Source organism: Podarcis liolepis (assembly GCF_965112155.1).
Source record: "Podarcis liolepis genome assembly, chromosome: 10".
In the NCBI taxonomy this organism is placed as follows: domain Eukaryota; kingdom Metazoa; phylum Chordata; class Lepidosauria; order Squamata; family Lacertidae; genus Podarcis; species Podarcis liolepis.
Genome location: NC_139562.1, coordinates 4374242 through 4446330, shown reverse-complemented (window position 1 = coordinate 4446330; position 72089 = coordinate 4374242). Strand labels below are relative to the sequence as shown.

At 45.6% G+C, this 72089-nt stretch overlaps 1 long non-coding RNA gene across 1 annotated transcript; it reads right to left on the bottom strand.

Moving 5' to 3' along the window:
• Positions 1-64287: 64287 nt before the first annotated feature.
• Positions 64288-71818, bottom strand: LOC310687396. Its single transcript, XR_014516406.1, has 3 exons — positions 71720-71818; positions 70364-70510; positions 64288-64495 (listed from the first exon to the last, which is right to left on the bottom strand). It is a non-coding gene; the product is annotated as an uncharacterized lncRNA (long non-coding RNA).
• Between the last annotated feature and the right edge of the window lie 271 nt (positions 71819-72089).

Below are 72089 nucleotides of genomic sequence, written 5' to 3'. Positions count from 1 at the left end.
TTAAAATAAATTAAGGTAATTTAATGATAGAATGTAGTGAAAGATGGAAAGGATTTGCTGGGATAATTAACAATTAGAATACAAAAAAGGGAGGTGTGAGGAGGTCGATGAAACAAGTTAACAAAAGATAAAGATTTGGGAATACTGGATTTGTTTTGGTTTTCCTTTTTTTGTTGTTGGTTTTGATGTATTGTGTGTTTTGTATTTTTCTTTTTTTCTTTTTATTGACATGTATTGCTTAATTCCTTGTTTTTCTTAATATATATATATATATATATATATATATATATATATATATATATATATGCTGGTTTTGGTGTCTTCGGGTGTCTTCCCGTGTAAGAGTTGGGGTGTCTAGGCGACGTTTCGACGAGGTCTCACTCGTCATCTTCAGGCTGGTGCTTTCGGCTTCTTGTTACTGGAACAGAGCAGGATCTCAGTGTTTGAGTTCCTATAAATACTGTTGAGGGGGTGTGGTGTATAGCCTCCAACGTTCTGGGCAGAGAGGAAGTTCCCAGGTTAGTGTGCCTTTTCTTCTTTTGTTCCTTAATTACTTGAGGGATATCTTGAGTGATTTCTTGAGTGATATTCTGAGTACCACTTAGGTGGGTCATTAAGTGTGGATTAGTTGCTAAAGCTTTCGTGTCTTGACCTCTTGAGCTTGTGAAGAGTTTTTCTGAGAAGATGGCTGTACTGCACTTAGTTGTGCTCTGGCTTGGCTTCGTGTATAGGGGCGAGCTGTGGTTTTGTGCCCTGTGCCAGCCAGATCTGTGTAGGGATTGCAGGGGGGTGCAGCATCCGGAGGTGCCACTATGGTTTGGCTACTGGATGGTGTCTGTAATTTATCTGTGGAGAGGGTCTGGGTTTGGGTCTGGTGTGGTTGATTGGTGATGGCGTTCTGTGTGCCTCTGGTTCTGGTGTCGGTTTTTGTGGGGAGGGCTAATTTCCCTCTCCACACTTAATGACCCACCTAAGTGGTACTCAGAATATCACTCAAGAAATCACTCAAGATATCCCTCAAGTAATTAAGGAACAAAAGAAGAAAAGGCACACTAACCTGGGAACTTCCTCTCTGCCCAGAACGTTGGAGGCTATACACCACACCCCCTCAACAGTATTTATAGGAACTCAAACACTGAGATCCTGCTCTGTTCCAGTAACAAGAAGCCGAAAGCACCAGCCTGAAGATGACGAGTGAGACCTCGTCGAAACGTCGCCTAGACACCCCAACTCTTACACGGGAAGACACCCGAAGACACCAAAACCTGCATTCCTGTACCCGTGAAAATCTACGAAAGCATATATATATATATATATATATATATATATATATATATATATTTCTTTTTTTCTTTTTGTTTCCTTCTTTTTCTTCTTCTTCTTCTCCTTCTCTCTTTTTTATTATCTGTAATTTTAAACTTTCAATAAATATTATTTTTTTTAAAAAAACACACACAAGATAAAAGAACTTTTCCCATATTGTCCAGAAATGAAAATAAAGAGGGCATAGAATTTCTCTCTATTCCCACCCCCTCTGAAATTCAGTTAAGGATCTCTCCAAACAAATAGACAATAGGTTAAAGACAAGTTTGGTTCCACCGTTGATGAACTAAGGAGAAATTTTACAACTTAAGTCCTATGAGCTTAGGACAATAAAGCTTACATCAGTATGTTACATTGGTCACAAAAACATATAATGCCCCCGTTTCGTCCTCTGATTGATGTTTCAAATCTATATTACTAGGATTTGCCTCATGAGCCATGCCTTTTCTCCTAAGGAATGCTATCTGCTTGGCTTCTCCCAGTCCAGGTTTGGGATGTACCTTGTAGAAAGGAGCAGGCAATCAGGAAGCCCCAAATTGAGAGGTGGAAGAAAGTGATGCGTCCCATCGGCACCTGAGGAGAGAGAAGAAAAGAAGAAGAGAGTCCTGAGATCTGTGAAATGGGATTGTGCATTTTATAGAATCCTCTAGATCTGTCATCTGTTGATAGAAAGGTTACGGGTGGCAGGCCAAAAGAAGAAGACACCTAATGGAGTTAATGGACAACAGGTCTTTGGCAGACGAAAGGCAGTCCTTGTTCGCACAACTCGTCATGAAAACCCTCTACTTCAAGATATAAGGAAGGCTACTGGCACTGTGGGTTAAACCACAGAGCCTAGGACTTGCTGATCAGAAGGTTGGCGGTTCAAATCCCCGCGACGTGGTGAGCTCCCGTTGCTCGGTCCCTGCTCCTGCCAACCTAGCAGTTCAAAAGCAAGTCAAAATGCAAGTAGATAAATAGGTGGGAAGGAAACTGCGTTTCCGTGCGCTGCTCTGGTTCGCCAGAAGCGGGTAGTCATGCTGGCCACATGACCTGGAAGCTGTACGACGGCTCCCTCGGCCAATAAAGCAAGATGAGCGCCGCAATCCCAGCGTCGGCCACGACAGGACCTAATGGTCAGGGGTCCCTTTACCTTTACTTACTAACTGAGGAGCAGCTCCCCAGCTGTGAGAGATGGGATGGCAGCTGTTGGGCAGACCACCTGCTTATTATTAAGGCATGGAGAAAGTGGAGAGGGACAGGTTTTTCTCATCACATTGGAACTCGTGGGCATTAAATGGATCTGAATGTTGGAAGAGTCAAGTGACTTCCTCAGATCCCCTTGGCTGAATTTCATTATATATCATTTTAACAGATTTCCAAAATCAATTTTCTAAGAAAATTAACTTGATCACTTAACATCTTCCACTCTTTCTAAATTAGCTTTAAACATCTTGAATCCTATCCTTACGTATTTAAATCCCAAGCCTATCTAATATTTGCAAGCTTTTCCAATTAAGTTGACTTAACATATTTAGCTAAATGGTCTTTAAATTTCATCCATTCTCAGTTTAGGATTTATTGCACTCCACTACGTTTTGCTTAGAAAGGGACTGTCTACAACAACACACTATTGAAGGATGTTTTAAGGAAAATGCTTCTTTGAAACATATGTTGACATCATGGGCAACACTCACACATTTTTGGAGAAAAAAGCTAAGATGTATGAATACTACTTGGGGGGAGGGAAATAACATTATCAGATGACGATATTATTTTAAACTATATGCCAACTATATGGGGTTTGACAAAGGGTCACCGCAAATGGATTCTCTATGCCCTTATTTCTGCTAAAAGGCTGATGTTAATTCCTTGAAAAGATAATACTATGGCTGCCTTTGATCGATGGATAGAAGATATGACAGTTCTTGCAAAATATGAATGGAGTGCTTTTAGCTGCAGATTTTGTATGGATAAATGCAACCATATGTGAAATCCATTAATAAAGCATATAATGTCTTGATAATAATTTTACATTTCTTGAATTAATTGTATTCCTTATATACATATATACACTATTGTATTGTTTATGGTAATTTTATCTCCCCCCTTCACATTATTCACGTTTCCTTTCTTTCATTTTTTTTCACTGAACGCTTATAATAGGATATAAATATTAAAAATTGTATACATTTATTCTCATTCTCCTCTGCTCCAAGATTGAAAATATTCAGTTAATAGAAGGTTAGAAAGGAAGAAAAAGGAAGAAATCATGATGATGATGATGATGATGATGATGATATAAAGTAAATTAGGAAGAATTACAGACAAAAAACAGGCCAAGGCATCACATTCATACCCTGCTGAGCGGCTTTCCAAAGGCATCTAAGTGGCTGTTGCTGGCTATTTCTATGAACGTTACTCACCTTGTGGCCAATTAGACTCTCTTTGTTTGGCAAGTCTGGAGAGATGGGAAGCTGGTCTCTTCTGCAACTGCTATTATAAAGTCCTGAACCTCCCTTTGGCAAACTGGTGGGAGTGGTGTGTGCATGTGGCCCCGTCATCAGGAAGAACTACTGAACCCAAAAGCACATCTCGGCCATTTGGGAGTTTCATGGCTGAGCAGTGATCCATAAGGAATCACAGCAGTAGAACGATCAGGAAACTCTCTCCTTCAGTACAACAGCGGGAGATTATTGAGTTGAGTAGCACATCACAGCAAACATGGCGCTACTGCTCCCATCATCCTTGACCATTGGTCTTGCTGGTTGGGACTGATGGGAGTTTGTAGCCCACCAACAGGCAGAGGGACCACCTTGGCTGGTGTGATGAAATGTGGTCTTCCCAGGAGAGCGGCTCTGCTGTTCTGCTAGGGAATTCACAACCCTGGACAGCTCCCAGTGGACTCTTCCAGCATAGCTCAGTTTGGGGCAAAATGCAGCAAAATGCTAACAATCTTTTTCAAAAGGCTGGCAGGCCTTGGCCTTCTGCTGGCCACCCTCTTCTGGGAGAGCTGTTCACAGTGTTTGAAGTTCTGGAAATACGGAAAAATACGGTATTTATTACATTTGTAGGTTGTCCTATACCCGCAGGTCTCAGGGTGTTTACAACGTAAAATCACAATATAAAAACACAAAAGACTAAACAAAAACAACCCAATACACCTCCCCCTTCAACAGTGACCAAGGTTGAAGGCCGAATGGGGATTCAAACCCTGGTCTCTCCCAGGTGCTTGTTCGACACTCTAACCACTACACCGCACTGCCTCCCTGTCCCCACCATGAGTGTTTGGCTCCCAACAGCTCCATATTTGCTCCCCTTCCTCACCTTCCACCCTTCTTCCTCTCTGGTGAGCCCTCATAGTAAGATGGTCTTCCGTGAATATGGTCTTAGCAGTGAGTCTGTAAGTGACTGTGGAGGCCAATTCTGGACCCACACGTCCTGCCACAGTGGGGACAGAGGTTGCTGGGCAGGAGTTGAACACGGTGAGGGTTTGCCAAGCGTGCTTTCCTCTTAGCATGTTTCTCATTGCGTCCTGAGTTTGAGCATCTTCAAAGTCCACAACACCTTTGATGAAGGCTGTTCTCCAATTGGAGCACTCGCAGGCCAGTTTTTCCCACTTGTCGGTGTTTATACTACTTTTTGGGGACACGGGTGGCACTGTGGGTTAAACCACAGAGCCTAGGATTTGCTGATCAGAAGGTCAGTGGTTCGTATAACCGCGACGGGGTGAGCTCCTGTTGCTCAGTCCCTGCTCCTGCCAACCTAGCAGTTTGAAAGCATGTCAAAGTGCAAGTAGATAAATAGGTACCGCTCCAGCGGGAAGGTAAACTAACCCTGATGACTCTGTTCTGCCTCCACTGTCCAACTCTGCAGTATGTCACTGAACAACAACAAACCTCTGGTTACACGACGTAACGGGCTGTACTTTTGAATAACGGAAGTTCATGCATAAGGTCCATACATGTGTAAGTGTCTATTCCACCTGTCTGTTCATAGAGTCCAATAATCCACATGAAGGGTTGTTACAGTTCCACAGAATCCTTAGACTCTGTGAAAGGATTTCCAGAATATTAGCCTTGTTTCGCCATCCTAGGCTTCTTCAGTAGTACAGGCTCATATGTAATATTACAGGATAGTGGATCTTATAGCAACCACTACATGTATGGACCTTATGCATTAACTTGTTGGCTTTTTGCAGTATAGTGACGCTGCAGAGAGCTTGCTGGGGAGACCATGCATTAAAAAGAAGGGACTCAAAAATAACTTAAAGAAGGTTTTAATAAGAAAAACAAAAACTCCATTAACACTAAATATATTAACAAACAAACATGACCCAACCACCAACCCATCCCCCAGGGTGATGGGAGAGCTAGATGCTGCTCCTTATATACTCTACCCAAATGCTGACACACCTTAATCAAATACAACTCAGCAGCACCTGCTATGTTACACAGCTGTAAAGCTGGGTCTCGTTATCTTGCTCTGGCCCTTGCTCTGGCCCCTTAAAGACATACACATGGAGTGGAACAATGATGAACCTTTACATTTAAAGAAACCATTCAACAGAACTGACTAGAGAATGAACTGACCCACTGGATCTTCTGCTTTTTTGTTGAACTTTATGAAACTTCTGTTGAACTCTACAATTTGATACAATGAATAGTACACCTTATTTATTCAAAATTACAGCCGGTTATTTGATTATTGAGTATGTCACTGAACTGCAGAAGGGGCAAGAAAATTCTTATGATTGCTTCTGTTGGTCCTATGCCCTGATGAAGGAGCTGCCAAATTGTTTGCCATTTACTGTATTTGCTTTTGTGAATTTTTTTCAATTGTGTGCACTGTTAGAAAAAGGTAGCTCCTTTCCTCATCGTTTTATTTTGCTGCTTCTTGCTCAGGGACTGAATGTATTCAGTGAAGACACACACACACACACACACACACACACACACACACACACTTATGGTTGTATACTGCCCCACGTTCACAGATCTAAAGATGGTTAACAACAACAAATGAAGATATAAAAAGCACAAAATACATAGTAAAAATAAGAACAAAAACAAACCAATAAACGCCTCCCTCTCCGCCAGAATAAATTTAAAAGGCCCAGGAGCACAGATTAGACTGCTACTTGGCCCATGAAGATTTGGCCATCCATACTTCTGGGGGGTTAGTGAAGTTCCACAGCTGAGGCACCACAACAGAAAAGGCCCTGCCGCAGGTCACCACATTGTGAGCTAGGTTTGCTAGTGGGACAATGACACCCCTACTGGGCAGGCTGATATGGCAGGAGATGCAAATAGCTGCCATAGCCATTACATTCAGGGCTGTCTTAACCATAGATAGCAGGGGTGCAGGGCACCCGGGCACTGGGCTTTCAGGGGTACCAGGCCAGGAGTCTGGGGCCCGAGAGTTGAGTCTGGGGAAGAGCCCACATGTTGGTGTGTGGTTGGTCGGAGCGTCGTACAGGCTCTTTTGCTGCTCTGCACAAGTTTGGAGGTGACCAAGCCAGTGAGACGCTGAGGTGGCCGGCCAGCTCCGTCCTCCTGCATGCCTGGGACAGGGCAACTTGGGGGGGGGGTGGACCTTTTCACCCCGGCGCCGCATATGCTTAAGACAGCCCTGATTACATTATGGCCTGCGTTCTATGTATGTAACTGATATCAAGGCTTCTTATAAATGCCACATGGCCCATCAGTCTCTCAGCACAAAGCCCACGTTAATTTTCAGCACCACGTTGCGCAAGACGAGGAGCCAGTTGGAAGAAGAAAAAGACAACAAGATGAATTTCTCTTGCACAAGCGATGCTTGGGTGAGGAGCTACTTATATTTTCGCAAGTGATGTCACCTTCAACGTCTCACTCCCGTGAGAATGGATGGAAATATCTATTGCAAAAATATATGGCAATTACAAATTTATTTATTTTTAAAACTATATGTATTTAAAAGTATGCATGAGATCACATTAAGAAGAATTGTCCCCCCCCCTATAATTTCCATTAGTCACAGCAAATCAAAAGGGCTTCTTTTTCAGAGAGAACCAGACGCCACAGACAGACAACAAGGACACAAGGAAATCACCTTCATCATCTGCTGAGGGGCTATCCAAAGGTGTCTGTGTGGGTGCTGGCCCTTTCTATGAAAGTTACTCACCTCGTGGCCCATTAGGCTGTATTGTCCAGAGAGAGGGGAAGGCTTGTCTAAAGGATATGATATAGTCCTGAATCTTTCATAAATGAGCAGGCAGGGAGCCGTGAGTGCATGAGGCCCTGTCATCAGGAAGAACTACTGAACCCAAAAGCACATCTTGGCCATTTGGGAGTTCCATGGCTGAGCAGTGATCCATAGGGAAACTCAGGAGAAGAATGACCAGGAAACCCAAATGAAAATATCCAGCATCGAGGAAGGATCTGATAAACTGTGTCCTCAAAATACACCCCTTCCCATCTTAACATACCCTCCAACATTTCTCCGATAATAATAGGGACATTCTCTAGGGACATCAGGAAGTTTCTTCTGTCTTTGATCTCGCCAAACACTTAGGCACCAGGCACATACCTACATTGATCGCCTTGAGCCAATTGCAACCTATCTGCCAAACCTCCCTCCCCAAATTGTTTTAAAGAAACCCCCCCCCCCTCCACAGATAAATGGAATACAGCTAATCTGCCTGGAGCCCCTGTCAGGGAAAAAGGCGGAGAAGGAGGAGGAGGAGGAGGAGGAGGAGGATGTTCAGGAATATATCAAAGAGTAAATCCTATTGAACTCAGTGGGACTTGAGTAAGAATGCTCAGGACTGCAGTGTAAGGCTGGCCAGTCTTTACCCAGTTACATGGGAGTAAGCTCCATTGATCATAGTGGGACTTCTGAGCAGATAGTATAAGGCTCCCTGTACAGTCCCTGCATTTTTGCTAAGAAATGTCTGGCTGTGGAAGCATTGCAATATAAGAATTTAAAATGCATCGCTTAGATTCCCTTCAGAATTATAGGAAGGGCTTTTTATGACAGCTTCAGTACGTCCTTCATTTGGTGGAGGTATTTTCTTTTCAGTAGAAATGGGACTCTGTTTTTGGACCCACACACCCACACACCACTTTGTTTCTGTTGATCTTTTTCCAGCTCTGATTTTATGTTCTCCACATTTCCACGTCAGTCTGCATTATTTTTAAGTCCTCGTGAAAATTTGTTGATATTTTGGTGCGAATTTCTCCCAAAGCACACATTTTTTATTCCTGTGCAATTTTGCATAATATACTCCCCCCCCCTGCAAACCAATTTTACCTGATAGAAAGCATAATATATACTCTCTTTTTTTTACAGATAGGTAGCCATGTTGGTCTGCCATAGTCAAAATAAAAAAATTCCTTCCAGTAGCACCTTAAAGACCAACTAAGTTAGTTCTTGGTATGAGCTTTCGTGTGCATGCACACTTCACGAAAGTTCATACCAAGAACTAACTTAGTTGGTCTTTAAGGTGCTACTGGAAGGAATTTTTTTATTCTTTTTTTTGCATACTTTACCCCAGTGTTTGCATTTCTGCACATATCGTGCAGCTGGAGTATCTCATTCCAAAACTCAGACAACTCTGGATTTTGAAGGACGGCTGTGTTTTGGTTCGTGGGTTGTTTAGGAAAGTGCAGATGATGTAGTAGTCAGAATGCCTGGCCAGGACTTGAGAGAGACCCGAGTTCAAATCCCACACTCGCCCATGAAGCTCACTGCCTCTCAACCTAACCTACCTCTCAGGGTTGTTGCAGGGATCAAATGAGAACTCTGCACACCACCTTTAGCTCGGTGGAGAAAAAGGTGGGATATAAATGTGGTAAACAAACAAACAATTAAACCAGGTAGGTTCATCTTTAATTTCAAACTGAGCAGAGTCTCTCCGCTCCCCTAGCTGCAGGGGACTGAAACAGCTTGCTATCTTGAAAAAGTACAGCCATCAATCGATTCCATCTGCCAAGTCCCATTTCTCTGTCCTTCCTGGTACCTAGCTCACTGCTCAACCATGACAGCATGGAAATGGACATTATCCGACTTTGATTTGGTGTTGAAACACAGCGGTCGCTTCCAGCATTGGCACCAGAGGCAAACAAGAGCACCCACCTTCACCTCGAACCCCTGCAAGAAAGTTTGAGTTCTCTAAGGAAGGGAAGTTGCCATCATTTCTAACAGACATGGGGATGCTGAGTACACTGCAAAATGGGGGTGGGGGTGGGGATATTTTCTGAAGCTATGCCATTGATGATGACGCAGGTCTTGGAACTCAAAGTCTTGAAAGAGGTACAAGGTTTGTCCTCAAAGGAAGGGAAACCACGCCCAAAGGCTGTAAGGGTAGACACTGCTTCCTCAGAGAGGAACAGAGCTAGAGCTCTAGTCCCATGGAAGGAGGGTAACCAGAAGTGCAAGATGGTAAGGCCCAAGGCTAGTCCTGTTGCAGATATTTCCAAGGGTGGAACGGGGATACAGGGGTATACTATGTGCATGACATCTGTGTGAGGAGAATCAGAGCTTACCAGGATAACAGCTCAGAGTCCAGTGGCAGCAGAGACCATGGCAACAGAGATCAGCTGTGACCAGAGCAACGTGCTGAACTGGGTGATTGACAGTGGAGCTTCACATCACCTGGTGCCATCTGGTGGTTTGCTGCAGAACTGCAAGGCTTTGAAAATTGGACACACTGTTTCTCTTGCAGATGGATCCAAACATGAACTAACCATGTCTGGCTCTCTGTATTGTGCTTTCTTACAGGAGGAGATTCAAGCTTACGTCGTTCCAGAGATGACTTGTTGTCTGTTTTCTGTTCCTGCTCTGGTTGCAGACGGTTTCAGAGTGTGTTTTGAAAATAAAATGGGTTCAATTTCCAGGGGTGGGCATCAACTGGTCAGTGTTGAATGCAAAGACAGGCTGTTTGTGCTAGAAACGTCTGCTGCAGGTAAAAGTCCCACTGAGTCAGCACAAGCACAGTGTGCCAATGTGCCCATCCATGATGGGTGTCAGCATCTTTGGCACAGAAGATTAGCACACGTGAACTGGGGTTACGTGAAGAAGATCCCTGGGTGCACCTTCCTCACCCACAAGTCCAGTTGAGAAATTCAGGAGGCACAGAAAGTCAGAGGGGGAGTTCTCTGAAGCCAAGGACACTCTAGCTGGCCCTAGTGGGTTAGAGGGGGTACCTGAAGTTGTGCTGAGGTGTTCAACTTGCGCCACTAAGGGTAAACCACCCTACAGGTTTGAGTTCACTAGTGTGTGGGTTGGTGTAGCTCACTGTGAACCTGAGAGTTATGAGCAAGTTCAGAAATTGCCTGAAGCAGAACCCAGGAAATGGCAAGAGGCAATGCAGAAGGAGAAGAACTCAATGGAGTCTCCAGGTGCGTTCTCCATCACGACACTGCCAGCAGGTAAACAGGCTGTGAGCAGCTGTTGGGTTTACCATCTTAAACCCACAGCAACTGGAGAAGCACAGTACAAGGCTAGGCTGGTATCCAGAGGCTGCATTAAACCGAGGTGTGTGCTCCTACTTCCCGGAGTGAAACTCTGCGCATGCTCTTAGCCATTGCTGCACAGAGAGGTCATCAAGTGCATCACTTTGATGTGGATGTAGCCTACTTGAACTCAGACCTCCAAGAGGATCTGTACATGCTTCCTCCTCCAGGGTTTGAGGGCAATAGGCCAGATGCAATGTGGAAACTTCACAAGTCCATTTATGGACTGAAACAGGTGGCCAGGAACTGCAACTTGTGTCTGAATGAAGCCTTAGAGAGTTTAGGTTTCAAGAGGAGTCTTGCTGACAGCTGCCTGTACCTGAAAGGGTCAGGAGAGTCACAAGAACTGGTCTTGATCTTTGTGGATGATATAGTTTATGTGGCAAGGACAGAGAAGCAGGTTCAAGGCTTTGCCACAAGACTTGGAAAAGGGTTGCAACTCAAGAACCTAGTTTCAGTGAAAGTTTACCTAGGATGGAGAGGTCTGAGGACGGAAGCTTCTTGCTCAGTCAAAAAGGCAAGATTGAGCAATTGTTTGAGAAGTTCAGAATATCTGAATGTGCAGGGGTCAGAACACCCATGGAGACAAGCTACGTGGAAAACAGCCAGCAAGTAGAATGCGCTGAGTTCAAAATGCTGAGATCTTTCAGTCAGCTCTGGGTAGTCTGTTGTATCTGTCCCAGTGCAGCAGACCTGACATAGCTTTTGCTACGAATCTGCTCAGCATGGAAGCTAAAAACCCAAGTGTGCAGGCCTGCAATGGTATCAAGAGGGTGCTGCGTTACCTACAGGATACCAAGGATTTCTGTCTCAAACTGTCAGCTAAGGGTGACGCCAAGCTGATGTGCTGGACAGATAGCGATTGGGCAAATCTGGATGACAGGAAGTCCGTGACTGGGATGGTAATAAAGTTTGGGGACTCTTTAGTTGGGTGGAAGTCCCGCAACCAAAGTCTCATTGTGCTTTCCTCTACTGAAGCTGTATTCAGCGCGCTGTCTGAGCTTTGCCGGGAAACGGAATTCTGTCTGTTTGGTTCAAGAACTCTGCGGGGATTGTTGTTTGCCAGTCACTGTGTGAGAGGACAGTCAACCCTGCTTGAAGTTGGCAGAGTCTGGGCAGTTTAAGGCCAGAACCATACACCTAGACATCCGTTTGATCTAGTTAGGCTTGGTGCAGCTGCAGTACTGTCCAAGCCAGAAGAATTTGGCAGTTGAGTTTACTAAACCTTTGAATTTCCAGAGGCACAGTGAATTCATAGTCCCACTCTATTTTGCCTTGGTCAGATAACACCTGGAATACTGTGTACAGTTCTGGGCACCATGTGCTGCCAAATACAGCAGTTATTTCCAAAGATATCAGGACAAAAGGAATGAGGAGGTAGATGGGGAACCAAAACAGTTTTATTAACAAATAAACAGCAGGCATACAAAGCATAAGATAAAACATACTGGACAGGGGCTACCCAATCTCCCCTTCAGCTGCCCAGAGCCCCAGGTAGAGCAGCAGGAGAAAGACCCCGACCGTTGGTCTCCCAGCATCAGGTCCTTTGATCTGGGCAGAAGCTCACCAGGCCCCTCCCACCTATGGCTTTTATAGCCTGTCTTGATGTAATCAAGTGCACTTGACATTACTCATGATTAATGCAGAGTGGCTGAGAGTCTCCCACTACCTGCAGCTGGCATCCAGCCAGCACTTGCAACACAGAAGAACCCAAGAAACTCCCGACAGGTGTGTAAAACACAAGAATCCAGCAGACCTCAAACTGGGGGTGTTAAAGGGAAAGGGACATGGCACCTAACTCCTCGAAATACAATTGTCTTCCGCATTTCCACTACATACCACAATTTAAGAAGGATGTTGACAAGCTGGAACGTGTCCACCGGAGAATGACCAGGATGATCAGGGGCCTAGAAATGGTTATGAAGAACAGTTAAGGCAGTGATGGCCAAACTCAGCCCTCCAGATGTTTTGGGACTACAACTCCCATCGCCCCTAGCTAACAGGACCAGTGGTCAGGGATGATGGGAATTGTAGTCCCAAAACAGCTGGAGAGCCAAGTTTGGCCATCACTGGGTTAAGGGAACTGGGCATGTTTAGCCTGGAGAAGAGGAGAGCCATAGGAGAAATCTGAAGGGCTGTCACAAGGGAGATGGAGCAAGCTTGTTTTCTCCTGTTCTGGAGGGCAGGACTCGGATTCAAATTGCAAGAAAGAAAATTCCAACTAAACATCTGGAAGAACTTTCTGAAAATAAGAGCTGCTCAGCAGTGGAACTGTCTCCCTCTGGAGGTGGTGGACTCTCCTCCTGCCTTGGAGGTTTTTAAGCAGAGGTTGGGTGGCCATCTGTCATGGATGCTCTAGTTGAGATTCCTGCATTGTGGGGGGTTGGACTAGATGACCCCTGGGGTCCCTTCCAACTCTACCATTTTATGATTCTATGTTTCTATACTTGGTGGGTAGGGCTGCTTGTTTCTATGCATCTTCTCCATGATTACTTAGGGGTTTCCCATTATTTCTGTGCATCCACTAGTAGTAGCAGGACTGTTTATAGTCAAATTAAAAACATAAGAAGAGTATGCTGGATCAGGGCAATGGCCCATCTAGTCCAAGGGTACCAGACGTCCCTGTTTCCCGGAGACAGTCCCTGGATTTACAGATCAGTCCCCATACAAAATCCATTGAAGTCCCCAGATTCATTGAAAAAAATCTGGTAACCTTAATCTACCCCAGCATCCAGTTCTCAGAGGGGCCAACCAGATGCCCCAGTGGGAAGCCTGTGAGCAGGATCCGAGCACAAGAGGCCTCTCCCCTCCTGTCGTTTCTACCAGCTGGGATTCAGAAACATTAATGCCTCTGGCCGTTGAGCTTGAGCACAGCCATCCTGGCTGCTAACACTCTCCTCCGCGAATCTGTCTCATCCCCTTTTAAAGTTGGTGACCTTCACGGCCTCCAGTGTTATACTATTGGGGGCGTGGTGCAGGAAAAACAACTTTCTCCTTAGCTTAAAGAAAAAAATAGATTATTGTGGACTTTAGGAAATGTAAATTGAATATTCAGCCACTCATTATTGAGGGGAAATGTGTGGAACAGGTCTTGGTGTTTCGATTTCTGGGAATGGAGTTGAGAGATGATCTAACCTGGGGAGAAAACAGCGAAGACCTGATGAAGAGAGCACAGCAGAGGTTATATTTTCTGAGAATCCTCCGGAAAAACAATCTCTCAAAGGACCTGCTGATGGCATTTTACCATTGTACTGTTGAGAGTGTATTAACCTATGGTCAGTGTGTGTGGTTTGGAAGCTACACGGTCAGGCAAAAAAGAATGCTGTCCAGGGTTGTGAAGATTGCGGAGAGAGTAACTGGGTGCACTCTTCCCACCTTGGCACAAATCTACACTTCCAGGTGTCATAAGAAAGCTGCAGGGATAGCGCAGGATAGTGCACACCCGGGAAATGATCTCTTTCAGATTCTGCCTTCTGGAAAAAGATCCAGGGTTATCAAGACTAGGACTAGACGCCTGAGAAACAATTTCTATCCAAATGTGATTTTGGTTTTAAATGCAGTATAAGGAAGTCTCTATGGGAGTATATTGTATTTAAAAATGGGGCAGCAGTGTTTTTAGGGGGCTAACCAAGTTGGGATAGTTGGGATAGCAGGCTTGTTGGTTTTTGAATGTCTCATGTAGATTTTTTCAATTTCATTGTTCTGTATAGGACAATGACAATAAAGATTATTGCACTGTATTGTATCATAATATAAGCATCATTTCCCCACCAAAATCCTAACATGAAAAGTTAAAGTGCAGCTTATATTCGCGACCTTGCTGTATGAAGCCAGGAGCACGGGGTAAACAGCGCCAGGAGCATGGCAAAATGGCGCCCGCCCCGTGTGTAGTCCCCCGTCCGGAAAAGGAGAGAGCGAGGAAAGGGAAAGGCTGCTAGCAACGCAGCCTGGCTCCCCCCCCCCACGCCCAGTATGCAGCCAGGAACAGCGAGGAAGAGAGCTGCTAATATTCAGGTATTAGTTTTTTCCCCCTCCAATTTTCAAGGCGCGGCTTATATTCGGGTGAGGCTTATATTCGGGCCAATACGTATGTGTTTTCATAGAATCATAGAATCATAGAGTTGGACTAGACCACAAGGGCCATCGAGTCCAACCCCCTGCCAAGCAGGAAACACCATCAAAGCACTCCTGACATATGGTTGTCAAGCCTCTGCTTAAAGACCTCCAAAGTAGGAGACTCCACCACACTCCTTGGCAGCAAATTCCACTGTCAAACAGCTCTTACTGTCAGGAAGTTCTTCCTAATGTTTAGGTGGAATCTTCTTTCTTGTAGTTTGGATCCATTGCTCCGTGTCCACTTCTCTGGAGCAGCAGAAAACAACCTTTCTCCCTCCTCTATATGACATCCTTTTATATATTTGAACATGGCTATCATATCACCCCTTAACCTCCTCTTCTCCAGGCTAAACATGCCCAGCTCCCTTAGCCGTTCCTCATAAGGCAGCGTTTCCAGGCCTTTGACCATTTTGGTTGCCCTCCTCTGGACACGTTCCAGTTTGTCAGTGTCCTTCTTGAACTGTGGTGCCCAGAACTGGACACAGTACGCCAGGTGAGGTCTGACCAGAGTAGAATACAGTGGCACTATTACTTTCCTTAATCTAGATGCTATACTCCTATTGATGCAGCCCAGAATTGCATTGGCCTTTTTAGCTGCCATGTCACACTGTTGGCTCATGTCAAGTTTGTGGTCAACCAAGACTCCTAGATCCTTTTCACATTGCTTAATGATCAAGCCAGGTGTCACCCATCTTGTATTTGTGCCTCTCATTTTTTTTGCCCAAGTGCAATACTTTACATTTCTCCCTGTTAAAGTTCATCTTCTTTATTTTGGCCCAGTTCTCTAATCTGTCAAGGTCGTTTTGAAGTGTGATCCTGTCCTCTGGGGTGTTAGCCACCCCTCCCAGTTTGGTGTCATCTGCAAATTTGATCAGGATGCCCTTGAGTCCATCATCCAAGTCGTTGATAAAGATGTTGAATAAGACTGGGCCCAAGACAGAACCCTGTGGCACCCCACTAGTCACTCTTCTCCAGGATGAAGAGGAACCATTGATGAGCACCCTTTGGGTTCGGTCAGTCAGCCAGTTACAAATCCACTGAGTGGTAGCATAGTCAAGACTGCATTTCACCAGCTTCTTTACAAGAATATCATGGTGCACCTTGTCGAATGCCTTGCTGAAATCAAGGTAGGCTACATCCACTGCGTTCCCTTCATCTACCAGGCTTGTAATTCTGTCAAAAAATGAGATCAGGTTAGTCTGACATGATTTATTTTTCAGAAATCCATGCTGACTATTGGTGATCACAGCATTCCTTTCTAGGTGCTCACAGACTGTTTGCTTAATGATCTGCTCCAGAATCTTCCCTGGTATTGATGGTATTGACTGACTGGGCGGTAATTATTTGGGTCCTCTCTTTTCCCCTTTTTGAAAATAGGGACAACATTTGCCCTCCTCCAGTCTGCCGGGACTTCGCCTGTTCTCCAGGAATTCTCAAAGATGACTGCCAGTGGTTCTGAGATCACATCTGCCAGTTCTTTTAATACTCTTGGATGCAGTTCATCTGGCCCTGGAGACTTGAATACATCTATTTTTTTTAAAATGATATTTATTACTTTTCGAACAGTTTCAACACAACACTACAAACAAAAAAAGAACAAAAGAACAAAAGAACAAAAGAACAATACAAATACAACACAAAAACACTACATACAAAACAAAACAAAAAGAAACAAAAACAATTAAAAAAACACCTCAAACATTTTCATTATCTTATCTTTCATTCGCTTATTTCCAACGACCTCCTGACACCTCCCTTTTTGTATTCCACTTCTATTAATTGTTTCGCAATTCCTTTCCATCTTCCTCTGTTTCCTATCCTATAATTCTCTTAACACATTCTTGCCTTATTTTTTCCTTTAATTTTCTATTAATCTATTTACAGTGGTACCCCGCAAGACGAATGCCTCGCAAGACGGAAAACCCGCAAGACGAAAGGGTTTTCTGTTTTGGAGGCGCTTCGCAAGACGAATTTCCCTATGGGCTTGCATCGCAAGACGAAAGCCCATAGGGAAATGCTGGCGGTCGGGAGCAAAGACTTTCGCCCACAGCCGGCCTTCAGAAGAGGACCTCTTCTGAAGGCCGGCAGGGGGCAAAAGTCTTTGCTCCCCCCCCGCCTGCCTTCCCCCCGCCTGCCCCGGGCGATCTTAAAATGCTGGCGGGCGGGAGCGAAGCGTTCGCTGCCGACCCCCAGCATTTTAAAATCTCCAAGGGACAGCAGAGAAGTCTCTGTCCCGGGGAGATTTTAAAATGCTGGGGGTCGCTGCCGACCCCCAGCATTTTAAAATCTCCCCCTGTCCCGGGGAGATTTTAAAATGCCGGGGGTCGGGAGCGAAGTGCTGCCGACCCGCAGCATTTTAAAATCTCCCCATGTCCCGGGAAGGTTTTAAAATGCTGGGGGTCGGGAGCGAAGTGCTGCCGACCCGCAGCATTTTAAAATCTCCCCGTGTCCCGGGAAGGTTTTAAAATGCTGGGGGTCGGGAGCGAAGCGCTGCTGACCCCCAGCATTTTAAAATCTCCCCGTGTCCCGGGGAGGTTTTAAAATGCTGGGGGTCGGCAGCGCTTCGCTCCCGACCCCCAGCATTTTAAAACGCTGTTCCGAAGGGGGGGCGGGGACACCTGCCCCAGCCGCCCCACTTCGGAAAGCTGTTCCGAAGTGGGGAGGGGGGGCGGGGACACCTGCCCCAGCCGCCCAACTTCGGAAAGCTGTTCCGAAGTGGGGAGGGGGGGCGGGGACACCTGCCCCAGCCGCCCCACTTCGGAAAGCTGTTCCGAAGAGGGGAGGGGGGGCGGGGACACCTGCCCCAGCCGCCCCACTTCGGAAAGCTGTTCCGAAGTGGGGAGGGGGGGCGGGGACACCTGCCCCAGCCGCCCCACTTCGGAAAGCTGTTCCGAAGTGGGGAGGGGGGGCGGGGACACCTGCCCCAGCCGCCCCACTTCGGAAAGCTGTTCCGAAGTGGGGAGGGGGGGCGGGGACACCTGCCCCAGCCGCCCCACTTCGGAAAGCTGTTCCGAAGTCCTCCGCTGTCCGGGGCGATTTTAAAATGCCGCCCGCCAGCATTTTAAGATCGCCCCGGACAGTGGAGAAGTCCTCCGCTGTCCCAGGGTTTTTTAAAATGCTGGGGGTGGGAAGAAAAGCCCTTGCCCCCCCCAGCCTTCAGAAGAGGTCCGGGGACAGACTGTCCCCGGACCTGGTCTGAAGGCGGTTTCCCTAGGAACACATTAATTGATTTTCAATGCATTCCTATGGGAAACCGTGCATCGCAAGACGAAAAAACTGCAAGACGAAGAGACTTGCGGAACGAATTAATTTCGTCTTGCGAGGCACCACTGTATACTTAATTCCTTATAGCCTTTCTACTAAAGCCATATAACTTCATTCCAACATTCTTCTAACATTCATTAATTTTACGATATTTCTATAGATAGTCTTTAAACTTTTTCCAGTCTTCTTCCCCCGACTCTTCTCCCTGGTCTCGGATCTTGCCAGTCATTTCCGCCAATTCCATATAGTCCCTTCATCTGCCATTATCCAACACTTCAGTGCTTTCAGAAGCAACCATTCTCTCAGCCAGCAAAAAGCAGATGGTTCACAACAAAGATTAGGGGTCTGGCAGGGCAAGCCCACCTCCTTTGGCATCCGTCAATATCTTAAATTTTACTTGAGGCTTCCTGCCCTGCCAAACAAATCTAGAGACGTCCCTCTGCCACCTGCTGAAACAATCCATCCCATCCAAAGCTTGCAGTGTTTGAAACAAAAGCAACATTCCCGACAACACAGCAACCCTCATCCCCACCACAGCAACTCGGCCCAACAATAACAACTTCAGATTTGTCCATATTTCCAAATCCCCCTTCTCTTCAATCCAACATCCTTCACAGTTATCCTTGAATAAATTCACATTTCTGGCGGTCATACTAACCCCCAAAAACCTCTCTTTCTCAACCAATGTTAGTCCTGTCTCCTCCTGAAACTCTGTCAAGCTTTCCTTTTCCTCAGGTAGGGCTCTGATCCTCAAATTCATGTTTCTCTTTAAGTTCAATCATAACCAATGTCAGCTTATGTTCATCAAGTTGTCCTTGTATGGATGGGACTCTCTCTCTCTCTCCAATTGTATTGCTTTACATTCAGCAGCAAGGGTTTTCTCCTTGACTTCATCCACAGTTTGCCGTATCAAAGTAGATTCCTGTATCAATTTCTGGATGGTTTCTCTATTGGTATTCACCTTTTATCCCAGATTATTTAAACTTTCTGCCATTAAGTCTATTTTAAGATTTGCAGCCTCCACTTTCACATTTATTACATCTGTTTCTTGTGAAGCTGTTCCAGCGAATTGTTTATTTTCACTAATACGGCCACTAAGGCCTCTTCTGTCAACATTCCGTCTGTTTTTTTCCTTTCCATTTGCCATAACACTTAAGAGATTCAAGGTCAATCCCAGAGTCTCACAATTCTTTATCTTGCAGCTGGAAATTCCCCTAGCCCAGCTCCTGTAGAGCAACCAATTTCAAAAGCTTCCACTAGGGGAAAACAGTTTCTATTTGTATTACTCAGTACTGTCCTCTTTTAAACAATGTTCCAATAATCCAAAGTTAGTTTCAGTTTTCAGTTACTTTTAAAAAACAGCCGGAGACAGTAGAAACAATGTATTCTCTTGTTTAGCTACCTGTCAATGAACGTTCTAAACACTGTCAATGAACATTCCAAAAGACATCGATCCTGCTAGCAGCCCATTTCCAGGGTCTGAGCGGTGGTATTTTAACTCTCTTGACTCTCTCCTACAGGCATATTCAGTCCACCACTCCCCCCCTCTTCTCCTGTCTCCAAAGGGGGGGGGGTTAGTTCTTTACCGATGGAGATTTAGTCTTTTTACAAAAGGCTTTCCAAGACTTCAGCTTGCAGGCTCATTGCTTTAGTTTATTTACAAAAGGGGAGGCAGACTTCCTGTATTGAACCTCCCCGTTTCGATGCCAAATTAAACGTTTAAAAATCCAATTCCCCCACTTCAGCTCTACTCACGGGTAATTACTTTAGAGTCAAATTGTCCACAGGAAAAAGTCAGTGCTCTCTGGCAACAGCTATGCGGCTTCGCATAGAAGAGATAGAGGCTGCTATTCAGAACATGCAATTGGGCAAATCTCCGGGACCAGATGGATTGACTTCCAGATACTACAAATCGTTGAAGGAATGGCTAACTCAACCACTAAGAGAAGTGTGCAACGAGATCCTTGAGGGAAAAAGGGCCCCTGAATCGTGGCAAGAGGCATATATTTCACTCATACCAAAGTCAGAGACTGAAAAGACCCAACTTAAGAACTACCGCCCAATATCACTCCTCAATGTGGATTACAAAATTTTTGCAGACATTTTGGCAAAAAGATTTAAAAGAGTATTGATGGAGAAGATTCATAAGGACCAAGCAGGTTTTCTCCCCAAAAGACACCTGGCAGACAATGTAAGGAATGTAATAGACATTCTGGAAAAGCTAGAGGTGAATATAAACACTAAAGCAGTACTGATTTTTGTGGACGCGGAGAAGGCCTTTGACAACATTTCTTGGAGTTTTATGAGAAAGAATCTTCATGGGATGGGGGTAGGCCAGGGTTTTGAGAATGGTATGGCTGCAATATATTCTGAACAAAAAGCTAAACTGATTGTAAATAATGTTATGACGGAGGAACTTAAGATAGAAAAAGGAACACGACAGGGGTGCCCGATTTCCCCATTACTTTTTATTTCAGTTCTGGAGGTGTTGCTGAACATGATAAGAAATGACCAGCAGGTTAAAGGTGTGCAGGTCGGAGCTAAACATTACAAGTTAAGAGCGTTCGCAGATGACCTGGTATTGACTTTGCAAGAGCCAAACACTAGTACAAAAAAGGTTTTAGAAATAATACAACAGTTTGGCCAGGTAGCTGGATTTAAGTTGAACAAGCAAAAAACTAAAGTTTTAGGGAAAAATTTAACAGATATGGAAAAGGAGAAATTTCAAGAGGAAACAGGTTTGACTGTGGTAAAGAAGGTGAAATACCTAGGGGTTTATTTAACATCTAAAAATCTGAATTTGTACAAGGACAATTATGAAAAATGTTGGTCAGAAATTAAAAAAGATCTAGAAATATGGTCAAATTTGAAACTGTCAATGCTAGGCCGAATCGCTGTGATTAAAATGAATGTATTGCCTAGAATGCTTTTTCTGTTTCAGACCTTGCAGATTCTTGACAAGATGGAATGTTTCAAGAGGTGGCAGAAAGATATTTCGAAATTTGTCTGGCAGGGCAAAAAGCCCAGAATTAAATTCAAAATATTAACAGATGCTAAAGAAAGAGGGGGTTTTGCCCTGCCGGACTTAAAATTGTACTACGAGGCAGCAGCTTTCTGCTGGCTGAAAGAATGGATGCTCCTCGAGAACACTGATATCTTGGATCTGGAAGGTTTTAACAATGCTTTTGGTTGGCATGCATATCTTTGGTATGATAAAGTAAACAGCGTTTTTAAAAATCACATTGTTAGGAAAGCATTGATTAATGTTTGGATAAGATACAAAGATCTATTGGAAAATAAAACCCCTAGATGGGTGTCGCCAGTGGAGGCCAAAGCAGTGAAGAGACTCAATACGGAGGCCGGATGGCCGAAGTATTGGGAAATCTTAGAACAGGATGGAGACAAGTTCAGACTACAAAGTCAGGAGAAATTGAAGCATAAAGTTGGAAACTGGTTTCAATATCGTCAAATAATGGAATTTTTTAAACAGGACAGGAAAATTGGTTTCCAGGTGGAAAAATCAAAATTAGAAACTGAACTGTTAGAACCCAATACTAAGATTTTATCTAGAATGTATAACTTGCTGTTGAAATGGAACACACAGGATGAAACAGTAAAATCTGCTATGATTAAGTGGGCTCAGGATGTTGGACATAACATCATGTCAGCTGACTGGGAATGGTTATGGAACACCGGTATTAAATTTACGGCATGTAATGCCTTAAAGGAAAACATTATGAAAATGGTATACAGGTGGTACATGACCCCAGTCAAGCTGGCAAAAATCTATCATTTGCCTGATAATAAATGTTGGAAGTGTAAAGAGACTGAAGGTACCTTTTATCACCTTTGGTGGACTTGCCCGAAGATTAAGGCCTTCTGGGAAATGATCTATAATGAAATGAAAAAGGTACTTAAATGTACCTTTCCCAAAAAGCCAGAGGCCTTTCTTTTGGGCATTGTCGGCCAATTGGTGACAAAGAAGGATAGAACTTTTTTTATGTATGCTACAACAGCGGCAAGAATACTCATCGCAAAGTATTGGAAGACACAAGATTTACCCACTCTGGAAGAATGGCAGATGAAAGTGATGGACTATATGACATTGGCCGAGATGACAGGCAGAATCCGTGACCAACGAAAAGAGACGGTGGAAGAAGACTGGAGAAAATTTAAAAGTTATCTGAAGGACTATTATAAACTTAATGAATGTTAAAAATGTCGTGGTTTTCAGAAACAAGGGGGTACAGGGATATATGGTTAGAAGATAGAAAAGAACTAAGTTGACAGAGACTTGAAAGCAATAATTGGGAGTTGCTAGTTGAAGTATGGACATTGGGATGCAGAGAGGGGGGGTATGGGGAAGTTCAAGAAAAGAGGTTTATAAGAAAATATGTATGAAACTAGGTGTGTTTGTTTGTCATTTTCATTGTTTGTTTGTCTTTTTAAAACGTTGTAAAACTAATAAAAATTTTATAAAAAAAAAAAAACAGCTATGCGGCTTCGCTCTGTGGAAGAAGCAGACAATTTGAAGCACCGCGCCGCTCACCCCACATTGCTCCGGAGCCCCGAAACTGGGTTTCCCCGCGAGTAGGGGAGGCACAAAAGGTGCCCACCGAATCCACGTTCACAGGCTTCTCCCGCCTGTGATTTTAACAGGTCTCCGCCTTCGCCGTGGCAGTACAGACCCAAATTTCCACGGGGCAAATTCTGTTGGGATACTGCCAGGGAGACACAGTCCATCATGGCCCCAAGCCATCTGCCGGACGATCCATCGATCTCCCGTAGGCACGCAGTATCAGCAGTTAGTGACATGAGTTTCCTGAAATATCTTGCCACATTCCAGAGCTCATGCACACTCTATCAGCAGATAATGCACAGCAAAAGTCGCACTCAGGAGAGCATTATTTACAAGTTTTATTCAGCGTTGATCAGAACAAAGACATGACTGCCTGCGTCAGTGTCTCCAGACACACAGAGAGAAACGAAAGCAATAGGAAACATAAACATCCTCTGAACAGGACATGCGCAGACTCTGTGACTCACAGCCTGCTCCCTTTTAAGGTGGAATGGAAATATCCTAACAAATTCCTCCCGATCAGAGGAATTCCGCCATTGCCGGAGGCTCCAACCCGGAAGTCTCTCTTGAATACATCTATTTTTTTAAATAAAATTTTTATTGGATTTTCACAATTTATATAAACACAGACAATACACAATACAGACATACAAACACAAAAAACAAACGTATAATTTCAAATCTTTTTTTCTTAAAACTTATCTCGCCGACCTCCTCATACCTCCCCTTTCTGCATTCCAGTTCCAAAATGCATTTCAGCAAATCCTCCCCTGAATTTTATCTAATTGTTTCCTTTTCTTTTCTTCTATTTAATCTTTACAGCTGTAATCCACTTACTTTTTATAACCATAACATTTTAGCACTCATTAATTTTACAATGTTTCTTAAGATAAATTTTAAATTTCTTCCAATCTTCTTCCGCCGTCTCTTTCCCCTGATCTCGGATTCTGCCGGTCATCTCAGTCAAAGCCATGTAGTCCATCACCTTCATCTGCCATTCTTCCAGAGTGGGTAAATCTTGTGTCTTCCAATACTTTGCGATGAGTATTCTTGCTGCTGTTGTGGCATACATGAAAAAAGTTCTGTCTTTCTTTAGCACCAATTGGCCGACAATGCCCAAGAGAAAGGCCTCTGGTTTCTTAGGGAAAGTACATTTAAGTACCTTTTTCATTTCATTATATATCATTTCCCAGAAGGCCTTAATCCTCGGGCATGTCCACCAAAGGTGAAAAAAAGTACCTTCAGTTTCTTTACATTTCCAACACTTATTATCAGGCAAATGATAGATTTTTACTAGCTTGACTGGGGTCATGTACCACCTGTAAATCATTTTCATAATATTCTCTCTTAAGGCATTACATGCCGTAAATTTTATACCGGTGGTCCACAACTGTTCCCAGTCAGCAAACATAATATTATGACCAATGTCTTGTGCCCACTTTATCATAGCTGATTTCACTGTTTCATCTTGTGTATTCCATTTCAGCAATAAATTGTACATTCTTGACAAATTCTTAGTATTGGGTTCTAACAGTTCTGTTTCTAATTTTGATTTCTCCACCTGGAAGCCATTTTTCCTGTCCTGTTTATAAACCTCCATTATTTGGTAATAATGGAGCCAGTCTCGTACTTTAAACCTCAATTTCTCAAAACTCTGCAGTTTCTTCTTGTTCCAAAATTTCCCAATATTTTGGCCATTTGGCCTCCATATTGAGTTTTTTGACAGCTTTTGCCTCTATTGGCGACAACCACCTTGGGGTTTTGTTTTCCAACAAATCTTTATATCTAGTCCAAACCTTATATAGTGCTTTCCTAACAATATGATTTTTAAAAGCTTTATGTGCTTTAACCTTGTCATACCATAAATATGCATGCCATCCAAATACATTATTAAAACCTTCCAAATCCAAAATATCTGTATTCTCAAGGAGCACCCAATCTTTCATCCAGCAAAAAGCTGCTGATTCATAATAAAGTTTAAAGTCCGGCAGGGCAAATCCCCCTCTTTCCTTTGCATCCGTTAAAATTTTAAATTTTATTCTGGGTTTTTTGCCCTGCCAGACAAATTTCGAAATATCTTTCTGCCACCTCTTGAAACCGTCCATCTTGTCCACAATTTGCAATGCTTGGAATAAAAATAACATTCTAGGCAATACATTCATCTTAATAACAGCAATTCGGCCTAACAAGGAAAGCTTCAAATTTGACCATATTTCTAGATCCTTTTTAACTTCTGTCCAGCATTTCTCATAATTGTCTTTAAATAAATTCACATTCTTAGATGTCATATTAATCCCCAAGTATTTCACCTTCTTGACCACAGTTAAACCCGTTTCATTCTGGAACCTCTCCCTTTCTATACCTGTTAAGTTTTTCTCCAGTACCTTAGGTTTTTTTTTGTTCAATTTAAATCCTGCAACTTGACCAAATTCTTGAATTAATTCTAAAACTCTTTTCGTACTAGTGTCTGGCTCTTGTAAAGTAAGTACCAAATCATCTGCAAAGGCCCTCAATTTGTACTGTTTAGCTCCGACCTGTACCCCTTTAACCAGCTGGTCTCTTCTGATCATATTTAGCAAAACCTCCAGGACTGATATAAAAAGCAATGGGGAAATTGGGCACCCCTGTCGTGTCCCTTATTCTATTTTAAATTCTTCCGTAACCACATTATTTACAATTAACTTAACCTTTTGTTCAGAATATATTGCACCCATACCATTCTCAAATCCTTGGCCTACCCCCATCCCATGTAGATTCTTCTTCATAAAACTCCAAGAGATATTGTCAAAAGCTTTCTCCGCATCCACAAATATCATTACTGCCTTAGTGTTTATATTCACCTCTAATAATTCCAAAATGTCTATTATATTCCTCACATTGTCTGACAAATGTCTTCCTGGGAGAAAGCCTGCTTGGTCCTTATGAATCTCCTCCATCAATACTTTTTTCAATCTTTTTGCCAGAATGTCAGCAAAAAATTTTGTAATCCACATTGAGTAACGATATAAGGCAGTAGTTATTTAGTTGAGTCTTTTCAGTCTCAGTTTTCGGTATGAGTGTAATATAAGCTTCTTTCCACGATTCTGGTGCTTTTTCCCCCTCCAAAATTTCATTATAGACTTCCTTCAAGGGTTGTAATAACCACTCCTTCAAAGCTTTGTAATATCTGGAAGTCAGCCCATCAGGTCCTGGAGATTTGCCCAATTTCATATTTTGGATGGCGCCTTCTATCTCCTGTTCAGTTATTTTCTGATTCAAAGCTATTTTACTTTGATGGGAGATTTTTTGTAATCTATATTTCTTGAGAAATTCGTCTATGTCCCTTTCTTTCTCCGGCCCTTGTGAATATAGTTTTTTAAAATAACTCTGAAAACAGTTTCTAATCTCATTTGGTTTATAAAAGTTCCTCATCCATAACACTCTCACACCAAGCCAAGGTCGTTCCCACGCCTGTAGATTGTTTTCAAGTGGAAATTTCCAATAACTTGGCCATTAAAATCCAGGTTGCAACTGTTTCAACAAAGTCCTCTAGAGGGGGAAATCTCCAGAATCTTTGCTACAAAATGTCTCCTCAAAGATATCTTCAATGACCCAGAAAAGTCCACTGCAACAGTTCCCAAATTTATTCTAAAGTCTTAACAGTCCAGTAATTCTGTATCTTTCCCAAAGTTAAGTTAAGTGTCTGTTCAAAGAAATTTTCTTTAGCAGAGTGACAGTCCTCTATTCGGCTTCCCTGTCAAGGCAGTTTGTTCCCAGGGTTTAAAACAGCAGATTAATTTTTCCAAAAGTTCCTTTTCATGCAGGTATATAAAGTACACTTTCCTCCCCCTCTATTCCCGCATATAAGAGGGGGGGTTTCAGTTTTAATGTTACGTTTATTTGCTTTCAAAGTGATCCTTCTCCAATTACAGCTTTGCACTCTCTTTGCTTTGATCTTTCTGCAGTCCGGAAAGGCAGACTTCCTTATTTTATGCCTCTCCCGTTTCCGGCCAAATTGTATTAAATAAAATTCCAATCCAGGTAGTTCTTTTAAGTCCTACTCACAGGTAGTTGCTTGCAATCCAAATTTCAGGAAGGAATCAGTGCTCTCTGACAATGGCAATGCGGCTTCGCTCCACGGGCTTGGGTGACGACTCTCAGCACCGCGCCACACACCCGCTGCCGTTCCAGAGCCTTTAAAAAGGCTCCTTTGCGGTTTTGGGGGGGCGCAAAGGTGCCCGCCGAGTCTCCTTGATCACAGGCTTCCGCGCCTGTGATTTTTAAGGGTCCCCGCTTCGCCGTAGCGGCAGGATCCGAACTCGCAGAGCAGACTCCCTCCGGAGCTCGGAGGGAAATCCGCCATTAATCGCTGGCACTGACCAGAAGTCCGCACCACAACTCCCTCTCTTGAATACATCTAAACTAGCCAAGTATTCTTGTACTATCTCCTTAGTTATTCTGGGCTGTGTTTCCTCCAAATTCTTCAGTGATTTGTTTGTGGTGATGTAATTTCTCTCCACCCCAAAAACATTACGAGTCCTCTAGTATCCCAATGGACGTTTTGAAGGAGACAGAGGCAGATGTGCAGGAGAATCGCTTTATTGATGTCTCAATACAGAGAAGAGCAAGTCTGGCTCACGAGCGATCTCGAAAACTGCGGCGGCTGGGCAGGAAGGTGGACTTGGGCAACTGTGGAAGACAAGGACCTACAACTTGGTCTCGTTCTCCAAAGCGCTGAAATTGCCGAAGCCCATTCCTACAGCGGGAGTTTGCAGATGTAGTAATTCTTAGTATCACATTGAGTATCATTCCAGTCCTTCAATTCTAGAAAGACGAGGAAGAAGAAACATCAGTTGGAGGAAGCAGTGTTTCTGAATAACAGCTGCTGGAAGCCAGAGGAAGAGGGAGGACTCAGAGTCCTACTTGTGGGTTTGCAATTGCAATTGCGCTAGGAAGCATTTTTTTAAAGGGAGCCTAATATTACTCATGCTAGCCAGTTTCATCCAGTATAGGGCTAGAGCTACATGCACACTGGTTTGTAAGGAGAAGGGCCTTCTCAGTGGTGGCGCCCGCCCTGTGGAATGCCCTCCCATCAGATGTCAAGGAAATAAACAACTATCATTTAGAAGACATCTGAAGGCAGCCCTGTTTAGGGAAGTTTTTAATGACTGATGTTTTAATGCAGGCTTCCTCAACCTCGGCCCTCCAGATGTTTTGGACTACAATTCCCAACATCCCTCACCACTGGTCCTGCTAGCTAGGGATCATGGGAGTTGTAGGCCAAAAACAACTGGAGGGCTGAGGTTGAGGGAGACTGTTTTAATGTATTTTTAATCTTTTGTTGGCAGCCGCCCAGAGTGGCTGGGGAAACCCAGCCAGATGAGCAGGGTAGAAATGATAAATAATAAATTATGATTATGATTATTAGCCCTGTTTCAGCTCTTAAAAAAGGGGTGGGTGTAGCTTTGGAGACAAACAGCAGTGATTTCAGGAAGGAGTTCTGACGTGAGGAGATTCCTATATCCCCAGATCTCTGCACCATACAATAATTGTGGCACTATCTTCTTTTGAAATACCTCAACTGTGGGAGCTACTAAGCTCCCCCCGTCCTGAACTCTGGAAAACCGTAAAAAAGAGTGGGTAGAGAGAGACGATTTCAATTTAGCTGCGAGTAGGTGTGACTTCCAGGATAGTTTTGGAATTAAAACCCAAGCCCAGGTACTTATAATATAAAACCCTGGTTGCCATATATCTGGGAAACCCAGGACATGTCCTCTTTTGGGGGGGACACATGCCCATCTGGGCAGATTTTTCCATTGTAAAGGAAATGTTTTTTTTGTTTGCTTCTTGGGGGGCGGGTTAGAGTTTTTTGGGTTGCCACACACATGCTTGGGAGGGCCCTGTGCCCCAGAAGTGGAAGCGCCACAGCAGAGTGAGGCTGTTGCAGCAAAGATCAGGTAGGAGCTGGGGTTCTTCCTCTGCTTGGGTCACCAGCAGCTTGGGCTTGGGCTGCCCTGCACACCACTGCCCCTGCCAGCCCAAGCTGGCTGTTTTGGTGAAAGGCAGCCTGGGGGGTGGGGGTGGGCTTGAATACTTTTCACCCAGTGACAGGAGAAAGGGTGAAGATTCCCCACCCCACAGAGGACAATATAATGCTGTCCTGCACTGAGGGTTCCAGGAGACAGAAGGAATCGGATGAAGACCACCTGCCGCATATGTGGAAAAGCACTGATGTACAACCCTATCAAATGTTGGACCATGGAGGGGTGAGGTGAAGTGAGAATCTCATCCACAGGTCTGAGCCAATTCCCCACCTCTGACCAAAGGGACCCATACAATAATCATAATCATAATCATAATCATAATCATAATCATAATCATAATCATAATCATAATCATAATCATAATCATAATAGAGTGGTACCTTGGTTTAAGAACAGTCCGGTTTAAGAACGATTCCGTTTACAAACTCCGCAAAACCGGAAATAGTGTCTTGGTTTGAGAACTTTACCTCGGTCTGAGAACGGAATCTGAATGGTGGAATGGCACCGGTGGTGGGAGACCTCATTAGGGAAAACACACCTTGGTTTAAGAACGGGTTTGGTTGAAGAATGGACTTCTGGAACGGATTAAGTTCATAAACTGAGGTACCACTGTAATATATTTCTATGCCACTCATCTGACTGGGTTGCCCCAGCCATTTTGGGCAGCTTCCAACAAATTAAACCCATTAAGCACAATCTTTACAACTTGTGAAACCCCCCTCCTCACCTGCACCATACATCTCGACACAGTGTTGGTTATTTTTGCAGTTGGAGGGTTGTCCAGGTCCCCAATGCACGTAGCCGAACGCGGCATTATCGGTCCATTTCCACTGTACCTTCTGTAAAGGTAAAGGAACCTCTGACCATTAGGTTCAGTCATGGCCGACTCTGGGGTTGTGGCGCCCATCTCACTTTACTGGCCAAGGGAGGCGGCGTACAGCTTCCGGGTCATGTGGCCAGCATGACTAAGATGCTTCTGGCGAACCAGAGCAGCGCACGGAAACTCCGTTTACCTTCCCGCTGGAGCGGTACCTATTTATCTACTTCCACTTTGACATGCTTTTGAACTGCTAGGTTGGCAGGAGCAGGGACCGAGCAATGGGAGCTCACCTCGTGGGGATTCGAACCGCCGACCTTCTGATCAGCAAGTCCTAGGCTCTGTGGTTTAACCCACAGCACCACAGCAAAAAGAGTTGGGGTCTTGACTGAGGAAGGGATGTCCCAACGTGAGGTCAGTCTCCCTTCTGCAGTAAGCGGCTCATGAAAAGACAGTGTCTGGTTTTCAGCTGGAGGGATGGGAACAAATCCCAAGGAAGATGAGGCGGTTGGAACTCTCAGACCTGTCGTGGATGGGGGAGATCTAGGAAGGATCAGCTGTTCCCCATCACCCTTCCTACGCCCCTGCCCCCACACTTTAGCTCTTCTCCCCAGTGTGATCTTGCAGCAAGGCTGTCAATGAATTGATTTTCAGCTGGTGGGATCAAATCCCAAGGACTTGTACTGCTTGGGGGAGATCTAGCCAGGATCAACTGTTCTCCATCACCCAGCACAAGAATTGCACCTGCTACATCCCTCTACTCTGCAGAAGTGTTAAAGGAAGAAAAGACGGTATGTCCTCCTTTCCAACTGGATAGTCAAATACAGTGGTACCTCGGGTTACATACGCTTCAGGTTACAGACTCCGCTAACCCAGAAATAGTACCTCGGGTTAAGAACTTTGCTTCAGGTTGAGAACAGAAATCATGCTCTGACGGCGCGGCAGCAGTAGGAGGCACCATTAGCTAAAGTGGTGCTTCAGGTTAAGAACGGACCTCTGGAACTTAATCCAAGGTACCACTGTATTGCTCCAAGGCTAAGGGGCATATCTACTTTGCTGATTTAAAACCTTATTGAAGTAACATTGTGAGAGTTCTAAATGGGACCTGTGTTGCATCCTGGGGATGCAGGCAGATGGCTACTCTTTGAAGTAAGAGCTTCACCAGAGCCCCAGATCCTCCCTTACAGAGATGGGAAGACCAGACCATGTCATTACAGAGGGGTTAGGTTTAGTCGTTGTCTGAGGACTATTCCTGCCTCCAGGTCTGGTCCTGACTGGATGGATACTAGAATCAGCAAGGGATACCCACATGACCTGAAGGTGCTGCTGTGCAATGCCACGTCAATGATTCATAAGACCACTGTCATCCATGACTTGATCATGGATGGAAGACTTGACCTTGCATGTGTAACAGAGACTTGGTTGGATGAAGCAGATGGGCCTGTCCTTGCGGCTGCTTGTCCACCAGGTTTCTCTTACGCACAGCAACCCAGGTCATGTGGGCGGGGGGGGGGGTTTGCAGTGATTTTTAGGAAGTCATTAGTTTGCACCAGGCGTCCTATTGGGAAGACCCAGTTTTCTGAGTGCATGTTCTGGAAGTTGGGCAATAGGGACAGTACAGGATTCCTTTTGGTGTACAGACCTCCCCGCTGCACCAAGGATTCCCTGCCCGAGCTGCTTCAGGTCGTGGCGGATGTTCTCCTGGAGACACCTAGCTTGGTCGTCCTAGGGGATTTTAACATCCATGCCGACACGACCTTACAAGGGGCCGCTCGGGACTTCGTGGAAAGCATGGCCTCCATGGGGCTGTCCCTGAATAAGTCTGGCCCAACCCATAGCCGCGTACATGCCTTGGACCTGGTGTTTACCTCTATGGATGTTGGTGATCTGACACTAAGTAAAAGCGAAACGAAAGAAGTGCCATGCTCAGATCACTTCCTGGTGCAACTGGACTTCTCTGCGACCCATCCCCTCTGCAGGGAGGTGGGACCAATTCGGATGGTCCGCCCCTGCCACTTAATGGATCCAAATGGTTTCCAGAGAGTGGTAGGGGATGCTTTATCCCATGTTGATGGCCTTTCAGCTGATTCCCTGGTGGCCCGCTGGAATGTGGAGTTAACCAGGGCTATTGACTGTTTGGCTCCGAAGCGCCCTCTCCGATTGCATGGAGCCCGGACAGCCCTGTGGTTTTCCACGGATCTGAGGGCAATGAAACATTCGTTGAGACGGCTAGAGCGCCGGTGGCGGATAACTCATTCCGAATCTGACCAGACACAGGTTAGAGCTCAACGTCGAGCCTACCAAGTGGTGATAGCGACGGCGAAGAAGAATTTCTTCACCGCCTCTATTGCATCTGCAGAAAACAGCAGCAGGAGACTTTTTCAGGTGGTTCACAATTTAGCGGAACCACCTGCAACATCGCTGCCCAGTACGGGCCACATGTTCTCCTACAATGATTTTGCAAAGTTTTTTGCAGATAAAATCGCTCAGATTCGGGAAGAAGTAGACTCCACTGTGGGAGCAGGGCCGGGGCGGGAGAGTGCTAGAGTTTTGTCTAGTCGAGTGGGATCAATTCCAATCTGTTACCTCTGAGGATGTGGACAGGCTGCTTGGACGAGTGAAACCAACCACCTGTCTCCTAGATCCTTGCCCATCCTGGCGTATAAAAGCTAGCCGGGAAGGGCTGGGCAATGGGCTTCATGGGGTGGTGAAAGCTTCCCTCCGTGAGGGAGCCTTCCCAGACCCGCTGAAAGAGGCGGTTATTAAATCGCTTCTTAAAAAAACATCTTTAGATGCAGCCACGATGGCCAACTATTACCCAGTCTCAAATCTTCCATTCTTGGGCAAGGTGATTGAGCGAGTGGTTGCTGAACAACTCCAGGCACGCCTGGAAGAAGCGGACCATTTGGATCCCTTCCAGTCAGGATTCAGGCCTCATCATGGGACTGAAACTGCCTTGGTCGCACTGGTTGATGATCTCCAGCGGGCTAGGGAAAAGGTGAAAGCTGTTTCCTAGTTCTGCTGGATCTCTCAGCGGTGTTTGATACCATCGACCATAACATCCTTCTGGACCGTCTTGAGGGGCTGGGAGCTGGGGGCACTGTCATACAGTGGTTCCACTCCTTCCTCCTGGGCCGTGTTCAGAAAGTGGTGGTGGGGGATGAGTGTTCAGACGCCTGGGCTCTCACTTGTGGTTCTGCCTCAGGGTTCTGTCCTCTCCCCCATGCGTTTCAACATTTACATGCAGCTGCTGTGAGAGATCATCAGGAGGTTTGGGCTGGGTGTTCATCAGTATGCGGATGATACCCAGCTCTACCTCTCTTTTAAATCAAAACCAGTGAAGGCGGTGAAGGTCCTGTGTGATCTTTAAAGCCCTAAATGGCCTCGGCCCAGTATACCTGAAGGAGCATCTCCACCCCCATCGTTCTGCCCGGACGCTGAGGTCCAGCGCTGAGGGCCTTCTGGCGGTTTCCTCATTGCGAGAAGCAAAGCTACAGGGAACCAGGCAGAGGGCCTTCTCGGTAGTGGCGAACGCCCTGTGGAACGCCCTTCCAGCAGATGTCAAAGCGATAAACAACTACCTGACATTCAGAAGACATCTTAAGGCAGCCCTGTTCAGGGAAGTTTTTAACGTGTGATATTTTACTGTACTTTTGGTTTCTATGGAAGCCGCCCAGAGTGGCTGGGGAGGCCCAGCCAGATGGGCGGGGTATAAATAATAAATTATTATTATATTAATATCCCTTCCCTGCAGGGAGCTCTCGTCTTCTGAACTGCTCCTCTGTGTCCTTGCCAGTTGCTGTTCATACTGAGAGGCAAATGAAAAAGAGAGTTTGCCCCCTTTACTTACCCTCCCGCCCTTTTTCTTTCTGAACAGTCCAATCCAGATGGGGCCTTTGATCTCATATGCCCCTGTTATCGCAGAAGCTACACGTCTGTGCTCTTCCTCGCTAAGGATGGAGGCGAGGTGGCTTTCCCCCCCAAACGTTTGGCAGTCCGCCTGGGAGAGAAAAAGAATAAGGGGTTTTGCCCTGGAGGTGAGGGAAAGCTGCCTGGTTGCATCGAGCGGCTCCTGTAAGATTTCCCATGCAGGATTGTGCAAGGACAACAGCACAGCTATAAGCTTTTTGTGTAGATCACCGTGACCTCATAACCATGGATGGATCTGCAGTACCAGGTGCCAGGGATATACAAAGCAGTGTGATCAATACAGTGATTGGTTCTGCTTCTCTCAAAGATGGCACCCCAATTTCTCATTTTTCAAACGTTAAGTTTAGCCCCACCAGATTTCTACATCACTTTGTGATTGATTGGTTTATTAAAAACGAATTCCTCATGGAAATTCATCGATGAGACTTTTCACTTAGATACACATTTTTGCAAGCAATTTCCCCTAACATGATTGAAGCTTGCACATTTCCCCCCACTAATATCTTCTATGTGTACTGTGCAGCCACCTTTGTGGACATCATTTGGATGGAGAACTTCATGCGTTGGCAACTTCAAGGCTGGATTGCTGCCATGTGCTCTATGTGGGGCTACCCTTGCGCTTGGTCCAGAGGAATATCTATGGAGGAAGCATATAATCCTGTCCACACACATGTCTATCCTCATTCAGGCAGGAATTGAAGAAATAAAGATGGATTTGATGTGCTTGCCTTTCTGCAGCATCCATGGCACACAGTAGGATCCGTTCAGTGGGCTTCTGATTTTGCTGCACTCATTAAAGCACACTTAAGACAGTCATGGCTGCCTGCAGAGAATCCTGGGAAATGTAGTTTGTTAAGAGTGCTGATGTCACGGAGCTCCAATTCCCAGCATCCTTATCAAACCACAGTTCCCAGGATTATCTAGAATTGTCAATATGATAACGGAATGTTTTAAATGTGGTGCGGATGTGAGCCTAATCTTCCGATTCAGAAGGAAAATAATCAAATGGTTTCTACTCTTTATTGAGAAACCAGTTTTATATATTCCTTTTGTTATGCACTGAGTTGAATAGGATTCAGAATGCAGCAGTCTGATTGGTCCTAGAAAAATAGGATTCAGAATGCAACAGTCTGATTGGTCCTAGAACAATAGGATTCAGAATGCAGCAGTGTGATTGGTCCACAGGAGCCACCCAATCCAGCTCCAGGTGGAAGTGAATCCACAACCTGATTGCCCTACAGGAGAATCCTGGAATTAGCCAATCACGTGGGGCCCATTGCGTAAATAATGTACATAAACCAGACATTTTGGGGGAACTCCCATTCCTCACTACTATGAGCTGAATAAAGAGCATGAAATCCACACTCGACTCCGAGTATCTTTCACCTTTATAGCAGCATCATCATCTTTCTTTCATTATTTTTTTAACCTGCCATGTGACATATGCAGGGATAACTTTGTATTCCAAGACTATGCTTCATTTGCTGTGAGTTGCTTGCCAGGGAGGAGAGGAAGGGTGGGTGGGAAACATGGTGTTTGGAGGAATTTGCTACACAGGGCTTCCAAGAATCTCTCCTTACCTCCGCATCATACCAATTCTGTGCAGTTTGCCTATATAAATAGCAATGCCTCTGAAAGTTGATCCAGTCTTGGGGGCAGCTACGTGCTTCCGTCCCTGTCGGAGGAGAGGGAACACAATGTCAAGGTTGTGGAGGAGGTGGCTGGGTCAGAATCCGGACTATTTGCAGGAAGTGGAGAGGGGCCTCACCCAGGACCTAGGGGTGAGACCTGAAAGGCTGTGTGGCCGGCACAATTTCAAGGATGCTGAGGACCTGTGGGAAGGGGGATCTAATATCTGCTATGATTGAGAAGCAAGGATTTGAGCAAAATGGCACTCAGGGAAGAAGATGCAGGAGAGAGGTTGATGCAGCACCCAGGGGAGGTGAGCTGGGTGAGGGGGAAGATAAAAGAACTTTTCCCATATTGTCCAGAAATGAAAATAAAGAGGGCATAGAATTTCTCTCTATTCCCACCCCTTCTGAAATTCAGTTAAGGATCTCTCCAAACAAATAGACAATAGGTTAAATACAAGTTAGGTTCCACCGTTGATGAACTAAGGAGAAATTTTACAACTTAAGTCCTATGAGCTTAGGACAATAAGTATGTTATGTTTGTCACAAAAGCATATAATGCCCCCGTTTCGTCCTCTGATGGATGTTTCAAATCTATATTACTAGGATTTGCCTCATGAGCCATGCCTTTTCTCCTAAGGATTGCTATCTGCTTGGCTTCTCCCAGTCCAGGTTTGAGGAGCCCAGTTGGGATGTACCTTGTAGAAAGGAGCAGGCAATCAGGAAGCCTGAAATGGGGAGGTGGAAGAAAGTGATGCGTCCCATTGGCACCTGAGGAGAGAGAAGAAAAGAAGAAGAGACTCCTGAGATCTGTGAAATGGGATCGTGCATTTTATAGAATCCTCTAGATCTGTCATCTGTTGATAGAAAGGTTACGGGTGGCAGGCCGAAAGAAGAAGACACCTAATGGAGTTAATGGACAACAGGTCTTTAGCAGACGAAAGGCAGTCCTTGTTCGCACAACTCGTCATGAAAACCCTCTACTTCAAGATATAAGGAAGGCTACTGGCACTGTGGGTTAAACCACAGAGCCTAGGACTTGTTGATCAGAAGGTTGGCGGTTCGAATCCCCACAACGGGGTGAGCTCCCATTGCTCGGTCCCTGCTCCTGCCACCCTAGCAGTTCAAAAGCAAGTCAAAGTACAAGTAGATAAATAGGTGGGAAGGAAACTGCGTTTAGAATCATAGAATCATAGAGTTGGAAGAGACCACAAGGGCCATCGAGTCCAACCCCCTGCCAAGCAAGAAACACCATCAGAGCACTCCTGACATATGGTTGTCAAGCCTCTGCTTAAAGACCTCTTAAAGACCAGAGCAGAATACAGTGGCACTATTACTTCCCTTGATCTAGATGCTATACTCCTATTGATGCAGCCCAGAATTGCATTGGCTTTTTTAGCTGCCTCGTCACACTGTTGGCTCATGTCAAGTTTGTGGTCAACCAAGACTCTTAGATCCTTTTCACATGTACTGCTCTCAAGCCAGGTTTCACCCATCTTGTATTTGTGCCTCTCATTTTTTTTGCCCAAGTGCAATACTTTACATTTCTCCCTGTTAAAGTTCATCTTGTTTGTTTTGGCCCAGTTCTCTAATCTGTCAAGGTCGTTTTGAAGTGTGATCCTGTCCTCTGGGGTGTTAGCCACCCCTCCCAGTTTGGTGTCATCTGCAAATTTTATCAGGATGCCCTTGAGTCCATCATCCAAGTCGTTGATAAAGATATTGAATAAGACCGGGCCCAAGACAGAACCCTGTGGCACCCCACTAGTCACTCTTCTCCAGGATGAAGAGGAACCATTGATGAGCACCCTTTGGGTTCGGTCAGTCAGCCAGTTACAAATCCACTGAGTGGTAGCATAGTCAAGACCAGCTTCTTTACAAGAATATCATGGTGCACCTTGTCGAATGCCTTGCTGAAATCAAGGTAGGCTACATCCACTGCGTTCCCTTCATCTACCAGGCTTGTAATTCTGTCAAAAAATGAGATCAGGTTAGTCTGACATGACTTATTTTTCAGAAATCCATGCTGACTATTGGTGATCACAGCATTCCTTTCTAGGTGCTCACAGACTGTTTAATGATCTGCTCCAGAATCTTCCCTGGTATTGATGGTATTGACTGACTGGGCGATAATTATTTGGGTCCTCTCTTTTCCCCTTTTTGAAAATAGGGACAACATTTGCCCTCCTCCAGTCTGCCGGGACTTCGCCTGTTCCCCAGGAATTCTCAAAGATGACTGCCAGTGGTTCTGAGATCACATCTGCCAGTTCTTTTAATACTCTTGGATGCAGTTCATCTGGCCCTGGAGACTTGAATACATCTAAACTAGCCAAGTATTCTTGTACTATCTCCTAGTTATTCTGGGCTGTGTTTCCCCTGCTGAATCATTTGTTTCAAATTCTTCAGGTCGGGCATTGTTTTCTTTATCGGAGAAGACTGAGGCAAAGAAGGCATTGAGAAGTTCAGCCCTTTCTGTGTCCCCTGTTTGCATTTCACCATCTTCTCCTCTGAGTGACCCCACTGTTTCTTTGTTCTTCCTTTTGCTACGAACATACCCATAAAAGCCTTTTTTGTTGCTTTTAACCTCTCTAGCAAGCCTGAGTTCATTCTGTGCTTTAGTTTTTCTGACTTTGTGTCTACACGTGCTGGCTATTTGTTTCAATTCCTCTTTGGTGGTTTCCCCCCTTTTCCATTTTTTGTACACATCCTTTTTAAATCTCAACTCAGTTAAAAGTTCTTTAGATAGCCACCCTGGCTTCTTTAGGCACCTTCCATGTTTCCGTCTCATTGGTATTGCCTGACGTTGTGCTTTTACTATCTCCCTCTTAACAAACTCCCAGCCATCATGAACTCCATTTCCTTTTAGTATTACTGTCCATGGGATCTCACCCAGCACTTCCCTAAGTTTTATGAAGTCGGCTTTCTTAAAGTCAAGAAATTGAGTCCTAGTATGCTTGGCTGCTCCTTTCCACTGTATAGTAAACTTCAGAAGAGCATGATCACTCGCGCCTAATGATCCTTCCACTTCTACCCCACTAACCAGGTCATCAACATTGGTTAGGACCAGATCTAAAATGGCTGTTCCTCTTGTTGCTTCTCCCACTTTCTGGACAATGAAGTTGTCTGCAAGGCCAGTGAGGAATCTGTTTGACCTTATGCTCTTGGCTGAGTTTGACATCCAACAAATATCCGGGTAATTGAAGTCCCCCATTACTACTATCTCCCTTCCTTTTGCATGCTTGGCCATCTGTTCCAGGAAGGCATCATCTATGTCCTCCGTTTGGCTTGGGGATCTATAGTAAACTCCCACAATGAGGTCACTGTTATTCTTCTCTCCCTTAATTTTGACCCAAATGCTCTCACTTTGGCTTTGAGGTTCTAAATCTTGGATCTCTTCACAGGTATACACATTCCTGACATATAATGCCACTCCTCCTCCTTTCTTGTCTGGTCTGTTTCTCTGAAATAGATTGTATCCTCCCATTATTGCATTCCAATCGTGTGACTTACCCCACCAGGTTTCAGTGATGCCTATTATGTCATATTTAGTTTGCTGTACCAAGAGCTCAAGCTCATCTTGTTTATTTCCCATGCCTTGCGCATTAGTGTACAGACATTGAAGTCCATTAATCATTCCCCCGTGTCTCTTATTTAAGGATTTTTTCCTCCCACCACTAGGTCTGCGTGCTGTTTGCTCCATTTGGTCTATGACATTTGGATGATCATCTTCATCAATTGATAGACTCCTACCTTCAGGAGCACTGTCTCCCTCCCCCACATTAGTCAGTTTAAAGCCCTCCTGATGAGGTTTCTGAGATTTTTGGTAAAAACATTTCTCCCAACCGTTGTGAGGTGCAGCCCATCGCTTGCCAGAAGTCCATCTTCAAAAAACTGCAGTCTGTGATCTAAGAATCCAAACCGTTCCTGTTTACACCATTTGTGAAGCCAGCTGTTCACTTCCACTATTTTCCCCTCTCTCCCTGGGCCACGTCGTTCAACTGGGAGGACAGATGAGATGACAATTTGTGCATTTTATTGCTTCAATTTCCTGCCCAGAGCCTCGTAGTCTCTTTTGATCTTCTGGAGGCTATTGCTTGCAGTGTCATTGGTTCCCACATGAACCAAGAGGAAGGGGTATTTGTCAGTGGGTTTTATGATTCCTTGCAGTCGTTCAGTTATGTAATGGGAATTGGGGTTGCTTGTGCGTAAACTGCAAACTGCTCCAAGCTAGTCGTATAGCTAAAACTTTCCCTGGTTTGACAGCCCTTGAAATGCGACTGTCTTAGTCACTGGCAGAATCCATCAGTGGGCGGGATCTAAATTTCTTCCAACATAAAAGTTGCTTGACTCCAAGTCCCCTCCTAGATTCTCTGCGTGGAAGCCTTCTGCACAGCGTGGGCGTGCCAAGCGGAGGTCCTGTGCTCTCTCCGCTGATTTCACTGGAAGAGTCTCTGAGCCTCCCCTCTGCCGTAATTTCAGCTTCCCCTTTCTCCCTGGTGTCCCCTGGATTTCCTTCCCCCATGGAAGCTCTCTCTCTCTCCTTGCTAGTTCCCTCCCCTGCATCACTGGAGCATCTTACCTCTCCTCTTCCCTCTGATGGCAGTTCCCTGACATCCACCTCCCTCCCAGGGCCCTCCCCCTCTCCTGTCCGTTCCTTGGACGGCGACGCGGGAAACCCCGGGAAGGAGCTACCGTATTTTTCGCTCCATAGGACGCACTTTTTCCCTCCTAAAAAGTAAGGGGAAAAGTCTGTGCGTCTTATGGAGCGAATGTGTGTTCCCTGGAGCCAAATTGCTGTTGTCCTGTGCTCCTGGGCTGCTCTTTGGGAGTGGGGGGAGGAGCCACGGTGCTCTGCCGGCAGCCTCTGCTTTCCCCGAAGTCCCGACAAGGTTTGCAAGCAGCGGGAAGGCTGTGCGCTCCCGGGCTGCTCTTTGGGGGTGGGGGGAGGAGCCACGCGGCTCTACCGGCAGCCTCTGCTTTCCCCTGAAGTCCCGACAAGGTTTGCAAGGTTTGCAAGCAGAGGGAAGGCTGTGTGCTGCTGGGGTGCTTTTTGGGGGTGGGGGGAGGAGCCACACTGCTCTGCCTACAGCCTTTGCTTTCCCTTGAAGTCCCGACAAGGTTTGCAAGGTTTGCAAGCAGAGGGAAGGCTGTGTGCTGCTGGGCTGCTCTTTGGGGGTGGGGGGAGGAGCCACACTGCTCTGCCTACAGCCTTTGCTTTCCCCTGAAGTCCCGACAAGGTTTGCAAGGTTTGCAAGCAGAGGGAAGATTGTGTGCTGCTGGGGTGCTTTTTGGGGGTGGGGGGAGGAGCCACACTGCTCTGCCTACAGACTTTGCTTTCCCCTGAAGTCCGGACAAGGTTTGCAAGGTTTGCAAGCAGAGGGAAGGCTGTGTGCTGCTGGGGTGGAGGGTGGGGGTGGGGAGCAGCAAATTGCTGTCTCTCAGTGCCTCCTAATTCAACTGCAAAGGATTGCCTAACTGGATTCTGAGCTCCATTTGAAGTTTAAAAATAGTAAGTTTGGGGATTTCTTCAAGTAGCAGTTTTGGGGAAATAGTCATAAATACATGCAAAGCATCTCTACAAACCAGTAATAGTAATTTCAGCTAAAACTGAGCAGGTATCTGGCTCAGGAACAGTTTAAACTGCACAGCTATAACCAGACATCCTGTGTGTGTGGACCATGTTCCTAGTAGCTAATCTTTACTGCTGAAAAGAGGCTCTGATATTCCACTCCAACTCTATAATTCATTATACAAATTCTTACAAGTACAGTCCACCTATACTAAAACAAAAACATTGTGTTCTCTTGGTATTGAATGGAAGCTATTTATCTGCCCTCTTTTCCTCCTCTGTTCTTTGCTCAGTCACTCCATTTTAAATCTTCCTTTCAAAACAACCATGCCTGTTTTGAGAAAACTTCAGAGATTTAGGAACTGGAGCACAATCATTTGATCTTTAGCTTCACAGTATTTTCATATTCTTTTGGAAGCCGCCCAGAGTGGCTGGGAAGGCCCAGCCAGATGGGCGGGGTATAAATAATAAATTATTATTATTATTATTATTATTATTATTATTATTATTATTATCATCATCATCATCATCATCATCATCATCTTTTTGCTGTTCCTCCATACTCCAAGCACTTCTCATTTGCACAGCCCTGGTTTCTCTCCCTGACTATTAATATTCTTGATTAATAACAGTAAAATGCTCAAATTTTAGTTTTTGTGACTGCTGCCAATACTGACTTCCCAGTGATAATGAAAACAGCTACATTATAATGGAATGTGTCCTTTTTCCATTCTCATCATTATATACCATGGCTCGCTTTAAAGCAGCAAAGTGGACAGGAGCCACACACTTTGCTGTTTTAAATAGTTTAGTACAAAATTTGAGTCAGATTTTTTTTCTTGTTTTCCTGCTCTAAAAACTTAGTGCGTCTTTTGGTCAGGAGCGTCCTATGGAGCGAAAAATACGGTATCCCCTTCCTCAGAAGATTCAAACACCGCTCTCCATCTGTTGCTATCTCTTTCCGCTGCCCAATCTCCCCAGTCGGATTCCTCTCCCTCGGCTTCCCCTCCTTCCTCCTCTTCTGAGGCTGGCCACCCCTCAAACTCTTCTTCATCCTCCGTGGTGCCAAATTGCTCTCCCCAGAACCTTCCAAGGGGTTTTGGCTTCCTTGGGAACCTGCTATGAAACTCCTCCTGCAGATACTCATCCCTGATCTCTTCCGCAGGAACCCAAGCGTTTTCCGACTCTGGTTCCCCTTCCCAGGCCACCAAATATTCCACCCTTCTCCCTCTCCACTTTGAATCAAGGATTTCCGCTGCCTGACCACTGAATTCCCTTTCCTCCACCTGTGGATGCCTGGGGATTTCTCTTTCTCCTCCCTGCAATTCCCACCCCTCCCGGTACGGTGAGAGCAAGGACCTGTGGAACACCGGGTGTAGCTTCATGTTGGTGGGCAATTTTAGTCTAAAGGTCACCGGATTTACCTGTTGCGTTACTTCAAAGGGTCCCAGTCGTCTTGGCTGTAATTTCTTACACCCCCCCTTGAACGGTAACCCTTTGGTTGACAACCACACCTGATCTCCAACCCTTATAGTCTCCCCTTCTCTTCGGTGCTTGTCTGCCTGCCTCTTGTATACTTCCTTAGCCCTCTCCAGGTTGACCTAAAGTTGTTGGTGTAAAGCTTCCATTTCTTCCACAAATTGTTCGGCCGCCGGCACACTCCACCTCCCCTCCCCCTCCCCTGGGAAGGCCCTGGGGTGACACCCGTAATTGGCCATGAAGGGACTCATCCCCGTGGACACATGTTCAGCGTTATTGTATGCAAATTCGGCCAGCGCTAGCTTTTCCACCCAATCGTTCCCCCTTTCGTTGACGTAGCAGCAAAGGTACTGCTGAAGTACGCTATTAGCTCTTTCTGCTTGTCCGTTGGTCTCCGGGTGTCTGGCCGTCGAGAAGCTCACTTCGATGTCCAGCAGGCCCACAAGCTTCTTCCAGAATCTGGAAGTAAATTGTCTGCCTCTGTCGGACAAAACCCTCAAGGGGGCGCCATGCAACCTGAAAACGTGATCTATAAACAGCCTAGCTGTCTCCTCTGCTGTCACTGCATGCGAGCAAGCAATAAAATGGCACATTTTGGTCATCAAGTCCACTACCACCATGACTGCTGTTTCCCCCCTGGACTTGGGTAAATCGGTCATAAAATCTATGGATACCACCTCCCATGGCCTTTCCAGGGTGGGTAAGGGCTCCAGTAACCCCGCAGGTGGTGCCCTCTCCCCTTTAGCCCTCTGGCAGCGCTCGCACCCCCTTACGTATTCTCTAACATCTTCCCTCACTCTTGGCCACCAGAACTGCCTGGTGACTAGCAACATGGTTTTGTGTTGACCAAAATGTCCCGCCGTGGGGTTATCATGTAATTGTTTGAGTACTTTTCTCCTCAAGTCCCCTTCTGGTATGTACAATGCTCCCTTATAGTACAGCGCCCCCTCCTTTTCCTCAAAACCCCCCTGATTTTCTTCTGCGTCTCATATCTCCCTGATTTTAGTTTGTGCGTACTCGTCATTCCTCGTCAACCCGGTTAGTTCTTGTCTCCCTATCAACACTCCCCCCCACACCCATCGGTCCTCGGGTATCACATGTCGTGCTTCTGGCTCTCCCTCTCCTTCCACATACTCTGGTTTATGGGAGAGGGCGTCTGCCCTGACGTTTTCTTTTCCGGGCACATACTGAATTTCAAAGAAGAACTTGGAAAACTCCTGTGCCCATCGCACCTGTCTTTGGTTGAGAACTCGAGCAGTCCTCCAATATTCCAGGTTTTTGTGGTCCGTGCACACCTGGATCTTGTGCTTCGCGCCTATCAGAAAATGTCTCCAACGTCGAAAGGCTTCATGAATTGTCAGTAATTCACGGTCATACACTGTGTAGTTCTGCTCTGACTTGTTCAGCTTCCTAGAAAAAAAGGCACACGGCTTCCGCTCTGATCGATTTCCTGGCTGGAGCAGCACGGCTCCGACCGCTCTGTCTGACGTGTCTGTTTCTACCCTCATAGGTTTCTGCAGATCCACGTGTAAGAGTTGCTCCTCCGAAGCGAACACCCTCTTTAGCTTTTCAAATGACTCCTGAGCTGCTGCTGTCCATTCAAACTTCTTCTTGCTGCTGAGACAATCAGTTATGGGTGCCATTAGGTGGGCGAAGTTCTTGATGAACTTTCTATAGAAGTTTCCAAACCCCAGGAACCTCTGCACGTCCTTTCGGGTCTTGGGAGCCTTCCATTCTAGTACCGCCTGCACCTTGCCTGGGTCCATTGCCAAGCCTTTGTCCGACAACCTGTAACCCAGGAACTCCACCTCTCGGGCGTGGAATTGGCATTTCTCCAGTTTGACCCACAGCTGGTGCTCCTGCAGCCTTTTCAGCACTTCCCTGACATCTTTTACATGCTGCTCCTCATTCTCTGAGTAGATAACCACGTCGTCCAGGAAGGCCATGCAATTCTTGTACAGCAGGGACCCCAGCACGTGGTGCATGAATGCTTGAAATGTGCTGGAGCCCGATCGTAATCCGAAGGGCATCACGAGATACTCAAAGGCCCCCAGAGGGGTGAACATCATGGTTTTCCATTCACCCCCCTCCCTCATCCTTATCAAATTGTACGCCCCTCGAAGGTCCAACTTAGTAAAAACCTTCCCTTTCCTTACCCTGGCCAAAATGTCATCAATCCTGGGCATTGGGAAGGTCACTGGTTCCGATACCCGGTTGACGGACCTATAATCTACGACCAAGCGGGGCTCCTTGGAGTCTCTTTTGTCCACAAAGAACACTGGACTGCCCCCCACCGCCCTTGATTCACATATAAAGCCCCTCTTCAGGTTCTTGTCAATGAACTTCCGCAACTCCTGCATCTCCCTGTCTGACATGGCGTACAGCTTACCCACTGGTAACTGAGCCCCTGGGAGTAGGTTGATCTGACAGTCAAAGGGCCTGTGAGGGGGTAGTCTATCTGCCTCTTTCTCGCTGAAGACTTCTTCCAGGTCTGCATACTGAGGTGGTACTCTCACTTTTTCTCCCACCGCCATCCCTGCCACCCTGGCTACTGCCATCCTTGGGGTTTCCCCTTCGTGGCAGTGCTCTACGCAGTGAGCTGACCCAAAGGTGACTGTCCGCTGGTGCCACCCCACTACTGGATCGTGCAGTGCTAGCCAGCTCATTCCCAGTATGATTGGTGGCCCTGCTAATGTGGCAACGTGAAAGGCAATTGTCTCAGTGTGTCTGGAGACCCTCATTTTCATGGGAGGGGTCTGGTGGGTCACTCCCCCCCCCAAGAGTTCTCTCCCATCAATGGTTGTTACTTGCAGGGGGTGTTCGAGAGGCACCACCTGGAGTTGGTGTTCTAGTGCAAAATCCCTGCTAAAGAAGTTGCAAGAGCTGCCAGAATCCAGCAATGCCTTCACCTTAATAGGGTGTCCGTTGGGGAGTTCTAACACCACCTCTATGGCTATGGCTGCCCGGGGGGGGGTCTGGTTTGGGCACCTTCACTGGTTGCTCGCCTGGCTGCTGTGCCCGCTCTCCTGCAGCCAAGCCTTGCCGTTTCCCTGCTCCTGCTCTCCCCCAGCGGCCCCCACCATTCCTTGCCACGCCTTTCTCTGAGGGCAGACTCTGGCAAAATGTCCCGGCTGTAGGCAGAGAAAACACTTCCTGGTCGTTTCCCCCTCTTTCTTGCAAACCTCGCCGGAGTTTGAAACCCCCCGCGCGCGCACTCCTCCAATTTCCATTGGTTCCGCGGGCGGCGCAGGCGGTGCAGGTGGCTCAGGCACGTCTGGAATGCGATTGTCATGCCAACGCTCCGCTCTCCCTTCCCGCCTTTCCAGAGCACGCGCCTCTTGGCGTACTCCCACAGCAAGCGCCATTTTAGTCAGCTGGTCCATCGATTGCGGGCAGGGCGGGCGGGAAAGTTCATCTTTTACCCAAGAGGATAAGCCTTCCTCAAATAGCATTTGCACTGGTTCTGAACCCAGTTCCCACCCGAGTTTGTGGATTAGCATGGCAAATCGTGACCAGTACTCTCTCACTGATTGGTTCCCTTGTTTGCACACCATCAGCTCCTTGCATGTCACGCTTTGCTCCACATCACTTGAGAACATATGGTCCATGGCGCTAAAAAATTTCCTCAAGTCCTTTAAGGCGGCATTCTCCGATGCCATTAAGGGCCTAATCCATTCTCTGGCCCCGCCTTCCAGGTGCCCTATCACAAAAGCGACCCTCCCCCCATCGTCTACAAAGTCCTCATACTGCAGGTCCAGCGCATATTGCACTTCTGTCTTAAATGCATTATAGTCTCTGGGGTTGCATGAAAACTTCTGCACTAGTCCCGGTACCTTCCTTGCAATGGGGTGGGCTTCCCCTGGGCATCCTGAGTCCACCTTTCATCCAGCCGCGCCGCTAGTATAGCCAGTTGCTACTCCAACTCTCTGTTTCTCTCTTCGAGCGTTGGTTCCTTCCTGGCCCCCTCTCCGGCGCCTGCTCCTCCAGCTTGACTCATGACGCTGCCTCTGCTGCTCTCCGCACAAGCAACAAGGGACTGACGGATTGCTGTAATGGGAATTGGGGTTGCTTGTGCGTAAACTGCAAACTGCTCCAAGCTAGTCGTATAGCTAAAACTTTCCCTGGTTTGACAGCCCTTGAAACGCGACTGTCTTAGTCACTGGCAGAATCCATCAGTGGGCGGGATCTAAATTTCTTCCAACATAAAAGTTGCTTGACTCCAAGTCTCCTCCTAGATTCTCTGCGTGGAAGCCTTCTGCACAGCGTGGGCGTGCCAAGCGGAGGTCCTGTGCTCTCTCCGCTGATTTCACTGGAAGAGTTTCTGAGCCTCCCCTCCACCGTACTCTCAGCTTCCCCTTTCTCCCTGGTGTCCCCTGGATTTCCTTCCCCCGTGGAAGCTCTCTCTCTCTCCTTGCTAGTTCCCTCCCCTGCATCACTGGAGTGTCTTACCTCTCCTCTTCCCTCTGATGGCAGTTCCCTGACAAGTTACATCTTGGATCTTAGCTCCGGGGAGACAGCACACTTCCCGAGACATCTTGTCAGGCCCACAGATCACTGCTTCTGTTCCCCTCAGTAGGGAATCCCCTATCACCACTACACGCCTCCTCTTAGGTTTGGTCGGGGTTCTTCCATGAGCTGTCCGTTCCAACGTCGCCTGCACATTCCCTGAGGACTGACTTTGCTGCTCGTCTTCATATACCTGATCGACTGTAATGAGGGAGAGATCCTCAAATGGGGTCTGGTCTTTGTCTTCGATGCTAGGGGAGAGGACCTCAAAGCGATTGTGTATTTCTAAACAATCAGAGCGAACCCTGGGCCTTCTACTTCTTTGAGTCACATTTCTCCATATATCTGGCTCCTGTGTTGGTGAACTAGCCTTCTTCTCAGGGGAGTCCCCTGTCACCTCCTTGGTGGAGACGGTCTGCTCTGTTGCTTCCAAGAAGAGCTCCAGCTCTCTAATTCTTTGGAGCGTAGCTACACGTTCCTCCAGTTGCTGGACTTTGTCTTCTAAGAGGGCAATCAACATGCAATTGCTGCAGGTAAAGCTGCCTGCAACCTTTGACGTTTCTGTGCGCACAGCGTCACCGCAAATGGATTCTCCATGCCCTTATTTCTGCTAAAAGGCTGATGTTAATTCCTTGAAAAGATAATACTATGGCTGCCTTTGATCGATGGATAGAAGATATGACAGTTCTTGCAACATATGAATGGATTGCTTTTAGCTGCAGATTTTGTATGGATAAATACAACCATATGTGAAATCCATTAATAAAGCATATAATGTCTTGATAATAATTTTACATTTATTGAATTAATTGTATTCCTTATATACATATATACTCTATTGTATTGTTTATGGTAATTTTATCCCCCCCCCCTTTCACATTATTCATGTTTCCTTTCTTTTATATTATTTTTCCAGTGAACGCTTATAATAGGATATAAATATTAAAAATTGTATACATTTATTCTCATTATCATATCACATTCTCCCCTGCTCCAAGATTGAAAATATTCAGTTAATAGAAGGTTAGAAAGGAAGAAAAAGGAAGAAATAATGATGATGATAAAAAGTAAATTAGGAAGAATTACAGACAAAAAACAGGCCAAGGGATCACATTCATACCCTGCTGAGCGGCTTTCCAAAGGCATCTAAGTGGCTGTTGCTGGCTATTTCTATGAACGTTACTCACCTTGTGGCCTATTAGACTCTCTTTGTTTGGCAAGTCTGGAGAGATGGGAAGCTGGTCTCTTCTGCAATGGATATTACACAGTCCTGAAGCTCCCTTAGGCGAACTGGTGGAAGTGGTGTGTGCATGTGGCCCCGTCATCAGGAAGAACTACTGAACCCAAAAGCACATCTCGGCCATTTGGGAGTTTCATGGCTGAGCAGTGATCCATAAGGAATCACAGCAGTAGAACGATCAGGAAACTCTCTCCTTCAGTACAACAGTTACAGATAGGTAGCCGTGTTGGTCTGCCATAGTCAAAAAAAAAAAAATTCCTTCCAGTAGCACCTTAAAGACCAACTAAGTTAGTTCTTGGTATGAGCATTCGTGTGCATGCACACTTCTTCAGATACACTGAAACAGAAGTTCCCAGATCCTTCTTTATAGTGAGAAGGTGGGGAGGGGTATTACTCAGAAGGGTGGTGGGAATGGGTGATTGGCAGATAGCTGAGATGAGCCTGTTGACGACTCTTAACGACTGCAATAGGTCTTACAGGAAAAGGTAAGGGGTGAGAAGGTGAAAAATGGCTTAGTCATGTATAATGAGATAAGAATCCAATGTCTCTGTTCAGACCAGGTCTCTCCATGGTTTTAAGTTTGGTAATGAGTTGCAATTCAGCAGCTTCTCTTTCCAGTCTATTTCTGAAATTCCTTTGTAGTAAAACAGCTACTTTGAGATCTTGTATAGAATGTCCTGGGAGATTGAAGTGTTCTCCTACTGGTTTCTCTGTTTTGTGATTCTTGATGTCTGATTTATGTCCGTTTATTCTTTGGCGTAAGGTTTGGCCTGTTTGTCCAATATAGAGAGCTGAAGGACACTGTTGGCATTTGATGGCATACACAATGTTAGACGATGAGCAATTAAATAGTCCCGAGATGGTATGTGTGATGTTGTTGGGGCCAGTAATGGTGTTGTCCAGGTGTATGTGGCAGCAAAGTTGGCATCTGGGTTTATTGCAGGCTCTGGTGCCAGTGTCCGTGTTAAGTCTGGTTGTAGTATTATTGTGGGTTAGGAGTTGTTTAAGATTGGGTGGCTGTCTGTAGGCAATGAAAGGTCTTCCTCCCAGAGCTTGAGAAAGAGAACTGTCATTGTCCAGGAGAGGTTGTAGATCTCTGATGATGCGTTGTACTGTTTTAACTTGGGAGCTGTATGTGATGACTAGAGGTGTTCTGTTATTTTCTTTTTTGGGTCTGTCTTGCAGCAAGTTCTCTCTGGGTATCAGTCTGGCTCTGTTGATCTGTTGTCTAACTTCATCTGCTGGGTATTTTAGTTCTAAAAAGGTTTGCTGTAGATCTCTTAGGTGAGAGTCTCTGTCTGTAGAATTGGAACAGATGCGGCTGTAACGTAGTGCCTGGCTATATCCAATGAACTGTTTGGTATGTTTGGGATGGTAGCTAGAGGCATGTAGATATGTTTGTCGGTCAGTTGGTTTACGGTATAAGGTGGTGTCTATGCGCCCATCCTGTATTTTTATAGTAGTGTCCAAAAAATGTATTTCTTGCATAGATTGATTCATTGTTAGGTTGATTGTGGGGTGAAAATCATTAAATTTCTGGTGAAAGGTGTCCAGGGTCTGTTGACCATGTGTCCAGATGATAAAAATATCGTCAATGTATCGCAGGTACGAGAGAGGTTTGAGTGGGTAGGAGTTTAGGAAACGTTGTTCCAACCAACTGACCGACAAACATATCTACATGCCTCTAGCTACCATCCCAAAAATACCAAACAGTCCATTGTATATAGCCAGGCACTACGTTACAGCCGCATCTGTTCCAATTCTACAGACAGAGAATGCCCAACCTGAAGAATTTGGAGCAAATGATTCAGCAGAGGAAACACAGCCCAGAATAACTAAGGAGAGAGTACAAGAATACTTGGCTAGTTTAGATGTATTCAAGTCTCCAGGGCCAGACGAACTGCATCCAAGAGTATTAAAAGAACTGGCAGATGTGATCTCAGAACCACTGGCACTCATCTTTGAGAATTCCTGGAGAACAGGCGAAGTCCCGGCAGACTGGAGGAGGGCAAATGTTGTCCCTATTTTCAAAAAGGGGGGAAGAGAGGACCCAAATAATTATCGCCCAGTCAGTCAATACCATCAATACCAGGGAAGATTCTGGAGCAGATCATTAAGCAAACAGTCTGTGAGCACCTAGAAAGGAATGCTGTGATCACCAATAGTCAGCATGGATTTCTGAAAAATAAATCATGTCAGACTAACCTGATCTCGTTTTTTGACAGAATTACAAGCCTGGTAGATGAAGGGAACGCAGTGGATGTAGCCTACCTTGATTTCAGCAAGGCATTCGACAAGGTGCCCCATGATATTCTTGTAAAGAACTGGTAAAATGCAGTCTTGACTATGCTACCACTCAGTGGATTTGTAACTGGCTGACTGACCGAACCCAAAGGGTGCCCATCAATGGTTCCTCTTCATCCTGGAGAAGAGTGACTAGTGGGGTGCCACAGGGTTCTGTCTTGGGCCCGGTCTTATTCAACATCTTTATCAACGACTTGGATGATAGACTCAAGGGCACCCTGATCAAATTTGCAGATGACACCAAACTGGGAGGGGTGGCTAACACCCCAGAGGACAGGATCACACTTCAAAACGACCTTGACAGATTAGAGAACTGGGCCAAAACAAACAAGATGAACTTTAACAGGGAGAAATGTAAAGTATTCCACTTGGGCAAAAAAAAATGAGAGGCACAAATACAAGATGGGTGAAACCTGGCTTGAGAGCAGTACATGTGAAAAGGATCTAAGAGTCTTGGTTGACCACAAACTTGACATGAGCCAACAGTGTGACGCGGCAGCTAAAAAGGCCAATGCAATTCTGGGCTGCATCAATAGGAGTATAGCATCTAGATCAAGGGAAGTAATAGTGCCACTGTATTCTGCTCTGGTCAGACCTCACCTGGAGTACTGTGTCCAGTTCTGGGCACCACAGTTCAAGAAGGACACTGACAAACTGGAACGTGTCCAGAGGAGGGCAACCAAAATGGTCAAAGGCCTGGAAATGATGCCTTATGAGGAACGGCTAAGGGAGCTGGGCACGTTTAGCCTGGAGAAGAGGAGGTTAAGGGGTGATATGATAGCCATGTTCAAATATATAAAAGGACGTCATATAGAGGGAGAAAGGTTGTTTTCTGCTGCTCCAGAGAAGCAGACACGGAGCAATGGATCCAAATTACAAGAAAGAAGATTCCACCTAAACATTAGGAAGAACTTCCTGACAGTAAGAGCTGTTTGACAGTGGAATTTGCTGCCAAGGAGTGTGGTGGAGTCTCCTACTTTGGAGGTCTTTAAGCAGAGGCTTGACAACCATATGTCAGGAGTGTTCTGATGGTGTTTCCTGCTTGGCAGGGGGTTGGACTCGATGGCCCTTGTGGTCTCTTCCAACTCTATGATTCTATGAATTCTAATAATTGCTGTCGCATTCTGAAATGTCAAAAAGATGTGCTTGGGCTCTGTGCCTTCAAATCATGTGGCCTGGCTGTACCACAGCATCATGGAGATGTTCTCTGTGCAGTTCACTGACTACCAAATGCCCCAAAACGTAAAGGATTATTGACCCAAGTTATGCTCATATCTCAGAAATGTTAATTTGAAAGGAAATTTCTTCATGATCCAAGGGGCATAAACAAGATTTAGATTGTTTTGATTAGCATTAAGCTTCCTGAAGAAACTCACCAGGCATACATCAACTTTGGTTGCAACAACTTGCGTGGTGCTGATAATGCGATGGTTGCAAGTTCAGTCCTTGCATGGGACAACGCCATATCCCTGCACTGCAGGGGGTTGGACTAGAATCAGCCTTTCTCAACCTGTGGGTCCCCAGATGTGGTTGAACTACAACTCCCATCACCCCTAGCTAGCAAGGCCAGAGCTCAGGGATGATGGGAGTTGTAGTCCAACAACATCTGGGGACCCAAAGGTTGAGAACCACTGGACTAGATGATTCTATGATTCTATGACTTCAGCATTAAGAAGTTGATGAGATTAGAAAAAGCTTTGTAACCTGGAGTAAATTAAAATTAACATTTCTCGGTAGTATTTCAATTATAAAGATGAATGTGCTTCCAAAATTAATCTTTTTATTTCAAATGATTCCAATACTGGGCAAAGCAGGTTGTCTCAAGATATGGCAAAGAGAAATTTCCAAATTCCTGTGGGAAGGGAAGAAACCTAGGATTAAACACCTGGTCTTAATAGACATAAAAGAGAGAGGAGGCTTTTCTCTACCCAACCTAAAACTTTATTATGAGGCAGCCTGTTTCACCTGGCTAAAAGATTGGTGCATGTTGCAGGATCCGGATCTCCTGGACCTGGAAGGTTTTGACAACCGATGAGGATGGCACGCCTACCTGATATATGGAAAAGCGAAAATTCATAAAAATTTTACTAACCATATAATAAGAAAGTCACTTTTTGCTGTATGGGAAAAATATAAAGACCTGATGGAGCCCAAAGTCCCGTGGTGGACTTCTCCAATAGAAGTCATAGCAGTAAAATGGAAAAATACTCAGGAAAGCTGGCCAACATATAAAACACTTCTAAAAAATGAAGATAACCAAATAAAATTAAAAACCTTTGTGGAAATAAGAGAACACATCTCAGACTGGTTCCAATACCATCAGTTATTTGAAAAATTTAAATCTGAAAAACAAAAGGGGTTCTCAATAGAAATTTCCCGATTCAAATCTGATCTTGTAAATTCTAAAAGAAAAACTCTTTCCAAAATTTATCGACTCCTCCTTGACTGGACAGTCAAGGAGGAGGAGGTAACAGTGGCAATGGTGAGGTGGTCCCAGGATTTTGGCCACTCAATTACCATGGCCCAATGGGAAAATTTATGGAAGATCAATTGGAAATTTACAAATTGTTACACGATTAGAGAGAACTTTCAAAAAATGCAACATCGATGGTATCTAACACAATGGAAACTTTCAAAAATGTATAAAAATGTGTCAAGTAATTGTTGGAGATGCGGACACTCAGGAACATTCTACCATATGTGGTGGACATGTAGGAAAATGCAGGTATTCTGGGAGAGTATCCATCCAGAACTACAAAAAATGCTAAAGATCTCTTTCAATAAAAAACCAGAAGCCTACCTCCTGAGAATAACAGATTCGGATATTCCACAAAAGAGGAAGGGTATCGTTTTATATGTGATGGCGGCAGCAAGAGTTTTGATCGCAGCAAAATGGAAGAGTAATGAAATCCCCTCTATACAAGATTGGATCAAAAGCTGACAGAATATGCCGAATTAGATGGTTTATCAGAAAAAATAAAGAATAAATCAAAACAGGAATTTGTTTCAAAATGGGAGGTTTTCAAAGAATATCTGAAAAAAAAGTATAGTAGTTTAAATTCTGTTGCAGCATTCGAGGAACTTCAGAAATAGTTGTAAGGTAGATATAAGAAATTAGATTTATTAAGAATAAGTTTAATTATGATAAAAGTGTATATTGGCAATAAGTAAAATGAATTTGAAATATGGAATAGACGGGAGGTTGGGTCTTTAGTGTTAAAGTGTTTAGACCAATAGATGTTTTATTGTTTGCTAAGAAAATTATGTGTCTATGGTTATTCTTGTGTGTAATTTGGTATTTGTGTTTTTTTTTCTTTTTTCTTGTATCAATAAAAAATTAGGCCCACTCTGTTTTCACACCATGAAAAAAGAAGGGTAACATGCCCATACCTTGTGGAGCAATTTCACAAGATCAGTTAACAATTGGGGGGGGGGAGGAATGAGTGGATCTAACTGAGGACATCCCCCACAAATGATCCTTTGAGAAATAAAATGGAAAGGTATGTCATGTCCTTAGCCCTGAAGTAATTGAAACCAGATGCCTGGTGAATTTGTCCAGGAAGATGATGCCTAATCAAAACAATTTAAATATTGTTCATGCTCTTTGGGTCATGAAGAAATTTCCTTTCGTATTAACATTTCTGAATGTTACCGGAAAATCCGAGGGCTCCCTTGGACGAAACAAAGACACCAGCCAGAGCAATTCAGAGCAAAACAGCAGCCAGTAGGCTTGGTCTTTATTAAGTAGACTGTCGTGACAGGACTCCCACCGCCCACGAGGTGAAGCAAAATGGAAGCCCAGAACAAAGGGAGACCCTCACTTTTATTAGTTGCTAATCCCCTAGGCTACACCCTCAGAATTACATCATATTTACATCATGATTATATTATAAACAGGAGGAGTCGGGGGAGGGGTCGGGCAGGTAACTCGAATATTCCAACACCTGGTCAGTGCCCCTCTCCCCCCTTCCTGTGAGTCATTTTGGAAGACAAAAGAAGAAGGCGCAGTTTCCTGCCCCCTGGGGAAATCCGGTCACAGTTCCTTTTGTCTTGGTTGAGGCAGAATACACTATCGTATGCAGTCTATTGTGTCCTTGGCCGTTTGCTGTCTGAACCCATCAAACAGGCCATCAAGGAAAACAAGTCAGTTGGGAGGAGGCGCTGAGTACGTGCTCGCTCGGTTGGGGGATTATGGCTGGTTGGTGCCAGATCACCCCCCTTTGATAGTCCTTTCTTCATGGAGCAAAATAAAAGTGGTCCGATGAAAATCCGATGTACAGGTGATTTTTGGTGAATTTCTGAAGAAAAGGGCTTTGAAGCCCGAAGTATTCCCAAGCTTCGGAAACAATGTAGCAATATTTTGATTAAATCAGTCACGGTCAATTGAGTTCGGAAACATTGTATCAGCGAGCTGTCAAAGTGGGGAAGTAGTAGATGTCGGCTGCAGTACCTGCGTAGCCGCCACCAGGGGCGCTGTTCGGTAATGCTGATTGGCCGAGACGGCAGCCGGCTGACCCAGAGTTCGGACGCCCGATCTACCCATAACAAAGATAGGCGAAACGGGGTGCCCGGTCTACTGGGGAAATTATATGATAAGGATAGGGTTTTCCATAGAGCTGTCAAATGTAGCGCTTCCTTATCTACGGAAGGCTTTCTCTTTTTTTAGAAGACGGCTCTCTAAAGGGACGTCTCCAGGGCCGGGGAGGGGAGGTGTGTGCGGGTGTAAGCGTGGTGTTTGTGCAGTACGTGTGAGTGTGAAAGAGGGGGGGGGGTCTCCGGCCACATGAACAATAAGCATAATTTGGGTCAGTGGTTGTTGACATTTTTGGGCATTTGGTAGTCAATGACATGTACGTTGGAGGCATCAGAACGATGCTGTGGTACAACCAGGCAACATTATTTTAAGGTACATAGCCCAAGCACATCATCTCCAAGGTTCAGAATGTGATGGTATCATCCACAGTAGTCCTTCTGAAGGAAGGTCAGAGTGGCAACTTACAGATCACCCTAAAAAGAGGAAATGTTGTTTAGTCATTTAGTCGTGTCCGACGCTTTGTGACCCCATGGACCAGAGCACACCAGGCCCTCCTGTCTTCCACTGCCTCCCGCAGTTTGGTCAAACTCATGCTGGTAGCTTCGAGAACACTGTCCAACCATCTCGTCCTCTGTCGTCCCCTTCTCCTTGTGCCCTCCATCTTTTCCAACATCAGGGTCTTTTCCAGGGAGTCCTCTCTTCTCATGAGGTGGCCAAAGTATTGGAGCCTCAGCTTCAGGATCTGTCCTTCCAGTGAGCACTCTGGAAAGAGGAAATACACCACCCCAAAAAATGAAAATGAAGACACAGGTATATGTAAGATTTGTGTTTGCTAATTTAAATGCAAATCTAGAAATGGTTACTATAATCTAACTAGAAATTAGGGATGCTGTAGAAGAAAAAGAAGAGTTTGGATTTGATATCCTGCTTTATCACTACCCAAATGAGTCTCAAAGTGGCTAACATTCTCCTTTCCCTTCCTCCCCCACAACAAACACTCTGTGAGGTGAGTGGGGCTGAGAGACTTCAAAGAAGTGTGACTAGCCCAAGGTCACCCAGCAGCTACATGTGGAGGAGTGGAGACATGAACCCAGATTACGAGTCTGCCGCTCTTAACCAGTACAGCACACTGGAGAATTCCACAGGAAATGGAAATGCTCCCCATAGGAGCAAGCCACTGCCAAATGTTAAACAATGTGAACAGCTTTCCCAGAAGAATGAGAGCACAGGAAGGTCAAGGCTTGCCAGCCTGTTTTTAAGGCTTCAGGTGACTGTTAGCGTTTTGCTGCAACATCATTTCCCCAAGCCCAGCTATGCTGGAAGAGTCCACTGCGAGCTGTCCAGGGTTTTGATTTCCTTAGCCTAACATACCCAGCTCTGCTGGGAAGACATAATAATAATAATAATAATAATAATAATAATAATAATAATTACAACCACCACCACCCCAATTTATTATTTATACCCCACCCAACCAGCTGGCTTTCCCCAGCTACTCTGGGTGACACCCAATAGAATATTAAAAACTTTTACAATAAAACATCAAACAATTAAAAACTTCCCTAATGTGGGGTGCCTTCAGATGTCTTCTAAAAGTCAGATAGTGGTTTATTTCCTTGACTTCTGATGGGAGGGAACCGCCAGAAGGCCCTCGGAGCTAGACCTCAGTGTCTGGGCTGAACAATGTAGGTGGAGATGCTCCTTCAGGTATACTGGGCTGAGGCCGTTTAGGGCTTTCAGGGTCAGCACCAACACTTTGAATTGTGCTCAGAAATGTACTAGGAGCCAATGTAGGTCTTTCAGGACCTGTGTTATGTGGTCTTGGCGGTCGCTGCCACATTCTGGATTAGTTGTAGTTTCCAGGTCACCTTCAAAGGTAGCCCCACATAGAGCGCGTTGCAGTAGTCCAAGCAGGAGACAACCAGAGCATTACATTCCACCAAAACAGGGATAACCAACATGGCAACCTCTGGATGCTGGGGGAATACAAACTCCCATTGGTTCCAACCGACAAAGCCAACAGTCAATGCAGGATGACTAGTGGCACCATGTTTTCTGTGAGATTTTGTCTAGATGAGCTACTCAACCAGCCACAGGACTCAGTAGTCTCCTGCTGCTGTACCGAAGGAGAGAGTTTCCTGAACGTTCTACTGCTGTGATTCCTTATGGATCACTGCTCAGCCATGGAATTCCCAAATGGCCGAGATGTGCTTTTGGGTTCAGTAGTTCTTCCTGGTGACGGGGCCACATGCACACACCACTCCCACCAGTTGCTCTATAAAACTGCAGGAGTATCTCACATCCTTCACAGAAGACCTAGACTAGCCGAACAAGTGCAGTTGAAAAAAAACACCTGGTGAGTAACTTCCATAGCTAGTTTTTATGGGAATGGCCACAACCACTTAGTTTCCTTGGAAATCCCATCAGCAAGATATGTTGTTGGCTATAGTATTTGGTATTCAGATCTAGAGGCTCTCTCTAAGTGAGAAGTTTTTTGAGATATTGGAACTCATGAAAATTAAGGGGGGAATCTTCATTATTTTATATGATTCTTATTTTTGGCATTTCTAGGTCCTGCCCCCCCCCCCCTAGAGCCAAACTAGACAATATCATAAAATTCATGGCTTCGGTTCACATATCTGGGGTGTGTTGTGGTAAAATAACAGCTGTGGAGAAACCTGATTGGGAGTTACTCATTTGTCACTGTGCTGTATTTTTAAGAACCATCCCCTCACCCTTGAAGCCTCTATTTGCTGCAGAAGGAACATTAATCTTGCCTCCCCACCATATTCCAGAAGATGACTGAGGTTTCCCAGCTGCTCTTTAGTTTTAATTCAATATTTATTAGATGTCACAGAGTCCCTCTTGAGGGCTTAGGGTGGGTGGGCAGTCTTCTGAACATTGTGGGATAGGGTAGGAAAGGAAAGGATGAAGAACAGCCAAGCTGAAAACTTCCATCAAGTTAATGATGTTGGGTCCCAAGCCAGAATCTTCTCTGCACCCCAGTTCACACTGCTTAGGAGCCCCTCTCCCATACTAAAACTAAAACTAAAACTAAAACTAAAACTAAAACTAAAACTAAAACTAAAACTAAAACTAAAACTAAAACTAAAACTAAAACTAAAACTAAAACTAAAACTAAAACTAAAACTAAAACTAAAACTAAAAAACTAAAACTTTTATTTATTTAAACCCTGCCCATCTGGCTCGGTTTCCCCTGCCACTCTGAACGGCTTCCAAAAGAACGTTAAAAACGCAATAAAACATCAAACATTAAAAACTTCCTGTCAGGGAACTGACATCAGAGCAAGAGGCGAAGGGGAGGCTCCCAGATGATGCTGGCGAAGGGCCCAGCAACAGGGGGAGAAACAGCTCAGTAGAGGGGGAAGCTAATCAGCGCAACACCAGGGAGAAAGGGGGGCAGATGGGGGAATCGGAGAGAGGGCTCCAGGACTCTTCACTGGACATCAGTGAGGAGAGCCCAGGTCCTCCGCTGCCCACGCCCTCCCTGCGCAGAAGACTCCCGCGCAGTGAGAGGAGGCGGAGACTGGGTGTCAAACAACTTTTATGTTGGAAGAGGTTCAAGAAACGCCCACTGACGGATTCTGCCAGGGATTGAGGCAGCCACGTTGAGCAAGGGCTGTGCAGTCAGAAGGGTTTAACAAGGCAAATTAGCCTAGAGAGGCACCAGTTTACGCACGAGTAACTCATACCCATTACACTTCCCTAAACAGGTTTGCCTTCAGATGTCTTCTAAACATTGTGTAGTTCTTTATCTCCTTGACATCTGATGGGAGGGCATTCCACAGGGCGGGAACCACCAGTGAGGGAACCAGGCAGAGGGCCTTCTTGGTGGTGGCGCCCGCCCTGTGGAATGCCCTCCCATCAGATGCCAAGGAGATAAACAACTATCTGACTTTTAGAAGAGATCTGAAGGCAGACCTGTTTAGGGAAGCTTTTAATATTTGGTAAATTATTGTGTTTTAATATTTTGCTGGAAGCTGTGCAGAGTGGCTGGGGAAACCCAGCCAGATGGGTGGGGTATGAATAAATTATTATTTTTATTATTGTTGTTATTGTTGTTATTGTTCAATAAGTGTCTTTTTGCATAAATCCTTGCTTCTCAATAGCACATATATTAGATCCCCTTTCCCACAGGTCCTCAGCATCCTTGAGATTCTGCTGGCCACACAGCATTTCAGGTCTCACCCCTAGGTCCTGGGTGAGGCCCCTCTCCACTTCCTGCGAATAGTCCGGATTCTGACCCAGCCACGTCCTCCACAACCTTGACATTGTGTTCCCTCTCCTCTGACAGGCACGGAAGCATATAGCTGCCCCCAGGACTGGATCAACTTTCAGAGGCATTGCTATTCATTAAAGAAAATTGTGCGGAATTGGAATGATGCGGAGGTAAGGAGAGATTCTTGGAAGCCCTGTGTAGCAAATTCCTCCAAACACCATGTTTCCCACCCACCCTTCCTCTCCTCCCTGGCAAGCAACTCACAGCAAATGAAGCATAGTCTTAGAATACAAAGTTATCCCTGCATATGTCACATGGCAGGTAAAAAAAATAATGAAAGAAAGATGATGCTGCTGCTATAAAGGTGAAAGATACTCAGAGTCGAGTGTGGATTTCATGCTCTTTATTCAGCTCATAGTAGTGAGGAATGGGAGTTCCCCCAAAATGTCTGGTTTATGTACATTATTTACGCAATGGGCCCCACGTGATTGGCTAATTCCAGGATTCTCCTGTAGGGCAATCAGGTTGTGGATTTGAGGCATCAGGCATAAGCCTGCATTTTATTAATGTTTGATCAGGACTTGTATATTAGAGAGAGCCTAAAAGATTTTCAAATGTTTCATGCCAGGCAGAGAAAACCTTGGCCATTCTCCTAAGACAAGGGCCCCCCCCCTTGATTTATAGCAGAAAACAATTCTCAAAGTCGTAAAAGCTGAAATTACAGACTGAGTAATGACACTGACCCTACATGTTACAGAAGATAACAAAGGCAGAGATAAATATAATTAGGAATGGGCAAATAGTAATATGATACCATGGGCCTCTTTTAAACCTTGAGCTGTATTTTCTAAGGCCAGAGGCAAATGGGAGAAAAAACATCTAGCTGACAGAGAAAGAGAGGCTTTTTGGGAAGTCTTTTTAAAGCATCTAGCTGGGAAGTCTTTTTAAAGCTGTTTCTTCCTTAAACAGATAATGGGAAAAGCAGCTTGCTGAAGGGGGGGGGATGTAAACTGAAGAGGCTTCTTCTGAAACTGTTTTAAACTGAGTTCTTTTTTTTTTTTCTTTCTCTCTCTACTTTAAAAAGGCCTTATTCCTTTTAAAAGGTTACCTATGATAATGTATGAAATATATTAGCTTAAATATATTGGCTTAAATGTAATTATGCAAAGGATTTAACAAATGCTAGAAGAGTTGTATTTATCCTGGAATTAAGTCAGCCAGCAGTTTAGCCCCCCTGCCAGACAGGAAGACGCCATCGAATGCTGTCCTGATATATTAGCTGTCAGACATTTGTTTAGAAACCTTCAAATGAAGGATATCTTTCAATGTTGATGTGAAACTCAAGATCCTTGACATATGTTTAAGATAAAAATTTAAGATTAACCATTTGTTTTAGAAGGCAATAGGGCAGGGAGGGCAAGAGGTGAGCTGGTAATTAAGATTCCTTGTTGAGACACATGTAAGATATATTACTACTTATTTGTCATTTATAGATGTAACAATATATAGCTCTTTGTGTTCCATATAAGGACAGGAGGATGGGTGTATCTTTTAGGATTGGTTATAGCAATCAGCCAATAGGAAATCCAACCAGGCTGATTGGACAGAGGCAGCCACAGGAGGAGCAAAGGGGGCTGGATTAAGGGAATATAAGGGCTGGCCATAATGGCAGGAGGCCAGGCCAGAGCTTGGTAACCATATACCACTGTGCCTCTCATTTATTTGTCTGACAAATAAATAATTATTTTAATTTCTCTATTGCTGCGTTGAATATTTCATTCCAGCTAAGCGTTAACCACAAGCAGGGTGCTACAGATTCACTTCCACCTGGAGCTGGATTGGATGGCTCCTGCGGACCAATCAGACTGCTGCATTCTGGATCCTGGTTTATGTGGATCCTATTGTTCTAGGACCAATCAGACTGCTGCATTCTGAATCCTATTGTTCTTGGACCAATCAGACTGCTGCATTCTGAATCCTATTCAACTCAGTACATAACAAAAGGAATATATAAAACTGGTTTCTCAATGAAGAGTAGAAACCAGTTGATTATTTTCCTCCTGAATCGGAAGATAAGGCTCACATCCGCACCACACATTTAAAACACTCCTTTACCATAGTGACAATTCTGGGTAATCCTGGGAACTGCAGTCTGATAAGGATGCTGGAAATTGGAGCTCTGTGACATCAGCACCCTTAACAAACTCCATTTCCCAGGATTCTCTGCAGGCAGCCATGACTGCCTAAGTGGTTACCTCCCTATGAGAAGTGAGGTTACAGTGAACCAGGCAGAGGGCCTTCTTGGTTGTGGAGCCCGCCCTGTGGAACACCCTCCCTTCAGATGTCAAAGAAATAAACAACCATCTGACTTATAGAAGACATCTGAAGGCAGCCCTGTTTAGGGAAGTTTTTAATGTTCGATGCTCTATTGTGCTTTTAATTCTGTTTTAAGCTAAATGAGCACGGTATAAATAATTTGGGGAAATTAATCCTGCCGTCCAGTCAGCGCTTCCCCTGTGCAGCTCTGCTCTGGAGCTTGAGGCTGACCCGGGCAGAAAATGCAGAGCGGCAGCGGTCCTGCGTCCGTGTGAGATGAGGGATAAATCAAGTCCAAAGACAGTTCGGTTCTTATCTCTAGAAGCGTTTATTTACAAAGCAATAAATCCATCAGAATTTTCCGGCATCTCTGTGCTCAAAGCGCACACACAGCCTCTGAGCTGCGTCTCAGTCAAAATCGAAAGCAAGTCTGAACACAGACACAGACTCACTCTGACGCACTTCCCTGCGTCAAGCTCCTCCCAGATACAGGACACCACGGAGTTTTAACCCTGTCAGTTCCAAACTCCACAAATAATACATTATTATTATTATTATTATTATTATTATTATTATTATTATTGAAGAGTGCTTTAGTGTATGTCATGAATGCCAAAGAAATACAAGCAAAAAGCAAACCAAGAACTCTGGCCAATATAAGTTTCAGCAGTGGGAGTGGTCCCTACTCGCAAATCGATAGTCAATTGTAACAAAAACTAATCCATTCAAAAGTATGTATTCTGACAAGGATTACAGACTCAAATAGAGATTACAAACTCAAACTCATAAGGATATGTATAACACAATAATTCATTATAGAATTAGAGATAAAAGTTTATGAGTAAAGATAAGTTCATGTTAGTCTATAGTCCGATTCGATGTGAAAGTCTTAGTTTCAGTCATTGAGCAGAAGTCAGAAGTCAATTATGGATCAGAAACCAGGACAGGGCCCTCTTTCGATGTCTTCATCTTCATCAGCTAATTTTTAAGGGGTGGTGTAAGTTTGAGGAATTTGTATAAATATATCCTGTTATTTTCTACGTTTCTCAGAGATAACAACTAAGTGTGAGTAGATCAATGTGTATCTTGAGCTTTTCCCAAGCTTCATGTCGAATCGGACTATGGACTAACATGAACTCTTGCAACAGAAACCAGTGATGTGGTCGGAAAGTTGTGGTACACAGAGTGCACACTCACACAATGTTGCATGTTAATAACCATAGAAGTATGCAACTCAGCAGTTTGCAAACACAAGTAGGCAGACTGTATATGGGTTGCATGTAACATGTGAACATGCCCTAAGATGATGAGGACGATGACGATGACGATAACGATGATGATGATAATTTATTTATACCCCGCCCATCTGGCTGGGTTTCCCCAGCCACTCTGGGCAGCTTCCAACAAAACAATAAAATACAATAACCTATTAAACATTAAAAGCTTCCCTAAATAGGGCTGCCTTCAGATGTCTTCTAAATGTTTGGTAGTTATTTTTCTTTGACATCTGGTGGGAGGGCGTTCAACGGGGTGGGTGCCACTACCGAGAAGGCCCTCTGCCTGGTTCCCTGTAACATGGCTTCTTGCATCGAGGGAACCGCCAGAAGGCCCTTGGCACTGGACCTCATCGTCCGGGCAGAACGATGGAGGTGGAGACGCTCCTTCAGGTATACTGGACCGAGGCCGTTTAGGGCTTTAAAGGTCAGCACCAACACTTTGAATTGTGCTCGGAAACGTACTGGGAGCCAATGTAGGTCTTTCAAGACCAGGGTTATGTGGTCTTGGCGGCTGCCCCCAGTCACCAGTCTAGCTGCCGCATTCTGGATTAATTGCAGTTTCCGGGTCACCTTCAAAGGTAGCCCCACATAGAGCGCATTGCAGTAGTCCAAGCGAGAGATAACCAGAGCATGCACCACTCTGGCGAGACAGTTCATGGGCAGGGAAGGTCTCATCCTGCGTACCAGATGGAGCTGATAAACAGCTACCCTGGACACAGAATTGACCTGCACCTCCATGGACAGCTGTGAGTCCAGAAGGACTCCCAGATGAAGTCTCATCTTTGAGACCCCACATAATCCTTCTTGGGAAATCTTGCAGGAGCCACTCTTGGGAAATCTTGCAGGAGCCAGCGCTTGTCCGCAGACAGTTTTTCCAGGTCATGTGGCCAGCATGACTAAGCCGCTTCTGGCGAAACCAGAGCAGCGCACGGAAACGCCATTTACCTTCCCGCCGGAGCAGTACCTATCTATCTACTTGCACTTTGATGTGCTTTCGAACTGCTAGGTTGGCAGGAGCAGGGATCGAACAATGGGAGCTCACCCCATCGTGGGGATTCGAACCGCCGACCTTCTGATCGGCAAGCCCAAGAGGCTCAGTGGTTTAGACCACAGCACCACCTGCGTCCCACACAACACATTTAAAAGGCCATAAATTAGACCAAGGCCTGGGAGAAGAGGAATGCTCTTGCCTGGTGCCTGGCACAGCCATTGTGATTAATCTTGAATTGTTTTGTAGACAGATGAAACAGGCTATTGGGAGACATTAATGAGTATGAAAACAAGTCAGTCGTAAGAACGAAAGATATTGGAATTTTAAATATATATAATTGCCCGCATGAGATTATGATGAGGCTCAGTGGTTTAGACCACAGCGCCACTCGCGTCCCTGATAATGGGTTATGAACCTTAAAAGTAGGACGTCCTGAGTCCATATAGTTACCAAAACCATTCCTTAACCTTTCCTTAACGTTTTAAACCAGGAGTGTATAGGGAAGCTTCCTGTCATGCAAAAACACACTGAGACTCAGCCTGACACGCCAGAACTTTTGTAAGCCAGTATTAGCAGCAGCGCCATCACTAGATTCAAGGAGGCAGAGACAAAACCGGAGTCACATATGTGCTTGAAAGAGAGTTTATTCGTCCATGTGTCACACACAGGCCAGGCAGGAAAGAGGCAAAGGTGCTGGAACATAGCAAGGACAATGGCTTGGGCCCCCATGGAAGGAAAGGACTCGAAGCCAACCCTGTTATTCAACGCCTGGGGCTCATGGAAGCTGTTTGGAAAGCCATGGCAAACTGCTGCACTCAGTGCAATGAAAATCGGCACAGAAAGGGAAACTTTTCCTCACACTTATTATCATTCCATAGAGCAAGGTCTGGAAGAAATCAGGAAGAAATGTCACCAGGTTTTCCCTACTGAAACAGTGCTATTTATCACAGCTGGTAAAATGATACAGATGGTATCATGTGGCTCACACATGAAAGCACATAGCGTTTTCAAGAAAAACCTTTAAAAAGGAACTTTCCAAATTCTTTAAACATTGCAGGTTTCTTTTTTCTTTTTTAGTCTTTTAAAAAGGTAAAGGGACCCCTGACCATTAGGGCCAGTTGTGACTGACTCTGGGGTTGCAGCGCCCATCTCGCTTTATTGGCCGAGGGAGCCGGCGTACAGCTTCCGGGTCATGTGGCCAGCATGACTAAGCCGCTTCTGGCGAACCAGAGCAGCACATGGAAACACCGTTTACCTTCCCGCTGGAACGGTACCTATTTATCTACTTGCACTTGATATGCTTTTGAACTGCTAGGTGGGCAGGAGCAGGGACCGAGCAACGGGAGCTCACTCTGTCGCGGGGATTCCAACCGCCGACCTTCTGATCGGCAAGCCCTAGGTTCTGTGATTTAACCCACAGCGCCACCCGCATCCCTTTTAGAGGTGCATTAAAATCTGGGTGTGGGTGCATGTACTATTGAGGTATCGAGCATTTAATTGCCCTGCTTGTACCTCTAATTTCGGCTCTGCTGAAGGAGAGGACTATGGGCAAGATCAGCTGAACCAGATGAAAGGGACTGATGGAGACTCCCATTTATTCTTGAACTGAAAATTGATATATGCCACCCAGAGCACAGGGCAGAGAAAACTCTGAACGATGAGCTCTGCTCTTTAGCAACAGCTTTTCTTAAAAACAAACAAATAAACAAAAAAAACAAAAAACCATTGGTGGTGCATTTGCCAAATGATGGGGGTGGGGGGAAATCTAATATCTGATCCCTTTGATTTTCAATCTAAAATCAATAGTGGCAATCAATCTGGTATACATGCTATATCACAGGCACATCCAATGGGTAGATTGTGATCTACCAGTAGATCACAGGACACCTGTGGTAGATCACTGGCTCCCCACAAAGAAGCTCAACAACTTTGGCTTCTCTACTTTGGTTCAACATTTTAGCTCTGTACCCCTAACTTTGATGACCTGAACCCCTGACCCCCCCCCCAAATGGGGTAGATCACTGGCAGTCTGTAACTCTCTGAGTAGATCACAGTTTCTTGGGAGTTGGCCACCCCTGCTATATCAGAATTTGGGATCTCTGCAATATTAGTAATACAGCAAAGTTTGCCAAAGAGAAAAGGTGTGCTGCACACACAAAGCTTCATTTCAAAGCGGGTGGCACTGTGGTCTAAACCACTGAGCCTCTTGGCCTTGCTGATCAGAAGGTCAGCGGTTCGAATCCCCGTGACGGAGTGAGCTCCCGTTGCTCTGTTCCAGCTCCTGCCAACCTAGCAGTTCGAAAGCTCGTCAAAGTGTAAGTAGATAAATAGGTACCACTCGGGCGGGAAGGTAAACAGTGTTTCCATGCGCTGCTCTGGTTTCGGTGTTCTGTTGCACCAGAAACGCCTTAGTCATGCTGGCCACATGACCCAGAAAACTGCCTGTTGTCAAACGCCAGCTCCCTTGGCCAGTAAAGCGAGATGAGCGCCACAACCCCATAGTCATGTTTGACTGGACTGTTTGACTGGACTGTTTGAGTGACTGTTTGAGTGGCACTGTGGTCTAAACCACTGAGCCTCTTGGCCTTGCTGATCAGAAGGTCAGCGGTTCGAATCCCCGTGACAGAGTGAGCTCCCGTTGCTCTGTTCCAGCTCCTGCCAACCTAGCAGTTCGAAAGCTCATCAAAGTGTAAGTAGATAAATAGGTACCACTCGGGCGGGAAGGTAAACAGTGTTTCCATGCGCTGCTCTGGTTTCGGTGTTCTGTTGCACCAGAAACGCCTTAGTCATGCTGGCCACATGACCCAGAAAACTGCCTGTTGTCAAACGCCAGCTCCCTTGGCCAGTAAAGCGAGATGAGCGCCACAACCCCATAGTCATGTTTGACTGGACTGTTTGACTGGACTGTTTGAGTGACTGTTTGAGTGGCACTGTGGTCTAAACCACTGAGCCTCTTGGCCTTGCTGATCAGAAGGTCAGCAGTTCGAATCCCCGTGACGGAGTGAGCTCCCGTTGCTCTGTTCCAGCTCCTGCCAACCTAGCAGTTCGAAAGCTCGTCAAAGTGTAAGTAGATAAATAGGTACCACTTGGGCGGGAAGGTAAACAGTGTTTCCATGCGCTGCTCTGGTTTCGGTGTTCTGTTGCACCAGAAGCGCCTTAGTCATGCTGACCACATGACCCAGAAAACTGTCTGTGGACAAACGCCAGCTCCCTTGGCCAGTAAAGCGAGATGAGCGCCACAACCCCATAGTCATGTTTGACTGGACGTCATCATCCAGGGGTCCTTTACCTTACAAGCATGGGAAAAGGAAGTCCTCACTGGTGCCAGATATGAGTAAGTAAGATTTCTCATCAGTGGTGTAGCGTGGGGGGTGCCAGGGGTGCCGACCGCACCGGGCGCAACATCTGGGGGGGGGCGCGAGTCCAGAGGGAAGGGACAAGTTCCTTCCTCCGCCGGGCTCCCCGCCGCCACCGCCAGCCTTGCGCCCTAGCGCGCGCGCCCCCCGCCGTCGCTGTGGCTGCGCTCCGCTCACTGCTCGCAGGAGGAGCAGCCGCTGCAGCAGCGCCGCCGCCGCCACCGACGCCTGGCCGGGCACGGGCAGCCTCTGCACCCTGCCGCCGCCGCCATCCCCTCGGCCCAGCCACAGGCGGCGGCTGCTTCTGCCTCCATCCTCCTCCGGGCAAGCAGCGTTGTTTGCGCGGCAGCGCCAGCGGCAACTCGCAGGTTAGGGGTTGGGGGGGCGCAAATTACTTGCCTTGCCCCGGGTTAGGGGGCGCAAATTACTTGCGTTGCCCCGGGTGCTGACAACTCACGCTACGCCGCTGTTTCTCATATGGCAGACAGGTTCTGAGACTGTGTCCTGGTTCAAATAAAGCTCTTCTTGCAACTGAGGACTCAGCTAGACTGGTAAAAAAAAAGGAATTTATATGTGTTGTATGTGCAATATAACACCCTGCCATCAGATTGCGATGTGGAGTCCTGTTTGTCTCTACCTGCTTTCCCTGTTTAAATTTATGCTTTAAACTGAAATGCTTCTTCGATGTGTCTAGATCCAGCCTGGCAAGCCCTGTGTGACTGCTAATCTGTTTTGTGGACTAGACAACCAGGGCTGCCCTGCCCTGAAGACTTAGGGTTGCCACACCTCTTTTTGTCAGCTGGCTGGCTCTGAGATGGGACTCTCCTGGGGCAATTCAAAATCCCAATTTTCAAATGCAGCTGCCCAAGAATATTCTGAATTATGCGGGGAAACTTGTTCTTGCTATACAGTGCGTATCTGCAAAGGGTTGCCTTAATAGGGAGGGAAAGTTTTAAACAAATTATTTAGGAAAATCTTGTAAAAGTAAAGAGTATTAGAAAAATCTTGGAATGAAATGATTTGGCTTTAGCAGAAATATGAAAAAGAATTATGTAAGAATATGTCATGGTTAAGAGAATTTGGTATAAATAAGATTTAAGTTTTAAGTTTTAGGGCTTTTCATGGTAAGATAAGGTTAAAATAGATTAAGGTAATTTAAGATAAGGTTAAAATAGATTAAGGTAATTTAATGACAGAATACTATGAAAGATGGAAAGGATTTGCTGAGATAATTAATAACTAGAATACAAAAAAGGGAGGTGTGAGGAGGTCGATGAAACAAGGTAATGACAGATAATGATTTGGGAATATTGGATTTGTTTTTAAATTTTTTGTCTATTTTTGCTTTTTGATTTTGATGTGTTTTGTTTTCTCTCTCTTTTTGACCTTGTTTTCTTTTTATTGATTCGTATTATTTAAATGCTACTTTCTTCTTCTTCTTTTTTTCTTTGTTTCTTTGTAATCTTAAAATTCTCAATAAATATTAAGGGAAAAAATAGGGAGGGCAGGAATGAAGAATTGGAAGACTGAAATTAAGAGGAAATGTTCTCTGAACCCCACCAAGGTGGTCAAATCTCCTTACTTCCAGCATTCAGTGCTACACAGTGCTCTTTTTCCCGAGCGAGCGGTTCCCCAACTGCCCAAGGCATGTAGTCAGCTGACGAAAAATCTGCCCACCTCCACCTTGGGAACTGTAGAGACAGCAAAAGGGTCAGTGTCTTTTTGAGAAAGAAGCACCGTCCAATTCTACCTCCTCATCCCTGACTCAGACTCTTTCGCTGGCTCTGCCCAAGTAAAAGACAAGACAAAACCCATATGGATTTCCAAAGTATGTAAGGATTTTCTGAGTTACAATAGTCAGTTTTGGGGAAAATATTAGGCAGGCAATGGTCTCACCAACATGGAATGGAGACAGTGTGGGGTGTAACATAAGCATAACAGCCTTGGCCCAGTATACCTGAAGGAACGTCTCCACCTGCATCGTTCAGCCCTGAGGTCCAGCTCTGAGGGCCTTCTGGTGGTTTCCTACCTGTGAGAAGTGAAGTTACCAGGAACCAGGCAGAGGGCCTTCTCAGTGGTGGCGCCCGCCCTGTGGAATGCCCTCCCATTAGATGTCAAGGAGATAAACAGCTATCTGAAGTACAATACTTCCTGTTTGCCCAGAGTGGACACACGGAGGGTGTTATTCCACAGCCAGGAGGACTTCGTGTCACATCCTCAGCATGTGACCAGGTAGGTGGGCATGACCCTGGAAGACCCCATAAAAGGGCCAGTCACACAGCCACCTCCCTTCTCTTGATGCTATGTTCTCTTGATACTGATGTATTTTGCTGTCTGCTGGCCCTTAGCCACCAGGACACGGGCTCATTCCCATACAGGATGAACTCTAACCCTCTTCTGTAACTCTGAGCCAGGCTTCCTCAACCTTGGCCCTCCAAGATGTTTTTGGCCTACAACTCCCATGATCCCTAGCTAGCACGACCAGTGGTCAGGAATGATGGGAGCTGTAGTCTCAAAACATCTGGAGGGCCGAGGTTGAGGAAGCCTGCTCTAAGCTAAAACCTGTCTTCAGGGATCCAACTGTGAACTGAATGTGAGTAAATTTCTTAATACTTTTAAAAGAAGACTTTTGTGTCTTTATTCTTTTTAGGAGGGATAAAAGGGGGCTTTTGCGGGAGGTGGGGGAAAGGGACAGAGTGTGCGGGGAAAATATCTAATTTACCTTAAAAACCATGGTAAACAATTAAAATTATTAGTAGGATTGGAATAACACTTGTAGTTTACTGTTAAATTTTGGGTGTCATGGAGATGTCATAGATTTGGATTAATAGACGAGATGCAGGAGGAAAAGGTTAATATAAGGACCCACAAAGGGGAGGAGGGAAGTTCAGGAGACTCTCCGGAAACTCTCTTTCTGCGTTGGCTGTTTGATAACCGTTTGCAAATTGGTAAAATCTGAAAAACTAAATAATTTGTTTGTTTTAAAGGAGAAAAATGAAACAAGATGCCAAATGTAAAGGAAGCCAGGACCTCTGTCTCTCTAACATTCTTACCAAAGAGGAGATAGTGTCAGGTGCACATTAGCAGAGGAAGGGGGTGTGGGGGTGCGGCCTACCCTGGGTTTCATCCCTGAAGGGGGGGTGACATCGCTGTGCCGCTCTCCCTGGGACGCTCACCACAGCAGCGCTCCCCAGGAGGCTTGCTGGCGGTGGCGCACGCTCGGGAGGCCACTGTTGTACCGTTGTAGGCCTGGGAGGCTCGCCACTGTTGCACACTCAGCAGGCTCGCCGCCACCAGCGCAGCCCCCATGCGCCGTGCCGTCCCTATGGGTGGTTTGCCCCGCCCCTGAGCGCACCGCCCCAGGATAGCAGCAAAAATCGCAGGCTGCCTCTACTCACCTTGCCACCTTTCATCCTGTGCATCCCAATCCAGACCTGATTCTTAGGTTGAACACGCCTAGCTAGTTCTTTGGCCACAACGGCCATTTCTTCACGATTGGCAATGGTGGCAAGATGCACCTCTGGGCCGTAGGCTTGGCATTTGGCCTGAGAGAGAACGAGGAAAAGGAGTCGGTTAGCCCAACGAACAGACGGTCGCCTCGTGAATACTACAAAGCTCTTCTTATTCCTTCTGTGCATCTGAACAAACAATCACTTCTGAGGGATAACAGGAGAGGTCACACACACCCCTGCCAAGTTTCCCTGAACCGGCATTTTACCCTAAAAGAGCAATGGAGCAGGGAGAGAAGTGGAGCAGGGAAAGGAAGTAAATTGTGGCACCAGCTAGTTTTGGTGAGAATTATTGTCATTTATCGCTACTTAGCAACACCCCTTCTCATTTCCTGAACCCTTCCGCTATATTTTCTGGCTAGCAGCTACCATAGGTAAAGGTAAAGGGACCCTTGACCATTAGGTCCAGTCACGGCCGACTCTGGGGTTGCGGCACTCATCTCACTTTACTTGCCGAGGGAGCCAGCGTACAGCTTCCAGGTCATGTGGCCAGCATGACTAAGCCGCTTCTGGCGAACCAGAGCAGCGCACGGAAACACCGTTTACCTTCCCGCGGGAGCGGTACCTATTTATCTACTTGCACTTTGACATGCTTGTGAACTGCTAGGTGGGCAGGAGCAGGGACCGAGCAACGGGAGCTCACCCCGTCGCGGGGATTTGAACCGCCGACCTTCTGATCAGCAAGCCCAAGGCTCTGTGGTTTAACCCACAGCACCACCCACGTCCTTAGCAGCTACCATAGTCCCATATAAATAAACCTTAATAAAAAGCCCTCTCTCTCTCTGTGTAATCAATAATGAATACCAATATGAAGTGCTCCCCCCCCCCTTCCAAAAAAACTATTTAGGAGTACTCTCATTTTGACTCAAGAAAACCACCATTTTATAGTTCGAATCGGGGAGAATAAATACAGGCAATGGACAAAAGTGCAAAGATTCACAAAATGTGGGGGAAACACACTGCCAATATGACAACATGCCCTTACCGTATGGACAAACCATTGTTTTCTTCAATTACTACTGCACAATTCGACTACTACTCCCTCCCTTTGATCCTGGGGTACATTTGCTTGGCCAAAGGAAAAGGGGTTCACCTGTTGCAGGATCTCATGGCTTCCAAGGGTGTGGTTTTGATTGTAGCTTAAAGATCATCAGAGAAATAAGTTTTGGCATGCAATGCAAGTCGGGCAGCAAAGACACGGGCTTAGGGATTCAGTGTGGAGAAGTTCCAAGATTCATGCCTTACCTCTGCTCTGTTCCAAGATTTTGGGTTCTTGTTGTATTTATAGCAAAATCGGGAAAAGGAGAACCAGTCTTTGGGGCAGGGGCCTCCTGAGCCTTTCACTGGAGAAGGAAAGGAGGGTCAGAGGGGAAGCAGGATTTGTTTCCCAACAAAGCCATTTCCGCCCTTCGAAGGAGGTGGAGTTGTGGGCTTCACAGCCCAGCCCCGTGAGATTGGGGGGATTCCCGGCCGCGTCATCCTCTAGCCAGCAAATTGGCTGGCTCTGGGGGCATGGTCTGCCCTATTTAAGGCAGGACGTGGCCAGGGATCTCCCTCTTTCTCGCCTGCCAGCTGTTCCTGTTTTTCCCACCCTCCCGCCCTATAAGGTTTTTGT